Source organism: Populus nigra, chromosome 4 (assembly GCF_951802175.1).
Source record: "Populus nigra chromosome 4, ddPopNigr1.1, whole genome shotgun sequence".
Taxonomy (NCBI): Eukaryota; Viridiplantae; Streptophyta; class Magnoliopsida; order Malpighiales; family Salicaceae; genus Populus; species Populus nigra.
Genome location: NC_084855.1, coordinates 19,651,945 through 19,724,033, shown reverse-complemented (window position 1 = coordinate 19,724,033; position 72,089 = coordinate 19,651,945). Strand labels below are relative to the sequence as shown.

Genomic DNA, 72,089 nt, shown 5'->3' with positions numbered 1-72,089 from the left:
AACCGAATGGAGTTGATGAAGAACAAGTTAAGTTGAAAGCTTTTCCTTTCTCTTTAAAAGGGGCAGCAAAAGCATGATTTTTCTCTATTCTCCTAGGTTCATTGGAATTTGGAATGCCATAAAAAAGATTTTTCTTGAAAAATATTTCCCAGCATCTCGAGTTGCCCCTTTTAAAGGAGTTATTGTAGCAGTAGAGACAATGGTGTGCTGGTAGTGGTATGGTTTTCAAATGGTTTTCTCTCGGGGTTTTTTTTCTCTTTGGTTTTGGCCTCTTTTCTCTTATTTTCTTATTTATTTCTTCTCATCCCCCCCCCCATGGTACCTCTTGGTTCAAACCTCCTCCATTTCTAGCTTAAAACCTTTTCCTCTCTCTCTCTCTCTCTCTCTCTCTCTCTCTCTCACACACACACACACACACTTTTTAGATTTTGATTTCTTTCCTCTCTTTTTATTTTACTTCCTCTTCTTTCACCTCTCCTATTTTTTGTCTGAATTTGCCCTCACTTTTTTCATATCAAACTCTCATTTTCTTTTTCTTCTCTCTGTCTCTCTTAAACGTGAAATTTTCTCTTTCTAACTTGGCTCTATTGTTTCTTGTATCTGACGTTGTAATCAGACTCAATGCTTTAAAGTTTTAAATTTTTATAATTTTTTTTATTAAAATAAAAATTGAGTCCGCAGCATAGTGCGAGGTAATAACTACAATGCTACCGAATCCCTCGTCAACTCATCTTTTTTATTACTTTTGGCATGATGTCAGGCGTAAAAGCATGTCTTTACCTTTTAGCGTTGATAACTATAATCCTACCGCATCCCAACAAAACACCTTTCTTATATGATTTAATTGTTATTTTAGCGTATAGAAGACATGGAAATTCAAGTAACATAAATGCATTTTGTTGTGAAAACGAAAATAAAAATAGGTATTAGTTGAAGGGTAAGACAATTTGTGTTTGAAAATGAGGGACAAAGAGAGTTGAGTTTATCTCATCTTGGTGTTTCCTATGGCCATGGAGGCTAAAAGTAGGTGGGGATATTGTTGACCCATTATTTTTTAGTTGAATTCATAGGTATTAGTTGAAGGGTAAGACAATGAGATGGATATATTCAACCTGTGACAATGCATAAAATATTTCATCGACTGCCTGAGTAGTATTAAGCTAATTAGCAAAGCCTGGCACCGGCACTTCAAATATATTAAATTGCATCAAGTTTGAATACCAACTTCGAGCGTTGATACTATATGAGAATCTTCAACACGATTTTGTTAGGACAGAGGATAGGGAGGATGCATGGGTCTAGATTCTAGAGAATGGAAGAGATTCCCATCTCATTCGTTAAGATGGATTTATATACAAAGAAAGAATGAAGAAATATCCTTTTCTCCCGTTTATCTTTTTTATTTTATTTTATTTTATTCTAGGATCCTTCCCAATTCGAAGAGTTAAAGGGAACCCCCTCCCATCTGCTATCCTCCCTGCCCAAGGATGGCCATGGGATAGGTATGGGTGGATTTTACTCCTCCTTCCCCTCGTATTTTTTTCTTTATCCGATTTGAGGCGGGAATGAGGTTTCCCTTCAATTAAAAAAAAAATATATATTTTTTTTGTAATTGTAATGTAATAGTTAATAATCAATGCAAAATGAAAAAACAAAAACTAAACGCATGTAAATATTGAGTTTTAATTAACTCTAATACATGATTAAATATAAATAATAAAAAATAAGTTCAATAAAAAAAATGTTTTAAAAGGTCATTGTTAAAAAAATATGGTTGATGAAATACAAAAAAATAATAAATGTTTTTACAAAATTGGGTTAAAGTTCATCATAGAATGGATAGCAAGTTATCTACCTTATCCTCATCTGTTTGTATTTATACAAGGAGACGTTTCTATACCTATCTTATCAGGTTGGGTGCCTTTTCGATGAGTAATTTTATCATCCTTATCCATAGTAAAATAATTACCATTTTTTTCAAGATAAATGATTTTTTTTATTTAGTTCGTAAAGGCTCAATGAGTTTTGGAATTTTTCATCCCTAAATGTCATTCCTTTTCTTTCAAAGTTTGAACTTAGTCTTTTAATGGATGTCACATGGGATATCTCTATAAACTAAATTTAAAAAAATTAAAATTAGAAAAAGAAGTCGTTGTCTTGTTTTATAGTAACTAAAAATCCTAACTGGTCTTTATAAATTCATGGTAAGGGATTTATTATGTAATAGAGAAGATAGTAGTCACTCTATACATCTTACTTCAGGTAAGCTACTTCACATTTGATTTTTATGATAAAGGTACCAATTATACACACATGCAGAGTTTGTGTAAATTGATGTGTTTTTGTTATTAAAATCAAGTCACTACTAGGATGTAAGATAATGATTTGAGATCTAGACCCACAATAGGGCTCAATCCTTATTTTTAGAATACAAACATAGGACCTAAAAATGGTGATCAATTGACAGGCATGTGCCTAATCAAGATTATATAATTGAATGGATCCAAGATCTACCCAAAAACATGTTACAAATTGGTAGGATGTCAATCACATATAAAGTAACAAGGAATGGATATGGTCCAGTACCTAATTCAATATCAATATCACTAATTATTTTTCTTAACGTTCTATCATAAGTGATGGCCATCATCTTACTTGTCTAGATATGAGATGCATTTATAAACAAATAAAGTAATGTATATTTTAGAAGCATGTTGAGTGCTGCTCCATTATCAACCAAAATTCTAGCAATAACATGTTCTTTACACTTAACAAAAATGTGTAAAACCTTGTTGTATCTAGAACCATTAGAATCTAATTTATATTTTATAAAATACAGATAATTGGTTTCTTAAATTTTACCTACTGACACGACCAAAGAGTTGATGTCTTCTTCCAAGTGTACGACTATCAAGTAATAAATAACCCGGCAAGACCGGGGTCGAACCACAAGTAGGTTAACTGTATAAACAACAAATAAAGAAATAGATAATAGCAGAAAAGGAGTTGAAGAGAGCTTTGAGATGTGATATTGATATAAGGATTAAACAAGGATAAAATAATTGTCAAGGTTAGAGGATCCACTAATGGTATTTCAAACAAGTATAATATAAACTCTTTTTATTACTCAACTGGAAACCACACATAGAGGAGGTTTCAATCGGATTATAAATTGTTAACATGATTACATTAGTTATCTTATTCGAATAATGTTAATACTTGTAAATGTTGTCAGGTATTCATGATTATAACTGATGTTAACAACAAATCAAGTTCCTTTTATAACACAGAATTTGAGCAGATAGTCTTCATGAAAGTTATGGGAAATTGCCTCAGCTTTCCAACAAAACAAGAATCGGTGCATTTGAACTTCTAAAACTTGAGATATGGGCTGAACACTGAATAGTGTCTAGGCTGCAGGACAGATTCCGACTTCTCTGTTGTTGCTACAATTTGAACTTGAAAACGCTCCTTTTGAATCTTGGACTCTTCATGAACATTTTAGGCCTATGTCTTAGCTTTCCATACATATAAACCAGACCTAAATCCAAGTTCTACAGCTCCAGTTATGATCCAATAACAGAATGGTGTTCCAGTTTGGACTGAACCATCATCTCTTGTCTAATCCTAGCCCTATCTTTGTCTTCTCAATTTCAGTAGTTAAACTCATCAATCAATCCTTTGATTTATGTGATAGGCCTGTATTTAAAATGAATATTTACCATAAATTAAAAGTATCTTATATTATTAGACATGTTATTATAAAACATGCTCTAGTTAAGGAGATATTGATACTTCAAGTGCAATATGATAATATAAAACCTTGATAAAAATTCACTTTTAAGTACTAATCACCTACCAATTGCTCTATAGACTTGAAAGTGATATCTTAAGGCATGTGGACTTTACTCAACACTTTTTGCAAGGTTTTACAATGTGGCTTTAAGCTCAGGATCAAATAAAGTAGGGACATCTTGATTGAGGTCTTTTTCAATTATTCAATCATGTTATATTCATTGTGTTTCATGAGCTTGAGAAATTTCATGGCCTTTTCATCATCTATTAGATTTTTTTTATCTTTAGCATTGTAAGTCAAGTGTTTACCATTTCCCCTTCTTGTTTTGCTTTGTAAGCTCTTGTAGAGTGAAGTATCATCCATTTCAAGTTAGACCACTTACTTCCTTCATCTGGGTTATAAAAGCTTGCATAATCATAGGTGATTCTCTAGTATAAGGATGGTACTTGTAATTATGAGTCAATGTTTGGTAATTGTTTTAAATCAAGGTTAAAGGTTTTTTTTTAAATCAATCTGGGTGATCCGTTCTTATTGGACTAGTATCTAAAAGCTACTAACTCATCCTTCGAAGTGGCTATCATTATCAATTTCTCATGTTTCTTTTTCTTTTTCTTTTTTTAATTTTGAGGACCCTAAACATTAATAAGGTTTCAATCTCTTATCTCCTGGTGAGATTTTTTAACAATCATCAACATCACACCTCCAATCCTAATAAATCTTGCAGAAATGATTCGCATATGAAGTGAGCTATTTTTCTTTTGGATTGCTAACACAACCTCAGGCTTTCAACATATCAAACAAGCTTGCCATTGGTACTTTCAGAGTTGCTTTATTTTTTTTAATCAATCATCATATTTTCAAATACAATATATTCACACTTTCACTAGTATTGTTTATATGATTTAGGAGAGGGTTGGTGTTTACATTAGGAAGATTTGTATCTTCTTCAGAGGCTATCCAACCATGCTTAATTAGTAGGCCAACATGTTTCTTAAATGCTTTGCATGTCGCAATGTGATACACTTGAATAATAATTGTATATTTTTCATGTTGATACTAATAAGGGTAAAGTGGTTATGTTAGGTTATAGGGGATAATGGCAATTTGATCAAGTGTCATTGTAGCTCTCTCAAAGGCATTGAGAGTTGTGGTAGTTCTTGATAACATTTTTTTTTTGTATTTTGATGGTAAGGATAAGGTTGACTATTCTAGTTGTAACATCTCTAACGTTTTAATTTCACTTTATTGATTTATTTTATCCATTATGATTAGAATGTAAAACCAATGAATATATATATATATATATATATATATATATATATATATATATATATATATATATATATATATATATATATAACTTAAAATGATATTTTAACTCAACAAAAAATTTAACAAAGTTTCCACTAATTTTTTTTTTATCAAATGTAAGTATTGTATAGATCAAAAAGAAGCTGGAGACCAGCAATATAAGGAAAAAGGAACAGAAGTCCCTTGACCAAAACAAAAGCAAGACAAGCTTGCGGAACAAAAGGCAAAGGGAACAGACTCCCTTGTACAAACGATAAGCAAGACACGCTTGCTGAAAAGAAAAGCTAAGGGAACAGACTCCCTGTAGCATCCTAGAATCAGAGGGAACAAGCTCCCTTGAACAAGCATCAACGCCATAAGGCAAAACAAACTAGCATACAATGAAACATCTGCTAGGAGACCCAAAAACCAGCAGTGAAACTTCTTCTAACCCAGCTGACAGCACGCTACAGCAGTAGCCTGACGGTCCCCACTGGCAGATGAAGAAGCTTCAACCTGTGCAATAAACCAAAGCCCCTCTGTGCACCACAGAAACCAACTCCACTTCAGTGTGGCAGCAACAATTGAACTGTTCCACCTGCAATCAATGCAGTAGCAGACATACACAAGAGAGACAAAGCACTCAAGCAAAAAGCCACCCTGTCATTATATCTCTCATATAAGACAGCATCCGTTGAGACCAACCCTCCACCAACCAAAGCTAGCGAGGGACAAGCAACAAAAAAAGAGCCAGAGAAGCATATAACATCTCTGGCAAACCATGATATCAGCCATCTTCAAAAAACAAAGCTTTCCAGCCAGCTTCAGGAAGCATAGCATACCAGGCTGCATACGACAGCAACCAGAAAAGCAAACCAGCTGCACCAGAACGGTAACAGGCAAGAGGACAAAGCATATGGGGAGAGACCCTCACCCAACCAAAGCTCTTTACCAAGCAAAACAAGAGTAGTGAACCATCTGCACAGCATCTCCAGAAGCCCTGATCTACACCACAACATTTACTTGATTGATACTAGAATAGTCTCTATCCAGCACTTAGAAGTGAGCTGAAGAATGAAAGATCCCCCAATATCCTTCAATCAAACCAGCATACTAGCAGAGCTACGATAGAGAACCCTACATCAGTAGTCCAAGCAATTGGGGAGAGACCCTCACCAAAACTGAAGGAATCCATGGCATCAACAAATTGCGCAAAGCTGTAGAGGGACCAAGTATCCACAGCTGAGATGCACACATAAACCAGCCATTACCATCAAGGAAGCCCAGGCCAACCCGCTAGAACCAGCAAAGCACAGACTGGAGCAGTATGGAAACAACAAAACCAGCCCTAAGAGGGCCAACATCATAAGCAATCTGCAGAGAACCTACAGGTCAAGGACAGCATACCCAGCTGCAGCTACAAGAGCACAACATTGAAATCTGCCTATAGCAGCAACAACAACCTTAGAAGTAGGACAGCAAGAAATCCCAACAAGCCAATCCAGAGAAGCTCAATAGATAACAGCTTGTGAAGAGATCAGCCACGGACCACCCAACCCAAAAGCAGAGCAGCCAAATCAATAGACCAACCAAAAGCAACGCATGCTATGTACTAGCTGACCATAGGACTATCAACAAGCAGTATTCACAGAGACAACAAGCAAAGCAGATTCCACCTACTCTAATCAGCAGGAACAGGGGAATGAGGGAACTAGACCCAACATCCCAATACAAGGTTCACACCGCTGAAAGATTGTAGACCATCTAAGCATGCCCTTGGCTCTAGTAGACAAGCATTATTGACAGCAAATACATGGAACAGAAAGCAACAACAGCAAACGCTAACCCAGGGAAAGACAGAGCAGAGAACCAACACTAAGATTGGATACAGAACAGTTCATGAAGGAAGAACCCCATGATGATACAGAGGGAGATGAACCCCTTTAAAGATCCAGTTAGGCATAAATTATGAAGTGGGAGAGGCAGGAACTGGTCTACAACTTCCAGATCTAAGAAAAGCACAACGCTGAACAGTACCTGACAATAGGGATACCCATCGAATTGACCATCTCCAAGGCAGTGAGCAGGACAGATCAACCCCAGCAAGCATGCAGAGTCGTCTAACTCATCGGAGAGAGGAGCCACAAATGAGCCAGCAAAAAACCCCATCGTTGGAAGCTTCAGACCAGAAACCCGTTAGGGTTTCAAACAAGATCCATCGCATGCTCCCTGGTTGCTGGAACAGAGGCGCCGATGTTGGACTGGCCATGGGTGGCGTGAATAAAAGATCTCATGAAGCTCAGCAGCAGAATCGCGAGGAGAAACTTCAAGGGAAGGAGAGCATCTCTCTCTAAATTCTCTCTCTCACTAAGAGCTAAGTTTCCACTAATTTTTATTGTTTCCAAGTGTTGACATCCTTATCTTTCACTATTTTCCACAACATAAACATTTAATCCAATTGTTCTTGAGTATTTTTATATTCAATATAGTCATTATTACACTTCTTTTCCTGCACAATATAAAATATAAACAATATATAAGAGAAGTAATAAAAATAAAACTAACTTTTTCCTTTTAAATAAAAGTATTAATTATGAAATAATATTATTAATTGGTTATAAGACTAAAATGTTACATGTTTTCCAAATTCAAATGCACATTAAAGAGCATTTTTAAAATTATAATACATGAGAAGTTTACAAAATTCCTTATTACAACCTTACTAGCTTCGAAACACAAAAGTAATCTATTGCTAGACACGAACATGAGAAGATCCTGAAATCAAAATTTAATTATTTAATGAGAAAATATTATTTAATGACCACTATAATAAGAAGAAATTATATCTCCTTAATTATTATTCTTATTATTTTTTATTTCCTTTTAAGTAATAACATATCATGAAGATAAATTCTTTATCTAATTAGATACCTTAAATTTTCTATAACATATCATCCTGGTCATCAGACATCCTGATGCCTTTAGCACCATCCAGATACTAGTTGATTTTATTTAATCTTGATTGTCAAATTCTTTGACGCCTCTAATACCATTCAAGATACTAGTCAATTTTAATCTTGGTCATCAGATTCATTGACGCCTTTAGTACAACTCAAGGTACTAATCAATTTCAATCTCGGTCGTCAAATTCATTGACACCTCAAGTACCACTCCAAGTATTAGTCAATTTTCTAGGTCATCAGATTCATTGACGTCCCTAATACCACTCTAAGTACTAGTCAATTTCAATCCATCATTCTCAACATAGACATATACATCATTTCTAGAATTTAACATTGACTAACATTTAAAACTACAATATATAAAAAATATGAGTGTGAGATTAACTCCTACTTGACACTTGTGCTCGTGTTATTGCTCGTGACTGACTCTCTGATTCTACAGTTTCTCCATTACCATTATGGTTACAATTATTATAAGAAATGTAACCATTAACCATATCCAAATTCTATTCTCATTCAAACACTAACAAGAAATTTTTTCAGGATTCCACATGTGTATATAAATATGTTCATTTTCTTTATATTCATACACATTCTTTTAGTTTCCACATTAAGATTATTCTTTTAACAACAATTTCTAACAACGTTAGAAATTTATAAAATCTGGGCTGGATTATTCTACTCGACCCCTGAACACTGTTCAATATTTTAATTATATCTAGAGTTATAAAACTTTGTTTTGGGCGTGGTTGGTCTTTTTGGAAATCTAAGATGTAAGGTTAAATCTTCCATGAAGGAAGCAATATCCAATTATGCCATATACCCACCCAAAATCACCTTTAACATCATTTGTACTCAATTTTCCCAACATTAACTCACTCCAATCCATCCTATCATTTAAAGTAGACTAGTATGAAATAAATGTAATTCGTTTAAATTTTTCTCACACTACTCTTAATTCATTTGATTCTCGCGGTCTCAAATCAAACAAAATTTAACAAATTATAGTCTCTTATCCTTTAATTTATACTCTTGGTTGAAAATTTATGGTTAGGAAAATGACTCTAAATTTTCATTTTAAAGATTTTATTAATTATTCAACTATCTAATACAACACACATCATTTCTAAGTACAATTATCCTAATAATTTCATCAAGCTAAATCATTTCTCAATTTCTTTTCCATAGGCTACAACCTAGTAAGTGATGGGGATAAGTTTATTTTCAATTTTTTTTCCAAATTGATCTTAACTCATTCAATATTCATGTATATAAGCATTAATCAAACACTACATTAAGCATTAATTCAATCATTCATTCAAACTCATATTCCATAATGTATTCTTTAATAAAAGAAAGTACTTTTCACATAACATACACATAACTAAAGATTAATTGAAAACTTCTCAACTCTTAACCACAAGAATTTAAAGAAAAAAAGTGTTAAAACAAGTTTTTCTTTCCTTCCTAATTTCTCCTCCCAAATCCGCCACCTTCCATGCCAAATTCCCCTAAGTTTTCTTCATTTTTCTAAGCCTAATCTCCTTTTAATCCCTTCTTACCCCTTAATTTCTAGTGTAGACGTATGGATTTAGGTAGATTATTGAAGGAATTCTGAAACAAAATCCCTTCCTTTTTCCTTTTCTATTCAGCTGGCCACTATTGGCTTCCTTTAGAAGCGAAGAGTGCTTATATACCCATCTTTTAGCCCTTAAAGACAACAATGCCCCTCCTTTTAATAATCTAGTGTTTTCGTTTAATCGGGTATTCTGTCTCATCAACCTGATAATTTCAAATCAACACAAATTTTTTTTATCCATATTATTATTAACATGATAATCCTTCAATTTAATTTTACCCATTTTATTTCTGAATCAAAATTTTAATATTAACAAATCTTGAAAAGTTTTAATCGAGGTTTACATTCTCCTCACCTAGAAAAAGCTCGTCCTCAAAATTTGAACCTTATACTTGAGTTTGAATAATTCGGGATATTTCCTTCACATTTTTTATTCTCTTTTCTAAGTCTCTTCCTCAACTTGGGAGCTTTTTCACAGTACTTTTATCATAGGAATTCTTTTACTTTTTAGTTCCTTCTTACTCTAGCTTTTATTGGCTTTACTTTTAAAGTTAAATCCTCTTCGATCTCCAACGAAAACTAAGGCAACACTCGAGAATGATCTATTTCAACCTTCCTAAGTAGTGAGACATGAAATGCATTATGAATTTTGTCTAGTTAAAATGGAAACACTGATTTGTATGCCCTTGGACGAACCCTCCTTATGATTTCAAAGGGTTTGATATACCTCGGTGCTAATTTTTCTTTCATGCCAAATCTCATAATGTGTTTCTAAGGGGCAACCTTAAAAAATAATTTATCTCTACGTTTAAAAGGCCTCTTCCTTTCAACTCATAGCTCTATTGTCTATCTTGAGCCGCCTTCATTTGATCTTTTATGATCTTTACTTTCTTTCATTGTAACTTGTACTATCTCAGACCCAATTAATTTCTTGTCGCCCACCTCCTCCTCCTAGCACATTAGCGTTTGACATCTTTTATCATACAGGGCCTCATAAGAAGACATCCTATGGTAGATTGATAGCTATTGTTGAAAGTAAATACTACAAGAGACAGGTGATCTTCCTAATTTCCTATAAAGTAAAAAATACAAGCTCTTAATAGATCCTCTAGTGTTTGAATCATTCTCTCATATTGCCCATTAGCCTAAGGGTGAAAGGACATGCTCAAATTCAACCCTATTCCCATGGCATGTTGAATACTCGGCCATATATGAGAAGCAAACCAGGGGTTTTGGTTTGAAACAATTGACACTAGTACCCCATGTAATCTCACAACCTTTATTTACATACAATTTTGCCAACTTGTCAACTTAATCCATCATTCTCATGGGCAAGAATAATACAGACTTAGTCAATCAATCAACTATAACCTAAATGACATTACTCCATCTTCTTCTTTTGGGTAACCCGGACATAAAATCCAACATGATATGCTCCCATTTTCATTTAGGAATCAAAAGTAGTTGTAACGGACCTGCTGGCTTTTGATGTTCTACTTTAACTTGTTGGTATATGCCACACTTTGACACATATTCGGCTACTTCTTTCTTCATATTTTGGCACCGGTAATACTCCTTTAGATCTCTGTACATATTAGTACTCCCTAAATGTATAGCAAACCTAGATTCATGTGCCTCTTTTAACACTTCATTCTTAAGAGTCTTATCAACATTGGCTTCCTCATTACTATCATTACATCCTTCAAAACTTGAAAAGGAGTCTCAATTCTTGCTTTTAATTTATCTCTCATTTTTTCTACTCTAACATCTATTTATTGATCTTCTAATATACTATCCTGAAATACTGATCATACATTTAATTGTTCCATCAACAACCTTTCCGATCCAACTTCTAATCGAACCTCAATTTTCTTTAATTTTACTAATTCATTTTTGTTCCAATCTAAGGTCTCACTCAATTTTGTTGTATTCTTATGATTAAGAGTGTCAGCAACAACATTTGCTTTCCCTAAGTGATGACCTATAATGCAATCATAATCCTTAATTAACTTCACTCATGTTTTTTGTCGTATATTAAACTCCTTTTGCGTCATTAAATATCTCAAGCTCTTATGATTTGTAAAAATTTGAACTTGTGACTCATACAAATAGTGTCCCCACACTCATAAGATGAATACCATAACTGCTAGTTTCAAATCATGAAGTAGATAATTAACTTCATGGGGTTTCAGTTGTCTCAATGCGTAAGCAATTACTCTCTCATATTACATCAAAACACAATCCAGACCCTTCTTTAAGGCATCACTATAAACTACAAATCCTTCAGATCCAGAAGGAAGTTTTAGCACCAGGGCAGTAGTAAGCTTCTTCTTTAATTTTTGGAAGCTTTCTTCACATTCTCTTGACCATCCCCACTTTACTTCTTTCCAATTCAATCGTGTCAAAGGTGATGTTATAGTAGTGAACCCTTCGATAAACCTCCTGTAGTATCCCGCTAACCCAAGAAACCTATAAATTTATATGATATTTGCCATTTTTTCCACTGTAATACTGCCTCAACTTTCTTGGGATCCACAAATATCCCTTATAATGATATGACATATCCAAGAGAAACCACTTTCTTCAGCCAAAATTTGTACTTATTCAACTTAACATATAATTTTTGATCCCTCAAGGTCTGCAATGCACACCTTAGGTGTTCCTAATGTTCCATATAGGAATTTAATTAGATCCAAATATCATCTCTAAATACGACCACAAACTTATCTAAATAAGATGAGTAAATAAATCATCTATCCATGAAAGCAAATATTTGTTCTTCACTACTTTGTTCAATTGTCTATTGTCAATGTAGAGCCTGAGATTCCCATCTTTCTTCTTTACAAACAATATTAGGGCCCTAAGGTGAATTACTTGGATGTATAAATCTTTTATCTAACAACTCTTACAGCTGAATTTTTAATTCAACCAATTTTGCAGGTGTCATTCAATAAGGTGACTAAGCTATAAGAGGTGCACCAGGAAGTATATCAATGGAAATTTCAATCTCCCTTTCTAGAGGCAACCATGATAACTTTTTTGGAAATACATTTGGAAATTCTCTTACAATTAGAAGATTTTTCAATTATATCCTACCTTGTTTAGCATCCCTTACACATGCAAGGTAAGATGAGCACCCTTTTCTCAACAAATCCTTAGTTGTCATAGCTTAAATTACATAATTTGGTAAGAAATTTCCCCCTTAAAAATTTCCCTCCTATAACCTATTTCTTGAATGGTCACTGTCTTTGCAAAACTATCTATATGAGCTTTGTGTTTACTTAGCCAATCCATTCCTAAGATTAAATCAAAATCATGAAATTCTAAAGGCATTAAATTTACTTCTACAGACAACATCCTTATTTTTACCATAAAACCTTTATACATATAATCCATACAAAAAACATCTCTAAGAGGTGTACTAATTATAAACCCTTTATCTAACTTAATTGGTTTCAGTTTTAGATTACTTTCAAACCACTTAACTATGAAAGAATACATAGCCACATGATCAATCAAAGCATAAACTTGCTAAGAATTTAAAACTAGTGTACTTGCTACAACATTCGAGGCAGCTCGAGCCTCCTCTTGGGCCATATGGTATACTTTTTCATGAGCTCTATCTCCTTGAGATCTAGGTCTACCTCTGTTGCCACTAGCCTCAAATTTGGCAGGCCTTCTAGGCCTGTTCACAGAAATGGACTACTATTGGCTCTGCATAGATTGCCTATGTCCCTTTATCTGCTCAACTACTTTACGAAGACACTCTCCTTGAACAATCCTTTCTTCCCATAATAGTGGCATCTTCGACCTAGATACCAATAATCTTTTCATTTATGGCCCTACTTTCTATATACATAACATCGCACTAGCAATGTTGAGCAATCCCTCAAATGTCTTTGCTCACATCTGACACACATAAGATAAGTGATGGTCTTTGACTCTGTAGGCCCCCCCAACCAAACTAGTTCTGGATCTCGACTGCCCCTCAATAGCTCTACCACTAGTCCTATGGTAAGACTCAACTATCATCCTCCCCTGACCAAGATTCCACTTATTTTCTTAAACTAGTTGAAAGGCCTTGTCTTGGTCTTTTTTGGAAAAGGGGGTCTACCAGAAAAATCAACATCCTTTCTTTTACTCTCCACTCCCAACTTGTTGGCCCTTAATAATGTATACTTCTTAAGTCTAAGCTACATTAATCATATCTCCAACCATCTATAGAGTTATCGGCCCTTATTGCAGATCCTGTCTAAATCCTTCTTGTAGCTTCTCAATCATGTGTTGCTCAATAAGAACATGATAAGGGACAAATATAGAAAGATTATGAAGTCTCCTTTCATATTTCACAATTTCATCCTTTCCTGTTTTAAAGCCAAAAACTCATATTCCTTCATCTTCTGATGATATATTAAATAAAAATTATTTTCAAATTCTATTTTGAAATCACCTTAAGTTAACACCTTATTAGTTTTCCTCATCTGTATTGTCTCCCACCATGTTTATGTACTATCAAAAAGTAACTGAGCGACACAATTCCTTGGGTACTGCTATATGAGACAATGTCTTTTCTACTTTCTTAATCCATCTCCCAACAATCTTAGCTTCTTGTTCTCCCAAAAAGGGCTCATATATCATTTCTCTAATGTTTTTTACCAATATAACTAGAGTAACCACTTGGTTTATAGGTGTTAGGGTTGCTAATGCTATTAGGCTACAATGTTAGTCATGCATTTTCTTACTAGCCTTACGAATAGCTCTAGAATAGCAGGATCCATAAGGGTGTGAGGGCTCTAATAGGAGCCATGGGTGGGGGCATAACTGCATGCCCCTGATGATCAAACCTCTCAGGTTATGCCACTCTAACTTGTCTAGAAGCTATATCATCAGGGAGTCCCAACGACCCTACTTGATGCGAACCATCATGTGGTCAAGCAACCCTCAACAAAGTAGATAACAATCTAGAAAGCCAAAAAACAGGTTTGATAGAACCTTGACCTAGAGGTAACCTTGTACCTAAGAACCAAAGGTAATGGAAAAATACAAGAGATAAACCTGTATCTAAGAATCACAGTTATCAAACCTAGCCCGGGGGTTAAACTGGCCAAGAGGCTGGGTCCCGAGTTACACGGGTTGACCTAGGTCAACCCAAAAGAATAAAAAAAATGTTTGAGGTTTTAATATTTTATATGAAAAAATTAAGAAACAGTTGACGTGGATATAGATTATGCATGTTGTAAATAATGAAGTTTAAAATATTATTTCAAAATGTTTTTTATCCCACATTAAAAAGATACTATCTTATTCTTTCAAGTTGAAGTATTTAAACCAAAAAGGTTTTTTGTCCCATACTAAAGAAACATAACTTTTTTCTTGTGAACATAGAGTATATACTAAAGGGCTATAAATTTCACATTGAAAAAATAAAACATTATTCTAGTATTTACATAGTGAACTTTCAAATGGATTAGTAACCAACTAAAAAAATATAGAAAAGAGGTTTCTAGCTAGGAGAAAAAATATATTTTTAAAAAAAGGTTTTTATCTGGTTTTACCAGGTCACTCGGGTTTCGGGTTAACCCGGCAGATCGAATGGTTTTTCCCAAGCCAATTGCAGGCCTGGGTTTTGAATGTCACAAACCCAACTAAGGCCCCAGGTCCTAGGTTGACCTGCTGGGTCGGGCCTAGTCTGATAATTATGCTAAAAACCCCAAGTATGTAAATAATACCACGAAACCAGTTAATCTTCAATAAACAGTGTACAATATTTATCCCTACAAAGAAAGGTTGATTTGTCACAAACAAACAAAATAAAAACTCACGTTTATTCTTAAAAGATTTTCTGAAAATCTCAGCCAAAAAAACATAATATAGTCTCCTCTAACTAACCTTAATGGACCTCTTTTAGGTTGCAAGTTAATGAACCTAAACTAGTAATCAACTAACATAAGTTCAATAACAAAATAAACCCCAAAACAATGTCTAATAATCTAGAACAAACTTGAATTAAAAACAATTATTCAACATTAAATAAGTAAATCAAATAGGATAATAAAAACACATTCTTGGCAGATTTCCAGTCCTGACTTCAAATACATCATTCTTTCTCGTCTAGATGAATTATTGGGCCTACCATATATGGTTGATAAGCTTAAGATGTCTAATTTCCAGAACTTAAATTGTAGAACAATTCCACATATAGCTCTATACATGTACCAAATAGTATACAAATGTCTAGTTTAGCAAAATTGACAAGATTTGTCTTGTAACTTTACCCCTCAAAAATATTATGTTCCTGAACTTCGTTTGAACTAAACATTTACTAGAATATGGTTTCATGTGTCTAGTATCTACCAGTAAAATTATAACTCATTTCGATATACAGTTTGACAAATATGTCTGATCTCGCAAAACTGTTCAGCAAACATTTCAAGATCAAATTCAGACCTGATTTGGTTTGTATCATCCCTCCCATCTTTAAAAAGATTTGATCTCTAATATGTATCATGGAAAACATATTCTAAGGACAATAAATTTGTACCAAGTTAAAGCATAAATGATCATCAAAACTAACATGAACCTTGTTAGTATAGAAGGTCCCCCTGATATACAAGCTCTCCTTTTTTACCATGTTATCCTTCTTCAATTTCAATTGCTTCTCGTATATTTGCTTAGGTTTCAAAGATATATAATTGTTTCAATGTCGCGATCGCACAAATTAATTACCCTAACTTAAAACACAACACACAAGATAGTATAGAGCAAGCAAGGGTTCGATTCCACGATGAAGGTTCAAGTTAGATTTTTATGCTATATGATATACAATTTGGAGGCTTTGGAAGTTATCTAGGCTAAAGCAAAAGAAAACAGAAAACTATCAAGAAAAAATTAAATAAAACCAAAATTTATCAAGAAAACAAACTTTGGTCAGAAGTAAACATTCACCAATAGAAATCAGAACTGATCATAGAAATGAGATGTTAATTTATACTCTGATATCTATCTTTTTTTATGTTGATTAGTTAACATATCTGTTGTATAACTAATCCTAATTCGTACTAGTAATGTAATTCAATGACAACCTTTAGAACTAGATGAGTTAATTAATCTAGCCAACATAATTGTCCGCAGTTCATATTTGATTTGATCAATCAAATGTTTTTCCTAAGATTACTAATCTGGATCTGCCACATTATTAATCTCAGTTGCTTCACAAGTTTATATACCACAACTCCGATTTTGATAGCAAACTTATCAATAGATTGTTCACAATAATAACTTAAAGTTCGCTCTAGCAATTAAAATAAAAAATAATAGGAAATAAGCATAAAAGAACAAACATATTCATTCATCATATAAATTGAAAAGAAAATGGTAAAATAGATCTCACAGTTCTTGAAATCCGAAGGTTTTTGTGTCACCACCAGAAATTTGCTAAATAGCAACAGATTTACCGACGGAATATTTCTGTCGGTAATTTGAGGTCGAAATTATCGACGGACAATATTCTGTCCGTAATTCAGTCGGTAACTACCGACAGACAATTTCCGTCGGTAGTTACCGACTGAATTACGGATGGAAAAGTTTCTGTCATAAAAAAAAGTGGGTCGCTGACATGGAGGTTTTGGCGGGTTATTTTTTCAGACGGAATCACCGATGGATTCAAAAAGACAACCCATACAACAACCACCATTTATATTACTGATGGAATCACTGACGGATTTGAAATGGCAGATCCGTACGGTGACGTGTCAATTGTTCCGTCAGAATCATTGACGGTTTCACCGACGGAGTTTCTGTCGGTGAAACCATCGGGAAAAGTTAATATATATCCACTCTACCAACCCTCTCCTCCCCTATTTCTCCTTCTTCTTCCTAATCCCAGCTCTCCCCATCTGCAAACAACCAGCCCCCCTCCCCCCCAAACAAAAATCTCCCTCATATCAGCACAACAAGTTATATTTCTTGAAGTTTTGTGGTCACAACATCCATGTTCTGATTTACCAACAGATTTTATCAATTTCTGTAAGTAATTCTATCTTTTTAAATTTTAACATTTAATTAAATGTCAATTTTATTGTTTTTTTAGTATATGTATTTTGTTAGTAAATGTACATGTTTTATTGTTATTTCTCAAACAAACTTGTAGTGTATGAATGTATAATTCTATACCTGTTATGGTTTGTTTTAGATTTTGTAAGATTGTATTTGTTTGTGAATTGTTAAAACTTTATGGAACTACCGAAGTACATGTGTTGTTTTGAAATAATTAATAGCTTACTTAATGGGTCCGTTTAAAGTTTTATCAATGATATTGCGGAGTGGTAATTTCTGTAAATTTATATATTTTAATTTGTATGGACGTTGATAAATGATAATGAATATTTAATATTTATGAGAAGTTGTGATTGGTTTGTTGGATAATCTCGAGGTAAAGTAATATTTTTGCAAGTTTATTTACGTAACTTAGTTAATTAATACATTATGTTATCATAATTTTATAGAGGTTTGATATAAATCATGGATGATCGTTCATGGATGTATCGAGATTCACCCCAAGGATTGCAGAGGATGGATTATTGTAACGGGGTTCAGGATTTTATTCATTTCGCAACATCTATTCCTAGAAATTTTATTGGAGGCGGTATTAGGTGTCCATGCAGGAAGTGTCAAAATAAAAAGTATCTGCATCCAGATGTTGTAATGATACATCTTCTACACAAAGGGTTTATGGAGAATTACCAATATTGGTATGCACATGGAGAAGTATATGTTAGTGAGAGGAGAATGGAAGAAACGGTGGTTGGGTCTACTTCTAGTGCTAGCAACGTGCATGAAGCAGCAAATGACAACACTAATCCTTACAGAAATATGGTTATGGATGCAATGAGAATGAATCAAGGTAATGTCAGTCAATGTCCAATCATAGAAGAAGAACCTAATGTAGATGCAACTAGGTTTTTTGATTTGTTGAAAGATTCTGACGAACCATTATGGGATGGCTGCACGAACCACAGTAAATTATCGGCCGTAGCACAGGTGTTCACCATCAAGTCAGATCATGGGTTGAGTGAGGCCGGGTATGACAAGATTATTGAATGGGCAAGAAGCATTTTACCTGAAGAGAACAGGCTGAAAGAGAACTTCTATGCTGCGAAGTCCATGATGAAACCCCTCGGTTTAGGATACCAGAAAATTGACATGTGCCCTAACTTCTGCATGTTATACTACCTTGAAAATGCTGAGATGACCGAGTGTATGACATGCGGGCATTCCCATTACAAACCTAGAACTGGCAGGGAAAAGACTCTAGTGGCATATAAAAAACTTAGATACTTCCTGATCACACCTAGACTGCTCCTTATTTTTGTTGGCCGGTCATACTCACAGTTTATAACTTGCCACCGAGAATGTGTATGAGGCCGGAGTTCATGTTTTTATCTATTGTCATACCTGGTCCAAGCAGCCCGGGGCGGAATATAGATGTTTGTCTTCGACCGTTGATTGATGAGTTCGCGCAGTTGTGGTCCTCCAGAGCTCTGACTTATGATATATTGAGGAAACAAAATTTCCATATGAGGGTGGCTTTGATGTGGACTATCAATGATTTTCTAGCTTATGGAATGCTTTCTGGTTGGAGCACGCATGGGAAACTCGCATGTCCATACTGCATGGAAAACAACAAGGCATTCACGCTAGCAAATGGAGGTAAAACTTCTTTTTTTGACTGTCACCGTCGCTTCTTGCCACTTAATCATAGGTACAGAAAGAACAGAAAAGATTTCTTTGTTGACAGAGTTGAAAAAGATGTTGCATCCCCGCATCTTTCTGGTGAAGAATTGCATGATGTTGTCTCAAAGTACGGTGACATTGTGTTTGGCCTGAAATCAGGTAAGCAAAAGTTTTCTAGTTTTGGTTTGACCCATAATTGGGTAAAGCGAAGTATCTTTTGGGAGCTTCCCTATTGGAAGATCAATCTGCTCCGCCATAACCTTGACGTCATGCAAATAAAAAAGAACATGTTTGAGAACATTTTCAACACCGTCATGGATGTGAAGGGGAAGACAAAGGACAACATCAAGGCTAGATTGGATATAGCTTTATACTGTAACCGTAAAAATATGGAGTTGGTTTATGATGAGTCACGGTCGCAAAACCAAGAGCAAGCTTCGTGTTAGAGAAAAACGCACAACTGCTAGTCTACAAATGGCATAAGAGTCTGCGTTTTCTAGATGGACATGCATCGAACATATCAAGGCTGGTTAATATAAAGGACTGCAGATTGTATGGAATGAAGAGATATGACTGCCACGTGTTTATGCAAACATTCATCCCATTAGCTTTTCATGATTTGTTGCCAAAGGGAATATGGGATGCACTCACGGAGATCAGTCATTTCTTCAGAGATATATGCTCCAGCAAGTTGAATGTTCATCATATTGAAAGGCTTCAAACGAATATCATCGAGACACTATGCAAACTTGAGATGATATTCCCTCCATCATTTTTTGACTCAATGGAGCATCTCCCTATACATCTGCCATTATAGATGGATGTACCCATTCGAATAGTTAGATATTATAGTTGCAATGTAATTCATATATAAAAGTATTTTATATGTTTTTCTTAATTGAAAATACTTGATTAATATTTCAATGCAGGTACTTGTTTAATCTCAAGAAAAAGGTTAAGAACAAGGCGCATGTTGAGGCTTCGATATGTGAGGCCTATATTGTTGAGGAGATCTCAACATTTATCTCGTATTATTTTGAACCTCATCTGAGAACGAGAATCAATCGCGTTCCATGGCATGATGATGATGGCGGTGAAGTGCCTTCCAATGGGAACTTGTCAATATTCTCCAATACTGGACGACCCACACCTAAAAATGCCATAAGAGGAAGATATTTGTCGGAAATAGAGTTCAAACAAGCACACAACTATGTTCTATTTAACTGTGATGAGCTGAGACCTTTTATTCAGTAAGTTTATAATAATTAAACTTTGTTAGTAATATACTGTTAATTATATATTGTAATATCATACATTTATCATCACTTGTAGGCAACATCGACAATATTTGCTCTCCAATAACTCACAGCTGACCGAATCCCAGATCTTTCAATTACAAGATGAACAGTTTGCCACGTGGTTCAGAACACATGTAAGCATTATCACAAACTCATTCTAGCTTGCAAAATTACTGTACATATGCATGTCATTACAAGATTCTCGTTCATTTACTGTTTATTGATGTACATTACATACAAGGTTTATCAAATGGGAAGGAGTGCACCTCAGTCATTGTCTTCACTAAGCCTGGGGCCTGAAAGAAAATGTAAGTGCTACAACGGGTATTTTGTCAATGGATATATTTTCCATACTGAAGAATACGGGCAAGGAAGAAAGACATACAATAGCGGTGTTTGTGTTAAGGGATCCATTAGTAGTGAGTTAGAAGTTGACTACTATGGTAGATTAGAAGAGGTCGTCGAACTGCAATATCATAACGAACAGAATAAAGTGTTTTTATTCAAATGCTATTGGTATGACGCGACTGACAGAGGAATCAGAGTTGATCCGTACTATGGTCTGGTGGAAATCAACTCAAAAGCTAGACTCCGCAACATAAACGATGTCTTTGTTTTCGCAAAGCAATGTCAACAAGTTTATTACACATACACCCTTTCATTTAGAAAGGATTGATCAAGAATGGATTGGTTGTTCGTTTTAAAAACGAAACCCTGGGGTCGTGTCGAGGTTGTTTAGGATGAGAACGAAGACACAAATGTGCGAGATGAAGTCTTTCAAGTTAGTGAGCTGGTTGAACCATATCAAGTTGCTCCTTCGATTGAATTGGAAGAAAATTCAAATTTTCGTGTTTTCGATGATAGTCTTGTTGATGTTGATGCAGAGGAGTTGAATGTTGTTTTGAGCTCTAGCGGACAAGCAAATATGGATGAAGAAGACGATATCCATATTGAAGATTGCGATGAGGGTGATGATAATTCAATTGATGACGAAGAAGCAGAAAATTCTGACTAACAATCAAATTTAAGCCTTGTGTAAAACCCTTTCTTTCATGTAATTTAGATTATGGATGATATATTTTGTAACACGAAATATTTATTACTTGAAATAATTACTTGAAATGCCACAATCACGAAATAATTACTTGAAATAATTATAGATCATGGATGATATATTTTGTAATACGAAAATACATACTTGAAATGCCACAATCACCGACGTCGATACCAACGGATTAAGTCCGTCGGCATTTCACAGAGAGTTCGAAAATAATTACTTGAAATGCCACAAACACCGACGTCCATACCGACGGATTAAGTCCGTTGGCATTTCACAAAGAGTTCGAAAATAATTACTTGAAATGCCACAAACACCGACGTCTATACCGACGGATTAAATCCGTCGACATTTCACGGAGAGTTCAAAAATAATTACTTGAAATGCCACAAACACCGACGTCCATACCGACGGATTAAGTCCGTCGGCATTTCACAGAGAGTTTGAAAATAATTACTTGAAATGCCACAATCACCGACGACTATACCGACGGATATAAGTATGTCGGCAAGTTGTCGGCGGTTCAATTTTACAGACAACATTACCGACGGACCGCGTGAATTCCAAAGGGTTGTGCATTAAATGCATCTCTGACCGCGTCAGTTCGCCGGCGGAATTACCAACGGACCATGAAAAATATGGAGGGTCATTAAAAATTTTGGTATGAAATTCAAAAAATACCGAAGGATTTTTGACACGTTACCGACGGAATAAATTAAAATAATAATTAATTTTATATCCGTCGGTAAAACTGTCATATAAGTTTTAGCAACCGCCCATTCAGTTCATTTTTTCTTCTCCTCAGCATTTCACCGATTTTCTCCTTAGTTTTTCACCGATTCTTTTCCTCTCCGTTCTTCAAAGGTTTCACCAGCAATCTCTAGCAATTTTTCTCGTGAATCTCCATCAGTTTAAAAGGTATGTATGTTTTTTGCTTTAAGGGTTTTTTTTTGCTATTTTTTTTTGGTATGTTTTTTGTTTTGGTGTATTTTTTGTGATGTAGATAAAGTCTATAGTTTTTTTTTTGCATAATTCATTGCTAAAGTCTATAGTTTTTTTTTTGAATTTATTGAATATTTTTTATTGTTATATTGGCATAATTATTATTAGTTAATTTGTTGAATATTTATTGTTAATGTTGAATTTACCATAGAATTAGTAATTGAATATGTTTGAATAATTATTAATTTTACTCTATTATTGCATGATTTGTGTTTAATGTTTTGCATTTATTTTGATTGTTATTCTAGAGTTTTTTTTTTAATTTATTGTTTTGTTGTATTGGTATAATTATTGAATAAGTTTTTGAATTGTAATTGTTAATGTTGAATTTACCTTAGTATTAATAATTGAATATTTTGGAATAAGTGTTAATTTTACTCTATTATTGCATGATTTATGTTTAATTTTTTTCAATTAATTTTAATTGTTAGTCTACAGTTTTTTATTTATTTATTGAATATATTTTATTGTTGTATTGGTATAATTATTGAATAATTTGTTGAATTGTAATTCTTAATGTTGAATTTACCTTAGGATTAGTAATTGAATATGTTGGAATAATTAGTATAGATTGGGTCAATTGGTTGTGGCTTTTGTTAATATGTGCATGTTTTTGGATTTAGGTAGTATCCGGTATAGGGGAGGTGCTGTCGAATTTTTTTTTAACATTTAAATTTAATTATATAATTATTTGTATAAAATTATGGAGATGCATAGAATAAAAACCAAAGCTGGTCGCTCACGAATGGTCGCAGCTAGTTCGTCTAGCAGCAATGATGATATTTCCTTAGGTGCCTCTCAAGAAGAGGCACCTACACCACCTGCGCCGTCAACCGATGCTGCCTCTTCCAGCGGTACTTCACAGCGCAGAGGCGGCATGCCCTCGTAGCGGAATCAATTTACCCGTAATTAAGAGGTACAGTGGAAGGATGGCCATTTAAGTAATATCATCGGCGTTTAAATCGTCGATGGAGATTCCATTGTTTCAATGGAGTCAAATATCCAATGCATGGTTTGACAGATTTCAGGTTGGTGTTAATTTATAATTTTTAGCTTATATCTAATAAATTATTAATATAATTGTAAATAAATTATTGTTTTTATTTAAACTTGTTTATTTATACACAGCACAAATTCTGCTGGGACAGTGAGCATAACACTGTTGTGAGGAGGGTGTGGGAAAATCACGCGGCAACTAGGTAAGATCGAAAAAAATACAAGATTTTTTTAGACTAAAATTTATGTTTCGAAATGTAATTTTTGGTTGCGTGAAGTAGGTTGCGTGATTTTTGGTATGAAGCACAGAAAAGGGCAAAAAAAACCGCGAGGGATAGGGGTTTCCAAGGCTGGAACGATGTTGCGGTTTGGAGGGATTTCAAACCGATATACATCCCGGAAGATATATGGCTGCACTAACTTGAGCACGTGACGTCTGAGCGGTTCACACGACGCTCACAGTTCAGTGCTGGCAACCGGAATCGGCCAATTCATGGCTCGGTGACAACGCACACTAGCGGCTCCGTTCCGTTTGCTGCACATATGAAACGGATGGTAAGATTAATTTAAATGAAATATATCATTAAATTAAGTTGTTGTTAATATATCTTTTTTCATTATAGGCTACGTCTCTTGGACGTGAGCCGAGCCTAATGGAGCTGTTTATGGAGACGTACGTGCGAAGTCAAGACCGCCAAAAAAGGGTGCAACAGTTCGTTGATAACCGTGCTCAACATTTCGTGGTATGTTTGTTCGACCATTTTATTTTGTAAGTTATTATGTAAGTTATTATGTTTATTGAATTGAATATGATAATTACTTTTTTATTTTATTTTAAGGAGACCTATAATAATCGGTTGAGGGAGAGATACGGGGACGATATTTTGACCCATCCGGAATTCGATCCGGATTTGTGGATGGACGTTGGCTCGTCAAGTGGACCCGATAAAAATCGGGTTTACGGGCTCTCCAACACTACGGTCGAAAACTTGCGGTCGACCCGTAGTGTTTCAACCGTTGGGAGCTCCTAATCAATATCGAGCTCCCAATCTAAAGAGTTCGTGGCTTTGCAGCAACACACGGCTCAGCTCACCGACAAATACGACCACCTATCAGCGGAGTACGCACAACTCAAAGCATCTTATGCACAACAAAGAGCGGAGTCTGAGCAAATCAAAGCGTCTCAAGCACAACAAAAAGCGGAGTATGAACAACAAAAAGCGGCTTATGAATAGCTTCGCGAAATGGTTATGAACATGGCAAATAGTGGAACATGTGCACCTAATCCTTTTTGACCGTATAACCACCAGCCTCCTCCTCCAGGATCTCCTCCTCCTCCTCCAGCTCCACCTTTATATTAATTTGTAATAAACATTATTTACCTTTAAAACTTCATTTAATATTTTTTTTAAAACATATTCAGTTTGTAATGAATATTATTTAACTTTGTTTTTTTTATGTTTAATATAAATTTTATTTGCATAATTGGTTTGTATTACAATTAATTTATATAGTTTTATATTATATATCCTAAATAATTTTTTAAAAACAAATTTAGAAAAAAACTATTACCAAGGATTTTACCGACGGATTCATTCGGTCGGTATTTTAAACACTCACCGACAGACTTACCGACGGAATTAATCTGTCGGCATTTAACAGTAGCTGCCACACTTACTGACGAATTTACAAACGGATATATTCGATCGGTATTTCATATACTCACCGACAGCTTTACCGACGGTTAGTTGCCGTCGGTAAATCACGATATCACCGACGGACTAAAAATCCGTCGGTATATTTCAAGCGGGAATCTTTTTTTTTTTGCGCGCAAATTCCGTCCGTAAAACCATCGCAAATGATTTTTTTTGTTTTGCCGACCGATATAGCAATGGAATCGGAAATCATCGATGAAAGGAAAGCATACAGACATAATCCATCGGTGATGACGTCGGTAAAAAAATCACCGACGAACTTCTAATCACACACCGACGGAATTTTTTTCGTCGGTAAAACTGTGAAATGTTGTAGTGTGTCCTTGCAACCAAGAAAAAGAGTGTAGCCTTGCATGTCTATTGAACAATTAATCAAAAAGAGGAAAACATGAATTCAGGTTTGTTAGAGGAAGGGAGTGTTTTTCTCTCTTCTGGTCACCCCCCTCTTGACATGACCAAAAGATTGATGTCTTCTTCCAAGTGCAGGAGTGTCGAAGTAATAAATAACTCGGCAAGACCGGGGTTGAATCATAGGGAAGTTATTTGTATAAATTATAAACAACAATAATACAACAACAATAGTAACAATAATACTAATAATAATAATAGTAGTAGTAGTAGTAGTAGTAGTAGTAGTAGTAGTAATAGTAATAGTAGTAATAATAATACCAATAATACTATTAATAATGATAATAATAAAGATGATGAAAAAGAAGAAGTTGATGAGAACTTTGAGATGGAAGATTAACGTAAGGATTAAACAATGATAACAACAAATGTCAAGGTTAGAGGATCCACTAATGGTATTTCAAACAAAGTATAGTATAAACTCTTATTATTTAATTGGAAACCACACACAAAGGAGGTTCCAATCATATTATAAATTGTTAACATGATTACATTAGTTATCTTATTCGAATAATGCTAATACTTGTAAATGTTGTCAGACATTCATGATTATAACTTATGTTAACAACAAATCAAGTTCCTTTCATAGCTCAAGTGTCGGTTATACCATACAGTATGGGCTATGAAAGTGTCAAGTATTTGTTGTACTAAGTGTTATACAACATAAATCTAGATTAACCATTTAACAAGCAAAGTATTAAAAGTGAACAAGATAACAAATATAAAGCATGTTAGTATGAAACATTAAGGTCCATGTTAAGTTTATATTATACTTATTCTTACACCATTAGTATAACCTTTTCACCTTGACATAATAAACTTAGCTAAACATAATGAAATAGATAAACATAAATAAACAAGGAAGGGAAATAAAGAGCTTAAGCAAGAGATTAATATAAGCAAAACTTAAGCATTACAAAAAAAAAGAGAGCAAGAGCATGATCTTGATCTGAACACCAAGATGCCTAAATGCATGACAAATGCCTCCTTTTATAGGTCAAAATTTGGAACTATTGATTTGTTGACTAATTAATGAGTGGGTGGCCACATCTTGACTTGGTGACAATCCTTATCTTCTTGTCTGCCAAAAACATCATTGATAATGTCAGAATTTGAATAGATTCTCCCTTGAAAGTTCTAGGAAATTGTCTCAGCTTCCCAGGAAAAAAAGTATGAGGTCATTTGAACTTCTAGAACTCGAGATATGGGCTGAACAATAAACAGTGTGTGGGCTGTAGGACAGATTCAGACTTCTCCGTTGTTGCTATAATTTGGACTTGAAAACGACCTTTTTAAATCTTGGGCTCCACATGAAAGTTGTAGGCCTATGTCTTATCTTTCCATCCATATAAAATGTACCTAAATTGAAGATATATAACTCCAGATATGACCTAATTACCGAACAGTGTTCCAGTTTGGACTGCACCAACATCTCTTTTCTAAGTTTAGCCCTCTCTTTATCCTTTCAATTTCAGTACTTAAACTCATCAATCAATCCTTTCATTTATATGATAGGCCTGTATTTAAGATGAGCATTTACCATAAATTAAAGGTATCCTATAGTATCAGACTTGTTATTATTATAAAACATGATTTAGTTGAGTTATTGATACTTCAAGTGCAAAATGATGATATAAAACATTGATAAAAATGCACTTTTAAGTATTAATCACTTCTCTTTTTCTATTTTCCTTCTCTCTTTCTTTTTATACCCTAGGAAACCTTGGTCTCTATTTTACAAAATTGTCCTCCCTTAAGTAGACAGTTTACATTTAAGTACTTTAATAACTATTTTCCTAAAAAAGTATAAAAATCCCTACATGAAATCTTCAAGATTTGACTTAGAGGAGCTAAATTGCTAAAATAAAAACTTGGATGTCGATTTGGATGCTTCGAGAAGTAATTTGGACTTGTTTCTTCACAAAACATGTTTGCTGACATAATTCATTTGTAATCTTAGAAAACTCATATGTCCCTTATATGAGATCATTTTTTGCTAAAATACGGTATGTTGATAGGGCTTTGAGTTTGGAATCCAAAACAATTGAGTTTGCATCAAATGGATTTCTGTAACTTAATATATTCAAGTTGGAATGACTAAAGGTCAACATTGGCAGATTGCGACATTTGACTTTGAAGGCTGCGATTTCCATGGTCTTTCTTATTTTATTTTCTTGCTTTAGATTTCCAGAAAGGTGTGAATGTTAGCTTTTTAATTTAATGCCACTGAAATCACTTCATTTCGACCTCTAGAGCTCACGCTCTCCACAAAACATCGTCTCAATGTTAAATCCACCAATTACCTCCAATTTACTTTTTTTGCATCTTTAATCCAAAAGAATATCAAGGAATTTTATATATAAAACATAGGCAAAACACTAATTAAATGTGGGTGAAACTTTCGAATTATATGGTTGCATCAAATATCCCCACATTTAGCTCTTGCTCATCCTTGAGAAATGATAGATAAAATCAAATTGAAAATAACTATGACCAATCCCTTAATTTCCCATCAATGTCCTAGAATATATGCATTATAAACAAGAATACAATCAAGAATGATATAGAGTATAGATTTTCATGAATTCATTTACATGCAAACTTCAAAACTCAATTAATCATTGAGAATTAAATGAAATCTATGTCATGCCCAAAGTGATAGGTCATCTCATTGATATATACTCCAACACTCATGTGTTTAGGGCTTTTGTATTTAAATCTCTCAAATTCAATCAATGAATATGTTCTACCATAAGCTTGCTCTTCAATCTCATCTCCATTACTAAAATATTACAAGCAATGCATAAATTAAAAGGTCTTATGTTTTTTTATTGTAATGAGGCTAAGGTTAAAGTGAGGTAAAAGAAAAGGCTAAAACCAAAGGAAGTAGAGCATTCTAAAAAAAATTGATTTTTCAAACAAGATATTTCATCAAAGCACGCAAATTTTCCATCTTTAAGTATCAATATTTAACTTCTTTTGATTTGAAGCTCCATCAACATAAAATTTTAAGAACTATGAACACAATGGAACACTTTTCTTTTCTTCTATTTTATTTTATTTTATTTTATTTTTCTTCTTTTTTTCCACCTTAGGTAGCTTTGCCCATCCTTTCATCAAGCATCACTTTTTTTTTCTTTTCACATAATTTCCAACCATAACCCATGAGATATTAACAAGTGTATGCTCTACTAATCCTTGGCCAGTGAAAAAGAAAAACATATAAAAAGTTCAATTTTACACATAGATAAAGCAAAGAAAAGATAAACAAGCTAAAAAGGAGCTCACTAAGGATAATATGTTTTAGGCTGGCTTTTTGGTTCAAGTGGTTAAAATTCCTAATGCCTTTATCATTTTCATGTACACATGTAATGTGAATGTAATCTCAACAAGATATAAAGCAAGTTCTAGAGATACATATCATTAAAAGAATCCATAATTAAAGAATATATTGTTAAGGCTCAAAAGCTTGCTTTCGTATAACACTATAAAGTCAACATGTCATATTGTCAAAGTCAATCCATAAACCAATTAAACGTTAAAACTTGCATGCACACTCATTCATTTGATTTATATCTTCATCTATCTCAACTAATTCTCATACATAATACTCATATTCTCATAAACCAACGGGAGTTCAAAAAATAAAACTTAGCCTTTAAAAAAAATAAAGAAAACAAAAGTTATCTCCGTACCCCTACACTTTAAACACAACATTGTCCTCAATGTTGAAATAAAAGAAAAGGAATATAAGAGAATAAAAAAAATAAAGTAAAATATGAAAAATAAAAGATAAAGGAAAAAGAAAGCAAATCTAATTTTTTCCCTATTTGTGTTGGGTTGCCTCCCAGTAAACGCTTTCATTTTATGTCATTGGCTCGACATGTGACATGCTCATTCTTCATAGAATGGTTCATCTAACTCCACAGAAGTGATGAGTTCTGTTGTCTAACCTTCATAGAAAGGTTTCAAGCGATGCTCATTGACCTTGAGCACTTTGTTTGTTTCTAAACTTCTAATTTCAATTGCACCATAATGAAAAACATTAGAAACAACAAAGGGTCCAATCCAATGAGAGCGCAACTTTCGAGGAAAAAGTTTCAAACGCGAATGATATAGAAGGACTTTGTCTCCAACATTAAACTCTTTTCTTGTAATCATTCGGTCATGAAGACTCTTGGTCTTTTCTTTGTAAATCCTTGCATTCTCGTAAGCATCATTATGTATCTCCTCTAGCTCTTGCAATTGCAACTTCCTTGCAATCCCAGCAGCATCATAATCCATGTTACATTATTTAATGGCCCAAAAAGCTTTATGTTCAAGCTCCACCGGTAGATGACATGTTTTTCCATAAATCATCCTATAAGGTGACATTCCTATAGGTAATTTGTAAGCAGTCTGATAAGCCCAAAGTGCATCACCAAGTCATAGACTCCAATCTCGTTGGTTAGGTTACACTGTCTTCTCCAAAATGAACTTGATTTCTTGATTTGAAATTTCAGCTTTCACTACCTCTATCATAGGTGGATTCAACCTCCTTTGCATTTTCGTCGTTGGTTTTGCATTGTCCTCCAATAGTATGTGATGCATACACATCGAGGGACTAATGCCCTTGATGTCAGCTAAAGTCCATCCAATGGTTGTTTTGTGATTGCTCAACAACTTCACAAGATTTTCCTTTTGTGCACTTGTCAAACCTTTTGTTATGATAACGGGAAGTGTATTGTTGTCACAAATGAATACATACTTTAAATTATCAGGTAAAAGTTTCAATTCTAACTCGGGGGCCTATAAAATGTATGGCAACAACATTTTATGTAAAATTACTAAATCAACAAAGACATTACAAGGGGGAATGGTTTGCAAAGCTTGCAAAGTCAATGTTAATTCTTGCATGTTTTTTGGAATACATATGTGCCTCTCAATCTCTTTTATCTCAGTAAAATCATAGTCATAGCTTAAAGCCACGCTTAATCCATCCTCATAATTAAAATAAAAAACTTGTCACACACACTTATCAACATGGTCATAACATGTGATAGAATAAACATTGTTGTAAGGATATTTCATTGCATCATGAAAATTAAATTCAATCCTTTCATCTCGTACTTCCATGGACAAAGTATCCTTACCACAATCAATTTTTGTATTGGCAGTTTTTAAGAATAGTCTCCTAAACAATATAGGAGTGTTGTTTAAAGAATCTCAAGAATCACGTTCCATATTAAGAATATAAAATTCGCATGGAATAACCTAACTATCAATCTTGACTAGGACATCTTCTATCACACCAAGTGGATAAACAAAACTATGATCCGCAAGTTGTATTACTAATCCTTGAAGGGTTTGGAAGTTATCTAGGCTAAAGCAAAATAAAACAGAAAACTATCAAGTGAAAATTAAATAAAACCAAAATTTATCAAGAAAACAAACTTTGGTCACAAGTAAACATTCACCGACAGAAATCAGAACTGATCATAGAAATGAGATGTCAATTTATACTCTGAATATCTATCTTTTCTTATGTTGATTAGTTAACAAATATGTTGTATAACTAATCCTAATTCGTACTAGTAATTTAATTCAATGACAGCCTTTAGAACTAGATGAGTTAATTAATCTAGCCAACATAATTATCCACAATTCATATTTGATTTGATCAATCGAATGTTCTCCCTAAGATTACTAATCTGGATCCACCATAACTATTAATCTCAATTGTTTCACAAGTTTATATACCACAACTTCGGTTTTGATAGCAAACTTAGCAATAGATTGTTCACAGTAATAACTTAGAGTCCGCTCTAGCAATTAAAATAAACAATCATAGGAAATAAGCATGGGAGAACATACATATTCATTCATCATATAAACTGAAAAGAAAATAGTAAAATAGATCTCAAGGTTATTGAAATCTGAAAGTTTTTGTGTCCTTGCAACTAAGAAAAAACGTTTAGCCTTGCATGTCTATTGAACAATTAATCAAAAAGAAGAAAACATGAATTCGGGTTTGTTAGATGAAGGGGGGTTTTCTCTCTTCTAGCTATCCCCTTATCTTCTTCTCTTTTCCTTCTTTCTTTCTTTTTATACCTTAGGAAACCCTAATTTCTATATTACAAAATAGTCCTCCCTTAAGTAGACAGTTTACATTTAAGTACTTCAATAACTATTTTCTTAACAAAGGAGAAATAGCCTTCCATGAAATCTTCAAGCTTTGACTTAGAGGAGTTAAATTGCTGAACTAAAAACTTGGATGTCGGTTTGGATGCTTCGGGATGTAATTTGGACTCATTTCTTCAAAAAACCTGTTTGCTAACATAATTCATTTGTCATCTTAGAAAACTCATAACTCCCTCATATGAGATCTTTTTTTGTTGACATTTGGTATGTTGATAGGGCTTTGTGTCAAGAATCCACACAAATTAAGTTTGCATCAAATGAACTTCTGTAACTCAATATATTCAAATCGGAATGGCCAAAAGTCAACACTGATAGATTGCGAGATTTGACTTTGAAGGCTGCGATTTCCATAATCTTCCTTATTTTGTTTTCTTGCCTTAAATTGCCAGAAAGGTATGGATGTTAGCTTTTAATGCCACTAGAATCACTTCATTTCGACCTCTAGAGCTCACGCTCTACACAAAACATCGAATGAAGGGTAAATCTGCCAATTACCTCCAATTCACTTCTTTTTGCATCTTTCATCCAAAAGTGCCGTCAAAACATAAAAAAAAATATCAAGGCATTTTATATATATAACATAGGCAAGACACTAGTTAAATGTGGGTGAAACTATCGAATAATATGGTTACATCAAAGATTTATTAGTCTTTTATTCATCTCAAATCAATATTTTTTTGTCACTTCATCATTCATAACTCATATCATATTGATAGTGTCTATCAAGAAATAAGTGACTAGCTTGCATTGACACAACATTACATAACACCTCATCACAATATTAACCAATAGAAAAAGGCAGATGAAACCTATTTATTCACTTTCACTTCACCACTATCATTTAACCACTATAATTTATAAAGTATAAGATGTTTGATGGTGTACAAGTTCAACTTCTCACAAATTAGTACTAGCTACATTAGTGCAATTACCACCATCTATAATTAAGCTATATACCTCATTATGATCATGGCATGTTGTGTGGAATATGTTCTGCCTTTAACATTCTAAATCATTCACCTTGACATACATATTAAGTGCTCTCCTCACCATAAGTGTTTGTCTCTTAATCGGTTACTCAACACAAACATCATCAACATCCTTCAATAGTTGCATCTTCTCCTCTCCATCCTCCTCATCAGTCTCAACCTTATTATTAGCTTTCATAACCATGACTTTTTTGTTTGGACACTATAAAGCAACATGACCAAAACGCAGACAATGAAAGCATTTAATGTCACAGTTACAAAATGTAGGAGTAACATTGTTACCTTTAACAATGACCAAGGTGTCTTTCTTCTCTTTAGGGTATTTAGCCTTGTCATCCTTATTCTTTTGTGATGAACCACCCTAGTGTTAGCCTTTCAATTGGGTTTCCAAGGCTTTAGAGGGCCTAAAGGTTGGCTTTGCCAAACGTTACCCTTTCATTTAAGTTGTTTCTCCACATTCACTATCATATGCACCATCTCCTCCAACTTCACATAATGATGCAACTCCACAATATGAGCTATATCATGATTAAGTCCATTCATGAATCTAGCCATAGTAGCCTTCCTATCCTCTTCAACATTAGCCTGAATCTCTAATTTCTACATATTCTTGACAGATTAATCATGAGTTCAAACACGTTGTTCACTCTCGTCCAAATGAATTACTGAGCCTACCATATATGGTTGAAAAACTTAAGATGTCTATTTTTCAAAACAACTTGTATCAAATAGTAAACAGAGGTCTAATCTAATAGATTTGACAAGATTTATCTAGTAACTTTGACTGTCTAAAATAATATGTTCGTGAACTTTATTTGACCTAAACATTCACCAATATGTAGTTACATGTGTCTCATATCTTTCTATAAAATTTCAACTCCTTCTGATGTACAATTTGATAGATATGCTTGATCTTACAAAATTGGTCAGTAGACATCTTAAGATCAAATTCGGACCTGACTTGGTTCGTATCACTACTTGTCTTGACTGAATACATGTCGCAGGTTCATAAGAAGTAGTATCGACTAAGGTTTATCAAATGAGAAGGAGTGTGCCTAAGTCATTGTCTTCACTAAGCCTGGGGCCTGAAAGAAAATGTAAGTGTTACAACGGGTATTATGTCAATAGATATGTTTTCCATGCTGAAGAATACGGGTAAGGAAGAAAGACATACAATAGCGGTGTTTGTGTTAAGGGATCCATTAGTAGTGAGTTATAAGTTGACTACTATGGTAGATTAGAAGAGGTCGTCGAACTGCAATATCATAACGAGCAGAATAGAGTGTTGTTATTCAAATGCTATTGGTATGACACGACTAACAGAGGAATCAGAGTTGATCCGCACTATGGTCTGGTCGAAATCAACTCAAAAGCTAGACTCCGCAATATAAATGATGTCTTTGTTTTCGCAAAGCAATGTCAACAAGTTTATTACACATACACCCCTTCATTTAGAAAGGATCGATCAAGAGTGGATTGGTTGTTCAGGATGTGAACGAAGACACAAATGTGCGAGATGAAGTCTTTCAAGTTAGTGAGTTGGTTGAACCATATTGAGTTGCTCCTTTGATTGAATTGGAAGAAAATTCAAATTTTCGTGCTTTTTATGATAGTCTTGTTGATGTTGACGTAGAGGAGTTGAATGTTGTTTTGAGCTCTAGCGGACAAGCAAATGTCGATGAAGAAGATGATATCCATATTGAAGATTGCGATGAAGGTGATGACTATTCAATTGATGACGACGAAGAAGAAGAAAATTCTAACTAACTATCAAAATGAAGCCCCGTGTAAAACCTTTTTTTCATGTAATTTAGATTATGGATGATATATTTTGGAACACGAAATATTTATTACTTGAAATGCCATAATCACGAAATAATTACTTGAAATAATTATAGATCATGGATGATATATTTTGTAACACAAAATAATTACTTGAAATGCCACAATCACCAACGTCCATACTGACAGAATAAGTTTGTCGGCATTTCACATAGAGTTCGAAAATAATTACTTGAAATGCCACAATCACCGACTTTTATACTGATGGAATAAGTTCGTTGGCATTTCACAAAGAGTTCAAAAATAATTACTTGAAATGCCATAATCACCGACTTTTATACCGACGGAACAAATTCTTTGGCATTTCACAAAGAGTTCGAAAATAATTACTTGAAATGCCACAATCACCAACTTTTATACCGATGGATATATGTCCATCAGTAAGTTGTCAGCAGGTCAATTTTACCGACAAAATTACCGACGGACTTGGCAAATTCCAAAGGGTTGTGCATTAAATGCATCTTTGACTGCGTGATCTTGCCGACGGAATTACCGACTAACCATGAAAAATATGGAGGGTCATTAAAAATTTTGGTGCGAAATTCAAAAATTACCAACGGATTTTTTAACCTTCACCGATGAAATAAATTAAAATAATAATTGATTTTATTTTCGTCGGTAAAACTGTCATATAAGTTCCAGCAACCGCCCCTTCAGTTCATTTTTTCTTCTTCTTAATTTTTCACCTTAAATTTCGATTCTTTTCCTCTCTATTTTTCAAAGCTTTCACCTGCAATCTCTAGCAAGTTTTCGTGTGAATTTTCATCAGTTTAAAAGGTATGTGTTTCTTCTATTTCATTTTACTTTAAGGGTTTTTTTTTTTTTGCTATTTTTTTTTGTTATGTTTTTTGTTTTGGTGTATTTTTTGTAATGTAGATAAAGTATTGAATTCAACACATTATTAAAGTAAGCATATTTCATTCCTAAAGTTTATAGTTTTTTTTTGAATTTTTTGAATATTTTTTATTATTGTATTGGCATAATTATTATTAGTTAATTTGTTGAATATTTATTGTTAATGTTGAATTTACCTTAGAATTAGTAATTGAATATGTTGGAATAATTATTAATTTTACTCTATTATTGCATGACTTGTGTTTAATTTTTTCCATTTATTTTGATTGTTATTCTAGAGTTTTTTTTTTTTTGAATTTATTGTTTTGTTGTATTGGCATAATTATTGAATAATTTTTTGAATTGTAATTGTTAATGTTGAATTTACCTTAGTATTAGTAATTGAATATTTTGGAATAATTGTTAATTTTACTCTATTATTGCATGATTTATGTTTAATTTTTTCCATTAATTTTAATTGTTAGTCTAGAGTTTTTTTTTATTGAATATATTTTATTGTTGTATTGGCATAATTATTAAATAATTTGTTGAACTGTAATTCTTAATGTTGAATTTACCTTAGGATTAGTAATTGAATATGTTAGAATAATTAGTATAGATTGGGTCAATTGGTTGTGGCTATTGTCAATATGTGCAGGTTTGTGCATTTGGGTAGTATCTAGTATAAAGGAGGTGCTGTCGAATTTTTTTTTAACATTTAAATTTAATTATATAATTATTTATATAAAATTGTGTAGATGCGTAGAATGAAAACCAGAGCTGGTCACTCATGTACGGTCGCAGCTAGTTTCTCTAGCAGCGAGGATGATATTTCCTTAGGTGCCTCTTAAAAAGAGGCACCTACACCACCTGCGCAGTCAACCGATGCTGCCTCTTCCAGCGCTACTTCACAGCGCAGAGGCGGCGTGACTTCGCAGCGGAATCAATTTACGCGCAAGTACGAGACACAATGGAAGGACGACCTTTCAATGTAAGTTTGTTAAGGTTTTAGTTTTTTTAAAAAAAAAATTACAACATAATTTATGAAGTAATCACTATTGAATTTATTTCATTTATTTTCAGGTTCACAAACATTGAAGCCGCCCGAGTAATATCATCGGCGTTTAAATCGTCAATGGAGATTTTATTGTTTCAATGGAGTCAGATATCCAAGCATCCTGAATGGATGCCTTAAATCAATGCATGGTTTGACAGGTTTGAGGTTGGTGTTAATTTATAATTTTCAGCTTATTTTTATAAATTATTAATATAATTGTAAATAAATTATTATTTTTATTTAAAATTAATTATTTATACACAGAACAAATTCTGCTACAACAATGAGCATAACACTATTGCGAGGCGAGTGAGGAAAAATCACGTGGCAACTAGGTAATATCGAAAACAATACAAGATTTTTTTTAGACAAAAATTTATGTTTCGAAATGTAATTTTTGGTTGTGTGAAGTAGGTTGCGTGATTTTTGGTATGAAACTCAAAAAAAGGCAAAAAAAACCGCGAGAGATAGGGGTTTCCAAGGCTGGAACGATGTTGTGGTTTGGAGGGATTTCAAACCGATATACATTCCGGAAGATATATGGTCGTGCTATCTTGAGCACGTGATGTCTGAGGGGTTCACACGATGCTCACAGTCCAATGCTGGCAATTGGAATCAGCCAATTCATGGCTCGGTGACAACGCACACTGGCGGCTCTGTTCCGTTTGTTGCACATGCGAAACGGATGGTAAGATTAATTTGAATGAAATATATCGTTAAATTAAGTTGTTGTTAATAAATCTTTTTTCATTATAGGCTACGTCTCTTGGACGTAAGCGGAGCCCGATGGAGCTGTTTGTGGAGACGCATGTGCGAAGTCAAGACCGCCAAAAGAAGGTGCAACAGTTCGTTGATAACCGTGCTCAACATTTCGTGGTATGTTTGTTCAACAATTTTATTTTGTAAGTTATTATGTTTATTGAATTGAATATGATGATTACTTTTTTTATTTTTGTCATAACCCATTTTTGGGTCAGTCCCAAATTCATTTTCTTTTTCTTAAAAACAAAACTGCCCGGTGCTGTTTTGAACGGCACTATGGAGTTCTTTCTTCTCCCCTGGAAATGCAGAGACAGGGGAGAAGAGGATTTTTAACAAATCTTTTTCCCGCTCACTTTCTCTCCCTCCCACTTGTATAAAACCCTGCCAAAACCCATACCCACAAAACCATACCCTGCCAAGAAAAGGGCACCATGCCTTGTGAACAGCCGGCCACCTTACCATGTGTCGCACCCGACATCGCGGCGGCCCTAAAAATAATCTAAATTATGGAAAAAGAACAGATTTCTGGCATCTGGTTCTTTAAGGGGAAAAGATCTGTTTTGTTTGGGGAGTCGCCACCTAGTATTATGGTCACTAGGAACCCTAACTGATCAACAGAGATTCTATAGTTCGGGACTGATTACGTAAAAGGGAAGATATTATCACCCCTTAAACGTTCTGCCTAAGGCAAACTGCATTGCTTTTTTTTTTCTTCAAATGCTAAATTTTTTATTGGTTTACGTTTTGATGATTTATTCACAATATTCCTGACTCTGGCGTCAGTGAATATTTGACTACGGATAATTCCAACTCTGGCGTTGGTAACTATTACGTGGCCATAAAAATAAATTTGGATTAATATATTTTTTATTCATGACCCTAATGCTAGTGAATAAGCAAATAAATTAAATTCATTTTATTACTATTACGTGGCCACACATTTTTTATTTTATGTAAAATAAAAAAAAACAAATAAATCAAAATAAATAAAATTAAATCAGTGTTTTTTTATTCCTGACTCTGGCGTCAGTGAATAAATAAATCAATTTATTTTTCATACATGCACATATATTTTTTTTTGATAAATAAAATAAAATATAATGAATAAGAATAATATAAACTTAAACCAATATTTTACTCCCGACTCTGGCGTTGGTGAATAAACCGGTAAATTTATATTATTTTTATTCATGTTTAAACATTATTTTTTTTTTCTCCTTTTTTAATTTTTTTATTATTTTTGGGGCTGGGCCCAGCTCAGCCTATAGGGGCTGGACTAAGCCCAGCCGGCCCAGCCCAGTCACTGGCCCCAGCCAGTGACCCAGCTGGGCCACAGCACGCATGAACTAGTTTCATGCGTGCATGGCGTTGTGCCAAGGTAATTAATTACCTTGGCACAGTGCCTAATGCACTGAACTTACAAAACAAAAAAAACGAATGAAAACAGAGGAAGCTTACCTTGTTGCAGTTTGCTTCGCCGGAGTGCTAGCGTATCAGGCGGCGATCAATGGCGGCGTTTCGTCAATAATAAGCTAGAATCCTTCCTCCAACCTCTGCCTTTCTGCCCTCTGCTTCCTCTGCCTTTGTCTGAAAAATTGTCCCCGTGCTCTGTTTTCTTAATTCTCCCAACTCTCTCTCGGTTCGTTTTTGTTTTCGTAGCTTTAGGCCGGTGTTGGTGAGGGGAAGCTCATTTTCAGTATGGGGTTCTAAAAGTACTCAAAAAGATGCAGCTGGTCTCTTTGTGTTTCGGGTTTCTTTCTTCTCTATCTCCTCTTTTTTTTTTTATCACTCTCTCCAACCTCCTGCTCTTCGGTGCTGCTCGGTTTATATAGGGCTCGGCGGGTTGATAACGGGCGGCAGGCTGAGGGTCGACCACCATTAAGGCGCCCGTTACTGAAACCAACGGACGATCATTACTGCTGCAACGTTCGGCGTCCTTTACTGTAGAAAACGGTCACTGGGTTAAAGGCGAAGAAGATGAACAGCGTCTTCAAAACGACGTCGTTTGGCCATTTGTCCTTTTGATCCATGCAGTTTTGAAAGTCTTGCAATTAAACCCCTGGTTTAAACTGTAATTGCCCCCCTGCATTTGCGCGCCTTTTTTAATGTAGTCCTTGGATTTTAATTTCGCAATTTAGACCCCAAACTTTAATATTTTTTCAATTAAGTCCCTGATTTAATTAATTTAATTAAATCCAAAGTCTAATTAAGTCTAAAACTTATCAATTCTCCAATTAAGCCCCTGATTGGATTAATTAAATTAATTCCAAGCTTAATTAAGTCTCAAAACTTATCAATTCTCCAATTAAACCCTTGATTGGATGAATTAAATTAATTTCAAGCTTAATTAAGTCTAAAAATTTATCAATCCTCCAATTAAACCCTTAATTGAATTAATTAAATTAATTTCAAGCTTAATTAGATTAATTTCAAAGTTTAATTAAACCCCAAAACTTTCAATCATTTTGCCCTTAACCCAAATTTTAATTCATTCTTTATTTATTTCATTTTACTTGTTTTTTCCATCATTATTATTATTATTTTTTCATCATCATTTTTTTTCAGTAAATAAAATAATAATAATAATTAAAATAAAATGGTCCAAAATTGGGTTATGACAGTTGCCCCCTCTTTATAATATTTACTATGCAAAGATATTTGGAAAATTTCATTTTCCTTTAGCTTTGTGTAGTAAATTTATAAAGAAAAGTAGATACAGACAGAACTTTTGCTTTTTTTTTTATTCTTGAAAACTTTGAAAGCATTAGATTGACACACGACCTTTACAAAGAGATGTAGAAATCAAGAAACAAATCATTTGGAAGACGACCCATTTGTTTTTATATATTTTTTTGTTTTTTTGTTTTTTTTTTGTTTTGTTTTTTTTTTTGTTTTGTTTTGTTTTTTGTTTTTTTTTTTTTTTAGTGGTCTCATTGTGATGGGTGACCTACCCAGGTATATATATAAAAAAGGAAAATGAGAGGCTCAAAGGCGCACTCAAAAGAATGCAAAAAGAAAGCGAGTGCTCAAAGGCACTCGAAGAAGAAGCGAGGGCTCAAAGGCGCTCTCGAAGGGAGAAAGCGAGGGCTCAAAGGCGCGCTCGAAGGGAAGCGAGGGCTCAAAGGCGCGCTCGAAGGGAAGCGAGGGCTCAAAGGCACGCAGGGAGGCGAGGGCTCAAAGGCGCGCTCGAAGGGAGAAGGCGAGGGCTCAAAGGCGCGCTCGAAGGGAAGCGAGGGCTCAAAGGCGCGCTCGAAGGTGTTCTCGAAAAGGGAGGTAGGGTTAAGAAACACAATACCTTGGATGGTCAATGGCTCGAAAGCGCACTTGAAAGGAGATAAGGACTTGAAAGCGCCCTAAAAATGATGATCAAAGGCTCGAAGGCGCATTTGAAGGAGGTGGAAAAACATAGAGATTTTTTCAGAGGGCCTAATTCTCGTGGGCGGCCTGCCCAGGTTGAAAAATTCTCAAAAGTGAAAATTTTTCAAAAGAAATTTCAATCCTGGCCATTTCAAGTTGGCCTTCCACTTGATGGATTCCGTTGCAATTTTCTCTAATGAGATTTGCAAAACTTATTGTCCAATTTCTCAAAGTTTAGATGATATGCATGCATCTTTACCTGATTTGAAATATAGGCCCCCCATTTCTTCTTTGTCTTCTTGTTGCTTGACTGATGAGGACTTGCTACCTCTGATTTGGGTCATATTTGTCGCTTGGCTTCTAGCCCACTCGAGTTGGCCCATGTAAGTCTATTTCCAGATTTGTTTGCACAACTTAACCTTTGTAGTGCCCATCGTGACCCACTTGCTTGCTAGAGATTTTCTGTCTTGTCAAATAATTTGAGAGGATCATTCATTACTCCTTGTCTCACTACTAAAAACATTCGGTGTCACTTGCTGAAAGGATCAAACTGTCTTTTGTAAACCAAAATGCCCCCTTGTCTGGTTGAAGGAAATTACCATCTCTTTTTCTGGAATTTTTTTCTAAACAAATGTTGCCCCCTTGTACTGGTCATTGCCCTCAAGTGTGCTAGGTAGTGACTTAGACAAATAATGGTTTTAAGGGACTATTCTCTCATTTCTCTCCTTTTCATTTTGGTGAAGGAATATGGGTCTAGAATGAATCTTGAAATCTTGATCTTGCATTTTGAAAACAAAAATTATTTTGATGTGAATCTGAAACAATTTGCTTTTGAAATCTTGCAACTCCTTGGTTATTTTCTTTCTTGTAAAAGAGATTATGTGCTCTTGTGTTTGGCAATGAGGTCTTCGGTGAAAATACATCATGAGGTGACCTTTTGTTTGTTTTTTTTTTTTTTTTTTAGGTTTTCAAAGTGAAGGGCTCGAGAAAAAAGCTCGAGGTTTTGTTTGAGAAAAACTTGTCTCTTTTTGAACATTCATCTTTATCAGCATGAATAATAATGAGTAGTTTATTCTTGATGTCATGAAAAGTATTCTTTGCATTTTGAGAGCATTGTTTATTGTTCTAGGTTGCTTGCTTGCTTGATTAGAAAGGACTTTTACAGGCATGTAATGTAGGCTGTGGTTCTTGGTTTATGAAAGAAAAGGATTCATAAGGCTCAAAGAGTGTTTCAGGGTTTCAAAGACCGAGGATCACTATCAACAGTTTGTCTCGTGACGTCATTCACATTTTCTTTTGCCACTCTTCTTTGATTTGCTGCTTCTTTTTTTTATCGCTTTGCTAGGGCATACTCCTTTTATCTTGGATGCCACTTTTTCTAGTGATTTGGGCATGCCCCCTAGCATTTGAGTTTCTTGAGCTCTTATGCCTTTTTGGCTTTCTCACAGCTTTTTCTCTTTTCTCATTGAAATTTTCTCTTGCCCCCCAGTGTGGGGTATGATCCTAGTCGGGATTTGTTTTCTTGAAAGAAAAATTATTCAGGCTCAAAAAGGGAATCGCAAGGGATGTACTTATTTAAAAAAGTGAAAGGAATAACAAAGATGGCCTTTCCTCATTTCAAGCGCAAGCAGTTAAGATCAATAAACTTTGACCTCGTCAAGTATGATGGTTTGGTCTTTGCAAAGATGCATTCCATGGGTCATGAACAACGAGTTCACTACATACCATTATTCATACATTTAAAAACACATGATTCAAGAGTCATGGGATAGGGTAAGGGTGTTTATTCATTTCTTTTTTTCTTTTTTTTTCTTTTTGGTTTATAATAGTCACCTCAATGATGGAGTTGCTTGATTCAATTATCATTCTACAAGTAGAATGTTAAAAATATCATTTTTGAAAGAACATCAAATTATTATTATTTTTTTTTTTTGAAATCAAAATACCAGATCAATTTTTCAAAACTCCAATAGGGAAACTGATTTTGGTAAAAAGGGATGAATTGCGTCTATGAGATCATGCGAGGTCGTAAAAGGTTTTTTTTTTTTTTTTTTTTTTTGAAGGCACCCTCTTCAAACAATATGCAAAGAGAAATCATTGGCCCAAATTTATTTATTGATTTGATAAAGACTTATACATCATGGATAGTATTTCTTTACAGAATCTGAGTTCACAGGCCTAACTACGTCTTCCCCATCCATTCTTGTTAGCATCAACGCCCCTCCTGAAAATGCCTTCTTCACTATATATGGTCCTTCATAATTGGGCGCCCATTTACTGCGATCTTCTCCAGGTAGTGACAGAATTTTCCTCAATACTAAATCTCCTTCTTTGAACTCTCTTGGCCGAACTTTTCGGTCATATGCCTTGGCCATCCTTCTTTGATACAACTGGTGGTGACAAATTGCTGCTAACCTTCTCTCGCTGATCATATTTAGCTGCTCATATCGTATCTTAACCCACTCAGTCTCCTCGAGTCCAGATTCCATGAGGACTCTTAAAGATGGAATTTCTACTTCCAATGGTACCACTGCCTCCATTCCATATACTAAAGAGTATGGTGTAGCCCCGGTTGATGTCCTCACTGCTATTCGATATGCATGGAGAGCATAAGGAAGCCAATCATGCCAATCTTTGTAAGTAATCACCATTTTCTGAACAATCTTCTTTATATTTTTATTAGCAGCTTCTACGGCGCCGTTCATTTTAGGTCTGTAAGGGGATGAGTTGGAATGCTTGATCTTCCATTTTGTGCATAGCTCTGCTATCATCTTTCCATTGAAGTTTTGAGCATTATCAGTCACCACTCTCTCGGGTACACCGTATCTACAGATTAGATCTTTCTCGATGAACCGTTTGACCACTTTCTGAGTCACATGGGCATATGAGCAGGCCTCTACCCATTTGGTAAAGTAATCAATCGCTACAAGGATAAAACGATGTCCGTTACTGGCTTTTGGATTAATAGGCCCAATCACATCTATTCCTCACATCGCAAAGGGCCAAGGAGACACCATGTTAAATAAAGGTGTAGGGGGCGCATTGATTTTGTCACTATACACTTGACATTTGTGGCACCTTCGGACAAAATTTATGCAATCTTTCTCCATGGTCAGCCAAAAGTAACCTGCTCTTTGCAACTGCCTAGCCATCATGTGTCCGTTTGCATGGGTAGCACAAATTCCACCATGTACTTCTTGTAGGGCCTTGTTAGCTTCCAGATCACCCAGACATCTCAGCAAAGTCCCATCAAATGACCTTTTATACAAAATCTCTCCATCTATTTAGTATTCCATAGCCATTCTTCTCAAGGTCCTTTTATCTATCTTCGAGGCTCTCGACGGGTACTCTTGATGTTGAATGAATCTTTTTATATCCGTGTACCATGGGTCTATATCCGTTTCTTCTTCTATTGAACAACAATGAGAGGGAGAATTTCTGATCTCGATGTTTACAGGCTGAATTTTGGCACCACAATCAATTACAGCCATAGAAGCTAAAGTAGCTAACGCATCGGCAAACTGATTTTTGTCTCTTCCCAAATGAGTAAATTATATTTCATCAAAGCTTTCAGCCAATTTGGAGAGGTATTCCTGGTATGGTCTCAATTTTTCATCCCTTGTCTGCCATTCACCTTTTACCTGACAGATTATTAGCATTGAGTCTCCATATACTTCTAACTTCCCTACCTTCATCTCTAATGCAGCTTCCAATCCATGAATGCAAGCTTCATACTCAGCTGTGTTGTTTGTACAACTAAAGTGCAGCTTTATCGAGATAGGATATTGCTTTTCTTCTGGGGAAATTATCATAGCACCTGCCCCGTTGCCCGATACATTTACTGCGCCGTCAAAATACATGGCCCACCAACCACTCTTCTCTTCCTTATCCATTACTAGCACATCTTCATCAGGAAAGTCGAAGTTCAATGGCTCATAATCCTCAATAGCATTATCGGCTAAATGATCAGCAATTGCGCTTCCTTTTACTGATTTTCTTGTCATGTAGATGATGTCATACTCAGCCAGCAGTATTTGCCATCTAGCTATTCTACTCGACATGTATGGCTTTTCAAAGATATACTTCAGTGGGTCCATTCTTGAGATCAACCAGGTAGTGTAGTATAACATATATTGTCGCAGCCTTTTCGCACTCCACACTAGACTACAACATAATTTCTCTACCATACTGTAACAGGATTCACACTCGGTGAACTTCTTACTCAAATAGTAGATGGCTTGCTCCTTTCTTCCTGATTCATTCTGTTGCTCTAACACACAACCCATAGCTGATTCGGTCACAGTTAAATATAGGATGAGTGGCCTTCCGTGCACGGGCGGTACCAACAATGGTGGTTTTTGTAAGTACTGCTTGATCTTATCAAAAGCTTTTTGGCAATTTTCGTCCCATGATCCAGGATTCTTCTTTCGGAGTAATCGAAAAATTGGTTCACACGTGACTGTAAGTTGTGAGATAAAACGGGCAATATAGTTCAAGCGCCCTAAAAAGCCTCGAACTTCTCTTTCAGTCTTTGGAGCGGGCATGTCTTGTATGGCTTTTACTTTGTCGGGGTCCACTTCTATGCCTTTATTACTTACCACAAATCCTAATAATTTGCCTGATTTCACCCCGAATGTACACTTTGCAGGATTCAATTTCAACTGATATTTTCTCAACCTCTCGAATAATTTCCTCAGAGCTGGGATGTGGCTTTCTTCATCTTTGGACTTTGCGATCATGTCATCCACGTAGACCTCAATTTCCTTGTGCATCATATCATGAAAAAGTGCTACCATTGCCCTTTGGTATGTTGCTCCAGCATTCTTTAATCCAAATGGCATCACTTTATAACAGTAAGTTCCCCATGGGGTGATAAATTTCGTCTTTCTCTTATCTGCTTCAGCCATTTTAATCTGATTATATCCGGAGAAACCATCCATGAAAGAGTAAGTGGAACTCTTAGCAGCATTGTCCACCAACACGTCTATATGAGGTAATGGGAAGTCATCCTTCGGGCTTGCTCTATTCAAATCCCGAAAATCCACGCACACCCTGATTTTGTTGTCCTTCTTGGGAACCGCCACAATGTTAGACACCCATTCAGAATATTCTACTACTTCCAAGAAACCTGCATCCCACTGTCTTGTTATCTCTTCTTTTACTTTGAGCAATACATCAGGTCTTGTCCTTCTTAGCTTCTGTTTGACTGACCGGCAACCCTCAATCAAAGGTAACCTATGCACTACTATTTCAGTATCCAAACCGGGCATGTCAGCGTATGACCAGGCAAAAACATCCACATACTCCCGCAAAAGGGCGACCAACTCACCCCTCATATCTGTAGTGATCAACATCCCAATTTTCAACTCCTTTTTGTCATGCTCGGTACTTACATTTATTAATTCTAATTCCTCTTTTGCAGGCTCCCATGCATGTTCGGATTGTTTTATAAGCTTCTGGAACTCCTCAATGTCATCTTCACCAGCTTCTTCCTCATCCGTTGAAGTTATAGTTTTATCAAAATTAGGCCAATTATTCTCAATGCAATGGGTTTGTAAGTTTATCGTTGTCCCGCTTTCAGATTCCCTGAAAGCGGAAAGTGCCTTTGTTATGAGTGCATAATGGAAAAGGTGAAACTAGAAGGTATGATGAAGGGAAAAACAAAGCATGATCTCATTAAAACTTGAAATGATAGAAGGGCTCAAAACAAAATCTTGTTACCAATATCTTGAGCCACGATTATTGGCAACGCAAATTTATTCAAACGAAATGCAGCAAAACAAGAAAAGCAAGCAATCAACAAATGTTTACTTTTTAAAGATAATTGGGACTTCTTGAATTTCCCAATTGTTCAACTCTTCCCCTTCAGCTAATCTTCTCACAAACTCAGGTAGACCATCCTCTAGAGCACTCATAGTCAGTTGGGGTAGTTCTTCATAGGGGCTTTTTTCATCTTCCAAACCTCCTTGAGGTTCTTGTTTGTTGATCTCTTCCAGATAGTGGATGGTAGCACTGTTAAATTCTTTGCTCATCCTCTCAATTTCACCTCCAGCATTGATCACTTGTACAGGCCGTGGGAATGTTATGTGGATTGGAGGGATCTGGATTTGGCCCCCCTTAGGCTCCCTTCCTTCGATTCGAGCCATTCTCCTTTCTCTTTTAGACTCGGCCACTCTCTTGAAATCTTCCTTTCTAGGTTTAAAACCTAAACCGAAACTCTGATCGGCGCATTTCATCTTTATTATGTTGATCCTTTCGGGCATTCCTGTGATAGGGTCATACTGGAATGGCAGCTCGTGTTTCAGAAAATATTTAGCAGCCATCCTTGCAGCCCCAGAAATCTCTGGTTTCCTTCGCACCGTATTCTCAGGTACCCATTCAGCATTTACTACCTCAAATGCATGTAGGTTTCCGTCCTTACTCTCTTCAGCCTCTATATAAGGAATCGACACGTTTCTCACCATGGTTAAAGCTTCTTCGGCCCTTACTGTCACCAAGTTCCCATTGATGATAAATTTAACCCGTTGGTGTAATGAAGATGCAACGGCTCGTGCTGCATGAATCCAAGGTCTTCCTAACAACATGCTGTATGTGGGATGAATATCCATCACTTGTAAAGTAACTTGGAATGGCTGGGGGCCAATTACAAGCTCAACATCGATATTTCCCATAATCGGCCTTGGCGAACCATCATATGCTCTAGCTGTCATGGTACTTGGCTTCATATGAGAGGCATCAATTGGCATTTTATCGAGCACATGCCTTGGCAACACATTCAAAGCGGAACCGTTATCTATCAGCACCTTGGCGATCACACAATCCTTACATTTCACAGTGATATATAATGGTTTATTGTGAACAGTTCCTTCATGATCTAGTTCATCATCTGTGAAATAGAGATAGTTAGTGGCTTGAATCCTTCCCACCAAATGTTCTATAGAATCTTGTGTGATATCTTGAGGAACATATGCTTCGTTAAGGACCTTCTGGAGAATGTTTCTATGCAACTCTGAACTCAAAACTAATGATAGTAGAGAGATTCTAGCGGGGGTCTTTTTCAACTGGTCCACCACACTGTATTCACTGTGCTTCATTAGCTTCAAGAACTCGTTAGCCTCCTCATCGCTCACTGGTTTTTTGACCTCATCCATCTTGGCCAACTCCACCACATTCTTTCCTTTTGCCCTCCTTTGGTCTTCTAGCTCTTCAGGAGTATAGCACCTTCCACTTCGGGTTAACCCCCCAACTTCAGCATGAAGAGTAGGAACCGGTCTCGTGGTATGGAAAGAATAACCATAATTATAAGGTATGGCATTATAATTTCCACTAACCATGCTCGTAGGTCTAGCCAAAATCATTCTTGGGGGTCCTCCCTCCGTTGGTTGATATCTACATACTTCAATTTTCTTGTCGAAACCAGTCATGATTCCTACTAGGTTTTCTTTAGGCACTCCTATCCTCAACACTCCCAATGTCATCATGTCTTCTACTTTCACCCGAAACTCTTTACAAGAGTTTACATGGTGTCCCATATGCTGATGATACTCACAATATTCACCCTTATGCACTGCGGCTTGCTTTTTGATGGGTGTTTGGAGGTACCTAGTTTGCTCCAATATTTTGTACAATCTCTCCATTGACAACTTTAAGACATTAGTACCCCTCTCTTCTTCTTCCAAAGCATTCACCCCTCCACTTCCAGAAGCATGGTGTGGTAGCGGGTTAGATTTTACGTTCGGAAAATCATCAAAGGAAATCCAACCCGCTTTGATGAGTTGGAGGATTCTCCTTTTGAAAGCCAAACAACCATCAATATTATGGCCTGTGATACCAGCATGGTACTCACATTTCTGGTCTGGTCGGTACCATTGAGGAAAAGGTGGTTGCAAGGGTGTTAAAGGAACAGGTGTTACTTGGCCAATGCTGAGCAATCGTTGATACATCTCACTAAGAGGTATGGGAAGTGGGGGCAGTTCTTCTTGGTTTGCAGGGAAGTTTCTGGGTGGGTGAAATGTGTTCCTTTGGTGGTACGGGATATTTTGGATATTTGTTTGGTTTTTTAGATAAGGCGAAGTGAAATTTATGTTGGATGTGGGAGGAATGGTCATGAGTGGCTTGAAGTTGTGCTTTCTTCCCTTACCTTCTCTTTCGACGTTGTGGACATCAACTTCCTTCTTGCGTCCAACAAAACCCCTTTTTTCACTTGGATCTGTGATCCTACCCATTCGAATGGCTTGTTCGATTCGTTCAGCTATAACAACCAAATCAGAGAAGCTTTGTGCAGCACTTCCCACCAAGTACTCAAAGTACGGTGCTTTAAAAGTATTGAAGAACAAACCTATCATTTCCTTCTCCAATAGGGGCGGATTAACTTGTGCCGCCGTTTCGCGCCACCTTTGTGCATACTCCCTTACAGATTCCTTATGACCTTTCTCCAACGAATGCAAGCTTGATCTATCAGGGGCTATGTCCATATTGAATTTATATTGCCTAATAAAGGCATCAACTAGGTCTTTCCATCCCCTCACCTTGGTGTTGTCCAAACGCATGTACCAAGTGAGAGCGACATCGCTCAAACTATCCTGGAAGAAATGGATCAACAACTTCTCATCTTGTACTACTTCAGCCATCTTATTGCAGTATGACTTAAGGTGGGTTATTGGACATTGAGTTCCAGTGTATTTAATGAATTCTGGCACCCTAAACTTCTTAGGAATGACTACGTTAGGTACTAAACACATCTCGACGGCTTTCACCGGGTCATACAAATGATTTCCCTCAACTGCCCTCATCCTCTCCTCTAGGGCAGTCAGTTTCTCCAAACCTTCAGCTCCTATCATTTTGTCCTTATGAGACCCCTCTAAGGTTAACTCATCAGCATGAGGAATCCCCATCGGGTATATAGGCTGAGTTGGGAAATGCGTAGCATATTGGGGCTCATGTGAAGATCCACTTGCCCCCATGTTTGGTAGGTTGAAGAACGTCGGAGGCGTCGGTGGTATCTGAGCGGTAAATGCTGGTTGGGAGGATGTCCCTTCCCCTGACTTAGATCTCAAGGCTTGTTCGAGTAAGCTAGTAAGCCTAGCGACATCTTCCTTCAGACCGTTCAGCTCCTTCTGATATTGGGCATCCAACTGAGTTCTTTCTTCATTTTCCATTTTTTTCCGCAACCGTGTGTTATGAGTGTGTTTTAATGGGGGACCTATATTTCACCTGGTGCGCAGCATTATGACAGTTCATAAGTGTATGTTTAAAAAAAAAATGCATGAATGTGAATGAAACATATTGGGCATGGATTATTTCATGGGAGGGTGACATAATAAACCGTTATTCTTTGGATGTGTGGTCAGATCTACATCTGATACTTATTACAATGCCGAGAGGAGATCTGTTTAACCTTTTACCATCTGAGCTTTCAGCCTTGTATACACATTTTGAATAATAAATAAAGGTCTCCGCCTTTTTATTTAACCCATAAAAACTTTCATTACAACAAATGATTCATCTTAATCTACTACAGGGGGAAAGGCACTGCCTTTATTAGCTATAGCTTTTAGAAACATATCGGTGTTATTCATGCTCCTTCGATACTTCGCGATGTCCCCTCCAACTTGACGAGCCTCCACTCTTAGCCAATGAGCCTCAGCCGCAGCTCGGTCAATTTGCTCTTGAAATTCCCTTATTCTTTCAGTATGGATCAGGTTATTTCTGGATAGAGAATTATTAGCAGTATCTAATATTTGAATGTGACTCTCCATCATTTTCTGACTTTCTAGCAATTGCTCGGTCTTTGCTTCTCCCTTTGCCAACTTTGTCCTCAATGCTTTTGCTTCGATTTTAACACTATTGAGTTCAGTTCTCACATTCTGGGTGGCTTTGACTACCTTCATAGTTTTAACCAACTCCAATTCAACATCTTTTAACTGGCTCTTAAGTTCTTTTATATCTGTTAAACGCTTGCTTGACACCGCTTGAGTTTTGACGGCCAAATCCTCCCAATAATGGGCCTTCTCCACCTGAAGCATCTTTTCCTCATTGATGACTTTTAGGGATTCCAAGTCGTTCATTGCTTTCATCCGATCTCGGCCCAACGAGTCCCTTTCTTCCTCAGCCAATTTCCTCATAGCTTTTTCTTCGGCTAATTGATGCTCCAATGATAGTCTCAAATCTTCCTTCGTTTTAAGCTCGGCTTGCAGTCGTTTTACTTGCTCTCTTAGTTCTTCTTCACAACTCACCCTCTTTCTTCGGGTGCCCACGGATTCTGAAATTTCTACCATGTCGGAGACTCTTCTGTCACACCATTCGGGATACTTTTCACTAACTGTGGGATTCCTTGATCCATTCTCCTTCTTTATCAACAACAAAGAGTTCCAATCCTGTTTAATGCTTTCTAACATTTCCATGGCGGCCCCTTTATAGACCCCGGTAAATTGAGCCATGTCAATTGTCCTAGGAACACTTTGTATGCCCCCAAGCTGCCTTGCCACTAAAGCAGGTGCGTAACTGACGTAACCCGTTACTCCAATTAATGGTACCCAAGGCTTTTCTCCACAACTCATCAAGCTTGTCATATTCCTCATCCAAGGAGCTTTCCAATTAAAAATGCTTAATGGAAGCCTTTGCAATTTTACTCTCCAATCATCCTCCGAAAAGCTGTCCCATTCTTTTGATACAAACAATTCGAGTGGCTTTTGGTCAAACCACCAGAAATTATTAAATATTGGCGTCTCCGTTTCTATATGGCTTACCAACCAGATGAATAGTAAAGAGACACAACACCTCATGGAACCTTTACCCGTTTTCTTGCAATGACTAAGAGATAGGAAGGTTTCAGCCAAAATCGCAACACACGGGTTGATCTTTGTCTTTTCATATTCCACAAACAAATTGGCAGCTTCTAAACTGATAATTCCTGTAGTAGAGGGACACAGAACTAAACCAAATATTCCCAAAGCCAATATTCTATGTCTTTCTAATTTAACATCCGGGTTAGCTTTTTTAGCAATCAGCAACTCCTCTAGTCGTTTCCATCTAAGACCCCCAGAGTTATCTTTCTCTCTATATGGTATTAGCTGAGGAATCCCTAGCAATTTGGCAAGCTCATCCATGGTGTCGTCAATTCTCTGGCGGAAGTACACTTTGTAGGCATATTCAGGGAATTCAGTCAACAAACTATACTCTTCAATGGTAGGTGTCATGTCGACATTTCGGAAAGTAAAACAACGGTAATCAGGATCCCAAAAATGTATCATGGCTTTTATAGCTGATGGCAAAACTGGCACCTTCAAAAGGTGCAAAATCCTCCCATACTTCATAGCAAATTCTGCTTCATCTATCTGATACTTAGTGAGTGAAAACAATCTGCTAGTGTCATTTATTATGCACCTGACATCTTTGAGTAGCGGTGTCCCACTGGTATTTGGTCTAGGGCAGTCTCCCTCGGTCATTTGCAAGGATTCAGATTCGAGTCCATACTCAACAGTAGTTACCTCTCGAATAATGGTCATTATGTCACCCGAAAGTCCTGTAATGAAAATGCTTAAATGTTATGCTTATCTTAGTGAAATTATACAGGGACCAACCTAAAAAATATGTTCTAGTCATTAAATATATCTGGGTAGTTTGGCTATCTAGTCTCAAAGGTCTTTCGCATGCTCAGTGATCGCCCTCGAAAGGTTGATATGAGGTTTACAAGCAGCGTGAAGATAGAGGCCCTGAGTAAAATCAGTTTGGCATATCAACCACTATCGAGCAAACAAATCATGTGAGAGTTGGATAGTTTCGCGAGCCTTACCCAGGCTAAAGCCATTGGGGTGCCGTTACTCCTCCACTTATCTTAAAGTTGGTACCACATGTATATAAAAAACGAACTTGAATGATGTTCATATTAACATATATGCGTGATAAATATGAATAATTATGCATGCTAAAACAGTAAAAAGAACAAAAATAATAAAAATAATAAAAATAATAAAATAAAATAAGAATAAAATAAAATACACAAGAATACATAACAAATAATAAATAAATAAATAAAAAACTTGATAAACACCAACAACATAAAAAAAACATATTTAACAATAAGAAAACAAAAAAACAAAGCTTAGTCCTAGATCCCCAGTGGAGTCGCCATTCTGTCGCACCCGACATCGCGGCGGCCCTAAAAATAATCTAAATTATGGAAAAAGAACAGATTTCTGGCATCTGGTTCTTTAAGGGGAAAAGATCTGTTTTGTTTGGGGAGTCGCCACCTAGTATTATGGTCACTAGGAACCCTAACTGATCAACAGAGATTCTATAATTCGGGACTGATTACGTAAAAGGGAAGATATTATCACCCCTTAAACGTTCTGCCTAAGGCAAACTGCATTGCTTTTTTTTTCTTCAAATGCTAAATTTTTTATTGGTTTACGTTTTGATGATTTATTCACAATATTCCTGACTCTGGCGTCAGTGAATATTTGACTACGGATAATTCCAACTCTGGCGTTGGTAACTATTACGTGGCCATAAAAATAAATTTGGATTAATATATTTTTTATTCATGACCCTAATGCTAGTGAATAAGCAAATAAATTAAATTCATTTTATTACTATTACGTGGCCACACATTTTTTATTTTATGTAAAATAAAAAAAACAAATAAATCAAAATAAATAAAATTAAATCAGTGTTTTTTTATTCCTGACTCTGGCGTCAGTGAATAAATAAATCAATTTATTTTTCATACATGCACATATATTTTTTTTTGATAAATAAAATAAAATATAATGAATAAGAATAATATAAACTTAAACCAATATTTTACTCCCGACTCTGGCGTTGGTGAATAAACCGGTAAATTTATATTATTTTTATTCATGTTTAAACATTATTTTTTTTTTCTCCTTTTTTAATTTTTTTATTATTTTTAGGGCTGGGCCCAGCTCAGCCTATAGGGGCTGGACTAAGCCCAGCCGGCCCAGCCCAGTCACTGGCCCCAGCCAGTGACCCAGCTGGGCCACAGCACGCATGAACTAGTTTCATGCGTGCATGGCGTTGTGCCAAGGTAATTAATTACCTTGGCACAGTGCCTAATGCACTGAACTTACAAAACAAAAAAACGAATGAAAACAGAGGAAGCTTACCTTGTTGCAGTTTGCTTCGCCGGAGTGCTAGCGTATCAGGCGGCGATCAATGGCGGCGTTTCGTCAATAATAAGCTAGAATCCTTCCTCCAACCTCTGCCTTTCTGCCCTCTGCTTCCTCTGCCTTTGTCTGAAAAATTGTCCCCGTGCTCTGTTTTCTTAATTCTCCCAACTCTCTCTCGGTTCGTTTTTGTTTTCGTAGCTTTAGGCCGGTGTTGGTGAGGGGAAGCTCGTTTTCAGTATGGGGTTCTAAAAGTACTCAAAAAGATGCAGCTGGTCTCTTTGTGTTTCGGGTTTCTTTCTTCTCTATCTCCTCTTTTTTTTTTATCACTCTCTCCAACCTCCTGCTCTTCGGTGCTGCTCGGTTTATATAGGGCTCGGCGGGTTGATAACGGGCGGCAGGCTGAGGGTCGACCACCATTAAGGCGCCCGTTACTGAAACCAACGGACGATCATTACTGCTGCAACGTTCGGCGTCCTTTACTGTAGAAAACGGTCACTGGGTTAAAGGCGAAGAAGATGAACAGCGTCTTCAAAACGACGTCGTTTGGCCATTTGTCCTTTTGATCCATGCAGTTTTGAAAGTCTTGCAATTAAACCCCTGGTTTAAACTGTAATTGCCCCCCTGCATTTGCGCGCCTTTTTTAATGTAGTCCTTGGATTTTAATTTCGCAATTTAGACCCCAAACTTTAATATTTCTTCAATTAAGTCCCTGATTTAATTAATTTAATTAAATCCAAAGTCTAATTAAGTCTAAAACTTATCAATTCTCCAATTAAGCCCCTGATTGGATTAATTAAATTAATTCCAAGCTTAATTAAGTCTCAAAACTTATCAATTCTCCAATTAAACCCTTGATTGGATGAATTAAATTAATTTCAAGCTTAATTAAGTCTAAAAATTTATCAATCCTCCAATTAAACCCTTAATTGAATTAATTAAATTAATTTCAAGCTTAATTAGATTAATTTCAAAGTTTAATTAAACCCCAAAACTTTCAATCATTTTGCCCTTAACCCAAATTTTAATTCATTCTTTATTTATTTCATTTTACTTGTTTTTTCCATCATTATTATTATTATTTTTTCATCATCATTTTTTTTCAGTAAATAAAATAATAATAATAATTAAAATAAAATGGTCCAAAATTGGGTTATGACACCATGCAGAGGTAAGGTAACCCTGTTTCCCTCCTGCGCTATGCATGATGGAACAAGGCAGTGGGGACTCTCTCTCCGCTTGCCTATAAAAACCAAGAGGGAGAACAGAAAAGAGGAAGGGGGAGAGTTTATTTGAGAGGGGAGGAGCTCGAGCAAAACAGAAGAAAAAGGGAGAGAAGGGGGAAAGGAGAGTGAAAGAGCAAGACATAAAAGGGAGGAGAAGAGCCACCGTTGCACCTCCACCAGCGCCTCCATCGCTCCTCTCAGCCACCACCGACAACACCATCATCGTCCAAAAATAGAGGAAGAGCAGTGACAAAGAGTGAAACCGAGAGAGAGAGACAGAGAATTGTTTGGAGAGAAACAAGGTGACAGAAACAGAGAGAAGAAGCAATGACAGAAGAGAAGAGAAAAAGTGACCACAGCCGGCTGCTGCGACACCAACGCCACTAGGAGCACAAACACAACAGCACTGCCCACGCCATAGTCAGCCTTCCTCAACTCATCATCTTCCTCCCACTCGTTGCTGCACCATTGAAGAAAAGGCAGCAACCTGCGCCTCTTCACTGGGAAGAAGAAGAAGAAAACCGCTGCTGTCATCGGGCTTCCCAGCCACTGTCACCTTCATAACCACCGTGAGGCATCGTCGGATTCCTCTCCACCGCCACTAGCATCACCGCCAGCTGCAATTGCCCTCCCAGTCGACAACAACCCCGTGAGAAGCAGAAGGAAGAAACGGAAACAGAGGTGAATAGAGCCGAAGAAAAACACAGAGAAAAGGAGGAAGAAGGCCGCAGCAACACCACCGCCAAATCGACCACTAGCACCACCGTCAGCCCATCTATATAGGCTCATCATCCCAGGTAATTCTTCCCCTTATCACTTTCGGTTGTTCATCTTCTTGCATGCAGAATGTGCACTGTGCACGTTCTGCAAACAAGAAATTAATTAGCTGGTTACTGTGCTCATGCACAGTAACCAGTCTATGTTCATTTTGGGCTGGAACATCAGCCCCTGGGCTGAGTCCAGCCCTATAGAAAGTAGGCCTGTTTTATTTGGGGCCGATTTCAGCCCAGTCTCCTTTTGGGCCGGGTCCGGTCCGGTGAAATTTTTTTTCAAAATTCCAAAAAAACCTTTTAAAAAATATGTGATTTTCTGCAATTTCGTTACTGTATTTTGATCAATATCGGTTTGTATTTTTATACTGTAAAGATACAAATCCAGTATTAAAATACCTGGTTTTCGTCAAGTCTTCAAAAAAAAGTATTTTTGTTTTCATGCATACGGCCAAGTCTCTCAAAGAAAACATTACATCATATTTTCATACAACAAAGAAAACTTCAAAAAAAAAATGTTTTAGCATGCATTTTGGCTTTAATAACCAATTTATTAAAGTCACGAGAACTTGGCCAATATTTCAAAAATTCCAAAAAAATTTATTTTGTTTTCTTAATATCAAGGATTATGAATTTATACGTAAAACGTACTCCCGATATTTAAAAGGTAGTTTTCTTTTATAGACATTAGAACGGTTAGGCTTTGCCTTGTAAGATAAGAACCTCCTTACTTAGGAGGGTTTTTCTTGAACCATAGATGGACCAACAATAAAAAAACATGACAAGACCTTAAATTTTTATCAGACAATAAAACAATGCAGCTTACCTTAGGTAGGGCATATTTGGGGTGCTAATACCTTCCCTTTACGCAACCAGTCTCCGTACCCGATCTCTGAAACCAGTTAGGGTTCCTAGTGACTAGAATACTAGGTGGCGACTCCTATTTCATTTTCCACCACTAAGAGACAAATAATTCCTTGTCTCTCCATATTTTCCAGATACACACACATTGAGTGTGGGTGGACGATCGCCGCAATGCCGCACACGTGTGACAATTTTCAAGAGACCTATAATAATCAATCGAGGGAGAGATACGGGGATGATATTTTGATCCATCCAAAATTCGATCTTGATTTATGGATGGAGGTTGGATCGTCAGGTGGACCCGATAAAAATCAAGTTTAGGGGCTCTCCAACACTACAGCTGACAACTTGCGGACGACCCATAGTGTTTTAACCGTTGGGAGCTCCCAATCAATATCGTGCTCCCAATCTAAGGAGTTCGTGGCCTTGTAGCAACGCACGACTCAACTCACTGAAAAATACGACCACCTATCAGTGGAGCACGCACAACTCAAAGTGTCTCATGCACAATAAAGAGCGAAGTCTGCACAACAAAAGGCGGCTTATGAACAACTTTGCGAAGTGGTCATGACCATGACAACACAAAGTGGAACATGTGCGCCTAATCCTTTTTGGCCGCATAACCACCAGCCTCCTCCTCCAAGATCTCCTCCTCCTCTTCCAACTCCACCTTTATATTAAGTTGTAATAAACATTATTTACCTTTAAAATTTCATTTAATATTCTTTTTTGAAACACATTCACTTTGTAATGAATATTATTTATCTTTGATTTTTTGTTTTTAATGTTTAATATAAATTTTATTTGCATAATTGGTTTTTATTACCATTAATTTATATAATTTTATATTATATATTCTAAATAATTTTTTAAAACAAATTTAGAAAAAACTATTATAAAGGGTTTTCTCGACAGAATGAATCCGTCGGTATTTGACAGTAGCATTCACTAACGCATTTACAAACGGATATATTCGGTCGGTATTTCAAAAACTCACCGACAGCATTACCGACGGACTGAATCCATCGGCATTTGACAGTAGCTGCCACACTTACCGATGAATTTATAGACAGATATATTCGGTCGGTATTTCAAACACTCACCAACAATTTTACCGGTGGTACGTAGCCATCGGTAAATCACAATATCACCGACGGAATAAAATCCGTCGGTATATTTCAAGCGAGAAATGTTTTTTTTGACACGCAAATTCCGTTTGTAAAACCATCGGCAAATGGTTTTTTTTTTCGATCGATATAGCGACAGAATGGGTAATCCGTTGGTGAAGACATCGGTAAATAAATCACCGACGAACTGCTAATCACACACCAACAGAATATTTCCGTCGGTAAAACTGTAAAATCTTGTAGTGTACCACACTCTCAAACACCCCATAAATCTAAAACCCAAACCGGGCTCTGATATCAAATGTAACATCTTTAACTTTTCAATTTCACTTTATCTATTTATTTTATCCATTGTGATTAGAATGTAAAACTAAGAAAAAAACAATTATATATCTTCACATGATATTTTAACTTTACAATAATTTCAGCAGAGTTTCCTCTAATTTATATATCCTCTAGTTGCATCTTCTCCTCATCAATCTCAACCTTATTATTAGCTTTCATAACCATAACTCTTTTGTTTGGACACTACGAAGCAATATAACCAAAACCCAGACAACAAAAGTATTTAATGTCATGGTTACAAAAAGTAGGAGTAACATTGGTACCTTTAACAATGACCAAGGTATTTTTCTTCTCTTTAGGTTATTCAGTCTTGCATTCCTCATTCTTCTATGATGGACCACCTTAGTGTTAGCTTTCCAATTGGGTTTTCAAAGTTTTGAAGGGCCTAATGGTTGGCTTTGTCAAATGATATCCTTCTATTTAAAATGTTTCCCCACCTGCACGGTCATAGGCATCATCTCATCCAACTCCATATAATGATGCAATCATATTATGAGCTATATCATGATTAAGTCCATTCATGAATCTAACCATATCAGCCTCTTTATCCTCCATATAACTTTATAGGGATGGATAATTATGACACTAAAAAATCCACTCCACCTTCTTCTATCATTCTAAATAAACCTATGGATCATTCTTCCCCTGAAAAGCTGGAATTTTCAACTTAATTGTACCCAAATCTCTACCAAATTAGTGTTAACTTATAGTCCTAGTAACTATTATCATAACCCAATTATGGGTTATTCCCCCAAAATAAATTTCTTTCTTTTTTAAAAATAAAAATAATAAAATAATAAAAAATAATAAAGACAAAACATAATAAAGGCTGGCAACGTGGAGAAAATATGCCAGGAAATCAAGTTGCAATTTTTGGAGGAGATTCAAGACCTATTGACGCCCCATTGTACCCAAAATTGGAGAAAACAAATGCAAATTCAAGGTCAAATTAAATGATTATTGGACAAAATTGCATAAAAATTAAGTCCAATAGCATAATTAAATTTTTAATAGGCCAATTTGATTTAATCATGGGCCAAATTAAATTTTAATTATGTTTAAGAATTAATTTAGGTCCAAATGAAAGATTTAATTAAGTGCAAGGACTTAATTATACTTTAAATGGGACAAATTAATTTTATTTAGGGCTTAATTGGTGAAAAATTAAGTTTGGGAGCCTAATTTGGGCTTAATTGAGAAGATTGAAATTTTAAGAGATCAAATTTAATTTTTACCAAGTTAATTGATTGAAATCAGGGGCCAAATTGCTAGAAAATTGAAGTTTTGGGGCCAATTAGGGGTTAAATTGACAAAATCCAAAGCCAAGGGCTACAAAAGGCGCCAAACTATAGGGGTCTAATTGACAAAATCCGGGGGTCAAATTGAAGAAATTGAAAGTTTAATGGTCAATTAGGGATGAAATTGCTTAAATCCGAGACCAAGAACCATGTTGCAAAAAGCGCATACATCTGGGGCTGAAGTTGAAGTTACGCCGAGACCAAATTGCATTAAATCAGAAGTTTAGGGTCAATTAGGGAATTATATTGAAAGAAATTGAAAGCTGGAGAACTACACTGAAAATCGGCAAAAATCCCTAATTTTAACCCAAAACGGCGTCGTTTTTGTGTAAAAAAAAAAAAGGTAGATGAAGAAGAGGGGAAGGGACCAGGCGACGCGTCGCCTGGTCACTGTTCATCTTCTTCCTTGCGAAGCTGCCCAAGTAGCAGCTTTTCAGACGCATTTGATGCCTCGTTTGGCCCCCAAATTCGACAACGCGTGCACCAACATGTCCACCTGAAACCTCTCTATCCCCGAGAATGGTCCTGTCGGGCCGAAAAACATCGAAACAGCTCCATTTATTGGCCTAAAGTGGCCACCTCGGGCAGTCTGCAGCCTTGGACTGCCAAATTTGGCAGTTCGAGGTGCACACTTTGAACCGACGACTTGGATTCCTCGAGTCGAATCAAGGGCTCAGACTTTTTCCCCGATGAAGACAAGATTACCCTCTTTCCATCCCTATACATAGGAGCAAATTTCATGCTCAGGAGGGGAAGAAAATCGAGCTCAAAGTTGGCCGAAAACCAGCCTTCTGTATTCATTTTTCCTGCAAACAATCCTTTTTCTGCTTTCTCTCTCCATTATGGCCTTCAGCCACCACCATCTTCATCACCTGGTTTCTCACCATCATCCCCACCTCCAGTAGCCTTAAAACCGTCTCACGTGACAGTTGCACCAGTTCTCTCCCTCTCTCCCTCTCTCCTCTGTAAAAATCTTCTCCTCAGCCACCATGACTCCAGCGGCGGCGGCGACAGCAGAGGCAGCAAACACCACCTTGCCTAGAAGCTCTCTTCCTTCCCAAAGGTAGCCGGGGTAGCAGCTCTTTCCTCAGCCACACCAACAGCTCCAACCGTGAGCTTTCCTTCTCCTTTGCAGGACTCTGCTCCTTCTTCTTCCAGCCGTGACCAGTGCAAACCGCCGACCTCACCACCTTCAGTTGCACCGTGCACCACCCGCCAGGCCGCCAACTCCCTCCGCGCCAGGTAACTCTCTCCTCCCTGCTTCGCATCTTTCTTCTTCGTCGTGGCTGCATGCAGAATTCATTTCTGCATGCAGCGACTAATTAATTAGCCAATTGTTTGGGCCGGGCCAGTTCTGGCCCAGCCCCTTGGGCTGAGCCCGGCCCGACCCCAAAAAAAAAACAAAAAAATTCAAAAAAATATTTTATTGCATATGGCCAAGTCTTAAAAATTTTCCAAGCATGTTTTCAAAAGAAATTGCATCTTTCTCACGTTTTAAAAATCCAAAAAATAGATATCATAACTAGTTTATGATCATCCATTAGGGTTTGGCCAAAATATCAAAAACCTTTTTCCAACCTTTTTTTAGGATCCAGATGTAGACTTTAATATTTATGGGGTGTAAAATTACACGATAAAGTACACCCTCGGGTATTAAAGATACAATGTGTAAATAAATGCAATCTTAAAATTCAGACTTTAGAACGGTTAGGATTTAACCCAATAAGGTAGAGACTCCATCACGAAGGGAGATCTGCCTTGAACCTTAGAAAAGACCAACGAATAGAAACTCGACCTAGAAAAACAATCAAACAACAATGCAGCTTACCTTAGGTAGGGTGCACTGGGGGTGATGCGTATTCCCCTTGCACAACCAGTCCCTTACTCAGACTCTCGCAGACCATAGGTTCCTAGTGACCATAATACTAGGTGGCGACTCCAAAGAACCAAGCAAAATGTTGCTACCCAATTTTTGACCCATGTTTTTGATAAATTTTCAGAAAAAAATCAAAAATAGCAAAAAAACAACGAAAACCCCCAAAAAGTGCATTTTGATATATTTGCATCATGTCTAGCATTTTCAACGTCATTTCAGAAGAATTTAAATTTTCAAAGGTATTTTGAACGCGTTCAACTTTTAACACTGATTTTTCTTGTTAAGTCAACGTTGATATTACTCGCTTTTAAAAATACAAAAAAAAAAGAGAAAATCAAAATTAACAAAAAAAAAAAGAAAAGGAAAGGAAAGGAAAAGTTGAGGGACCATTGTGATTTTGGCCAAGCCACACCTCTCATATAAATACATGCTATAGTGAAAAACAAAGGGGGGAGAAAAATTTTAGAGGCAAGGGAGGCGGAGGAAATTTTGGGAAAACCTAAAAAGCCTATCACTTTCTTCTCTATTTTTCAGGCCGCCGCATCCCCCTTGGCTTTGAAAGCAAACCAGAGAAACCCCACACAAATAGACAGAAGGCGCCGCTCACCCTCTTACCCGAGCCTTCACCCGATTTCCCTCTGCTGGTCATCAACACAGTGACGGCCGCCCCCTCCCTTTGAAGAGAAAAAAAACCGGAGTTTTCTTCCTCGGGGCTCTCCCAAAAAACCAAAAAAAGGCTCCCTCATTTTCCTTCTCCCATCCGGCTACAGATAGCCCTTCACTCTCCAAAACCCAATCTAACCGGCAGAGACCTCCCCTCTCGCCAGCAAAGGCTCACTTCCCCTCTGCCAACAAAAAGCCAGTGGCCGTGGCCCCCTTGCCCTCTGTCAAAAACAGAGAGCGGCCGCTCCCCCTTTGCCCTTTGGTTTCTTCTTCTTCCAGCAGCGCTGTCTTCCCCACAGACCCACAAGACAGCCCCGGCTCTCTTCCTCAGCCGCGGTCTCCCTCAGCTCTTTCCTCCTGAACCAGCGGCCAGCTCGCCGAACGCCAGCAGAATCGCAAACAGCAGCAACCCCCAGGCCAGTAGACCCAGCTCACCGCCTCCAGCGGCGACACCACTCCCTCGTCTGTTCCTCCTTGCCGCGCAGCACATGGAGCAGAGAAGAAGAAGACGATGACTGAAGGAGACCGATCTGCAGTGAAGCAAATCCAAAAGACCCGAGAACAGATCCGGAAGTGGAAAAGAAAATTAAAATCGACTGCTTGTTGTGTTTCTTCTCCTGCAGGGAACGATGGCTGTCACCCCCGGCGAGGAAAGAGAAGAGGGGAGGAAGCCGATTCGGATCTCCCCTGGCGCCGTTCATTCTTTGCGGCGGCGCGTGAACCCACGCGCCGCCAGTGGTGGCCGTGAGTGGAGCAGACGCGCCACCACCACTCCCACAGTTCCTGGACTCTTTAGGGACCTTTTTGTAATTTTTACATGTTTGAATATTATTTAAATTTCTGTTAAATGTTTTTAGTTTATGTTCTGTTGTAAAAATTGTAACAGAAAAACATAGTGAAAAAGTGATGTGGAAGTGTTTGTTTGTATTTTTATTTATTTATGTTATTGGATTATAAAAATAAAAAAGGCAAAAAAGAATTAAGTATTTAATTTGAATATGGTTAAATATCTAAGGACAAATAAAATCATGTTATATTTTCCATATAAGAACATGTTTCTGCATATATTCTGGGATTTAATAACTGATTTATTAAAACTTTAGAATTTAATTAATATTTTAATTTTTTAAATTACATCAAATCATAAAGCAGCTTACCTCAGGTAGGGTGTGCTAGGGGTGCTAATACCTTTCCTAGCTATAACCAGTTCCTTGTTTTTGAATCTCTGACAATGACTAGTAAATCAGGGTTTCCTAGTAACCTTCAATGAAATACTAGGTGGCGACTTCAAAGAAACAATCAAGCAAACATAATGAAAAATCACCGAATCGCCGCGCAGGTGACGTGCGACACAAAACATAAATAATAAATAAAAATCGCCAGCCGATGCCGCGCAGGCGACGTGCGACAGAATGACAACTCCACTAGGGACGCCTTGTTTGGTCGAACTAAGCTTTGTTTGTTTGATTGTTTGATTATCCGTTTTGGTCTGTTTAACTTTACTGTTTCAACACTTTTATTTCTTGCTCATACATAAATTCATCAAGATTAATGCATTCATGCATTTTTAATTTTGCAAGAAAACCCAATTCTAGGATAGGAGGGGAGTAGCGGTCTGCCCCATGACTTTCAGTTGGGGTTCAGATTCGTGAAACATCCAACTATGAGCTGAGTGTTTACTTGGTGATGGTGGTCACATAGTGCCCCAACCATCCCTTGTAAACCCCTATACTGCCTTCACGTGAGGTGGTCACTGGGCGGTTCATAGACCTTTTGAGACCAGTTAGAAAACATATCCCTCATATAATAACCTAGAATTGGTCTGAATTTTACAGGATTTTTGAGCTAAGACCATGACTTCCCTTACCTTTTCAGAATATGGGGAAAGATCTAAGATGATGCAAGTAGTCGAAGGGGATTGCCCAAGAACCAAGGTTGAGGAATTACCACACATAACCAAAGTGCACTATTCCGTAGACACCATAAAGAAGTTGGCCCCTCTTATTGGATATATTGATGAGAATTTGTTTGAGAAGAAGTATGGAAGAATTGTTCATCTAATAAGAATGCCTGTTTAGATTTCAGCGGTTAAAGCCTTGATGCATTTCTGGGATCCAAGCTACAGATGTTTCACCTTCGGGGATATTGATATGACTCCTACTCTTGAAGAGTATGCTCAGATCTTAAATTTTCCAAATGACCCCTACAAAGTATACTTCAGACAAAGAATTGAGAATACAGTTACAGCAGTTGCCAAACTTCTACATTTGGATCAAGTTGATCGGTACAGGATATCCAATGGAGGTTTCAAGTGGAAAATGATCGAGAATAAATTGAAGACAGATAAGGAAGAAGGGAATTTAGGTGAAGAAAGATATCAGATAATTGCTTTTGCCATCTTTGGGTTGGTTCCGTTTCCTTCAGAAGCCGCCGGAATTATTAGCATTGAAGCTACTAACGCCTTTCTTGAATTTGAAGAGGTAAAGAATAACCATACTTAAGCTATCTTAGCTGAAACCTTCCTATCTCTAAACCATTACAGATTACATGGGAAAGGGGCAATGCGATGTTGTATCCCTCTCTTATTCATGTGGATAGTAAGCCATTTGGAAGCATCAAAAGAAGTCTTCAATAATTTCTGGTGGTTTAACATGAGGCCTCTTGAGCTGGTGCTGACTGAAGAATGGAATGGTTTGGATGAAAAGGCGTGGGTAGAGAAATACCGAGAACTTCCCCAAACTAATTTCAGATGGAAAGCTCCTTGGGTAAGTGGTTCATTTTCCAAATTTTGGCCTATAAAAAGAGGCATTTGCCATGTATTTAGGCATCTTGGTGTTCAGATCAAGATCATGCTCTTTTTTTCTCTCTTTGTATTACTTATGTTTTGCTTTTATTAATATCAAGTTTATGCCTTTCATTTCCTTTCCTTTACTTAGTTAACCTTTATCTTATTTATGTTCTTATTTTGTTTGTTTATGTTTCTTTCTTTCATTATGTTTAACTAAGTTAATTATGTCAAGGTGAAAAGGGTACACTAATGGTGTAAGAATAAGTATAATATAAACTTAACATGGACTTTAATGTTGGATACTAACATGCTTTATATTTGCTATCTTGTTCACTTTTAATACTTTGCTTGTTAAATGGTTAATCTAGATTGATGTTGTATAACACTTGGTACAACAAATACTTGGCACTTTCATAGCCCATACTATATGGTATAACTGACACCTGAGCTATGAAAGGAACTTGATTTGTTGTTAACATAAGTTATAATCATGAATGCCTGACAACATTTACAAGCATTAGCATTATTTAAATAAGATAACTAATGTAATCATGTTAACAATTTATAATCTGATTGGAACCTCCTTTGTGTGTGGTTTCCAATTGAATAAAAAGAGTTTATACTATACTTGTTTGAAATACCATTAGTGGATCCTTTAACCTTGACATTTGTTGTTATCATTGTTTAATCATTAAGTTAATCTTTCATCTCAAAGTTCTCATCAACTTCTTCCTCTTCTTCTTCACTATTATTATTATCACTATTATTATTATTATTGTTACTATTGTTGTAGTATTATTGTTGCTTATAATTTATACAAGTAACCTCCCTGTGGTTCGACCCCGGTCTTGCCGGGTTATTTATTACTTCGACACTCTTGCACTTGGGAAAAGACATCAATCTTTTGGTCGTGTCAAGTTTTTGGCGCCGTTGCCGGGGAGGTAAATTCTTGTACAAATTATAGTATTTATTTTATTTTCTCTTTTCTCTTTTCTCTTTTCTTGTATCTAACTTTGTTTCTTTTGTTTTGTTTCTCTTTCTTTTGTTTTCTTCTTCCTTTTATTCTTTTCTTACACGTGCATGAGAGTGTGGTCACGTACATTAAGTGGTAGACTTTGTAGGGTATCCTCATCATTTTCAGAAAATATGGCTGAAGAAGATAACCAATCGCTTCATAATGAGAATAATGAGAATATTCGGGTTAGAACTCTTAGAGACCACATGAATCCCACAAGAACAAGTGCACCCTCATGCATAGTTTTTCCTCCTGATGCATCTCATTTTAATTTTAAGACAGACATTATTCAACTTTTACCATCTTTTCATGGCTTAGATTTAGAAAATCCATACTTGCATTTAAGGGAATTTGAGGAGGTTTGCAACACGTATAATGACTCAAATTGTAGTATGAACACCATTAGATTGAAGCTTTTTCCTTTTTCATTAAAAGATAAAGCTAAAACATGGCTACAAAATTTGAGACTTGGATCCATTCATGCTTGGGATGAAATGCAACAACAATTTTTAAAGAAGTTTTTTCCATCCCACAGAACAAATTCTTTCAAAAGACAAATCATTACTTTCTCTCAAAAACCAGGAGAAACATTTTATCAATGTTGGGATAGGTATCGAGACTTACTTAATACTTGCCCCCATCATGGTTTTGAAATATGGAGATTAGTTTCACATTTTTATGAAGGGTTAACTCCTAGAGATAGGCAAATGGTTGAATTGATGTGCAATGAAACTTTTGAGGATAAAGACCCTAATGAAGCAATGGAATACCTACACTTGCTAGCTGAAAATGCGCAAAATTAGGACACTACAGGAACTTATGAGGCACCAAGTAAAACCCAATCTCATACATCTAGTGGGGGTATGTACAACCTTAGGGAAGATCATGACCTCCAAGCCAAGTTTGCATCTTTAGCTAGAAAAGTTAAGGCACTAGAATTAAAAAAGAGTGGTCAACTAAAATCTGTTCAAGATATTGCGTGTCAAATCTGTGAAACCAACGAACATTCAACCAATGACTGTCCAACCTTGCCTTCTTTTAAAGAATGTCTCCATGAACAAGCTCATGCATTAAACAGTTTTCAAAGGCCCAACCATAACCCATATTCGCAAACATATAACCCTAGTTGGAGAAATCATCCAAATTTCAGTTGGAAGAGTGAGAACAATAATGCTCAAACTTCACAGCCACCGTTTCAAGCACATCATAATTTCCAAAATTCTCATGGATATGCACCTCCTTATGCTCCACCTCCTAGAAGAAATCTTGAGGAAACATTGCATGCATTTATGGAAAAGCGAGAGGCAATTAACACTCAACTTGCTCAAAGCATGACAGATTTTAAAGATACTCTTGTAAAATTGACATCTGCTCTCAGTTTCCAAGAGAAAGGTAAGTTTCCATCTAAACCACAATAAAATCCCAAGGGGCAATACAATGCGAATGCAAGTAGTTCGGGAAGCCAACACATGGATCACGTAAAATCAGTCATCACTCTTCATAATGGTAAGGTTATTGAAAAACCCATTCTTGAACCTTGTGAGAATGATGATGAATCAATCTCTGAGGGTAAGGAAGGGGTTGAATCTGATCATTGCAAAGAAAAGACTGATTCTCCGCCAGCACTTCCATTTCCTCATGCCGTGACCAAACAAAGGAAAGTCAATCACAACTCTGAAATCTTTGAAACCTTCAAACAGGTAATGATCAATATACCTTTGCTGGATGGTATTAAACAGGTTCCTTCTTATGCTAAATTTTTAAAAGATCTGTGCACTGTTAAGAGAAAACTGAATGTGAAAAAGAAAGCATTTTTAGCCGAACAAGTAAATGCCATTCTTCAGAACAATAATGCTTTGAAATATAAAGACCCTGGTTGTCCTACAATTTCTTGCTTTATTGGAGAACATAAAATTGAAAAAGCCTTACTTGATCTTGGAGCTAGTGTGAATTTACTTCCATATTCAGTTTTTTAAAGTCTCAATCTAGGTGAGTTAAAACCAACTTCTGTGACTCTTTTACTTGCCGATAGATCTGTAAAAGTGCCTAGAGGAATAGTTGAAGATGTGTTAGTACAAGTTGATAAATTCATTTATCCTGTGGATTTTATTATCTTGGACACACAACCTGTTGAAACATGTAATTCATTTCCTGTTATTTTAGGGCGCCCATTTCTTGCAACTTCTAATGCATTGATTAATTGTAGGAATGGACTGATGAAGCTATCTTTTGGAAACATGACATTGGAGATGAATATTTTCAACATTTGCAAGCAACCTGGAGATGATAATGATTTACAGGAAGTGGACTTTACTGAAAAATTAGTTCATGATCAATTTCAAACCACTTCTAGTGAAATTGAGATTGATGAATCTGACGATTTGCAAATGGTCTATTTTTAGGAAGAATAAAAGGCAAGTAATTGGAGACCACAAATTGAGGAATTGCCGCCACGATTAATTGAGCCAATACCTTCAAGTGTTCAACCACCAAAACCTGATATGAAGCCGTTACCCCTCAATCTCAAATACTCATTTTTGGGAGAAAATGAAACTTTTCCGGTAATAATCTCTTCCAAACTTAATGCACAGCAAGAAGGTAAGTTATTACAAACTCTGAAAATACACAAAAATGCATTAGGATGGACCATAGCTGACATAAAAGGAATTAGTCCTTTGATTTGCACTCACAGGATTTATTTGGAGGAAAATGTTAAACCCTCTAGAGAAATGCAACGAAGGCTTAATCCTAATATGAAAGAAGTAGTGAAAAATGAAGTCATTAAGCTTCTAGATAATGGAATCATTTATCCTATTTCTGACAGCAAATGGGTAAGTCCTACCCAAATGGTACCTAAGAAATCTGGAGTCATTGTGATAACAAATGAAAAAAATGAGTTAATTCCAACTAAGACTATTACTGGTTGGCGCATTTGCATTGATTATAGGAAACTTAATTCAATGACTAGAAAAGATCATTTTCCTTTACCTTTCATGGATCAAATTCTAGAAAGAGTTGCAGGTCATGATTTTTATTGTTTCCTAGATGGCTATTCAGGCTATAACCAAATTGAAATTCCATTAGAAGATCAAGAGAAAACTACTTTCACATGTCCATTTGGTACCTTTGCATATCAAAGAATGCCTTTCGGATTATGTAATGCACCAGCCACGTTTCAAAGATGCATGCTTAGTATATTCAGTGATATGGTTGAATGTTTTCTTGAGATTTTTATGGATGATTTTTCTGTTTTTGGTGATTCATTTGATGATTGTTTGACTAACTTAGAAAAGGTTTTGAGCAGGTGTGAAGAGAAGAATCTTGTACTGAATTGGGAAAAATGTCACTTTATGGTAACAGACGGCATTGTACTTGGTCACATTGTTTCATCAAAAGGAATTGAGGTTGACAAATCTAAAATCGAGTTAATTGCTAACTTACCAACACCAAAATCTATTAAAGATGTTAGATCATTCTTAGGACATGCTGGTTTTTATAGAAGGTTCATCAAAGATTTTAGTGTGATATCTAAGCCCTTGAGTAGCCTTCTAACAAAGGATAATATTTTTGAATGGACTGAACATTGTGAAGAAGCCTTTGTTAAACTTAAAAACCTGCTTACTTCTGCTCCTGTCATTCAACCTCCTGATTGGTCATTACCTTTTGAAATAATGTGTGACGCTAGTGACTATGCCGTGGGTGCTGTCTTGGGACAAAGAAAAGATAAGAACCCTATGTGATTTACTATGCAAATAAAACTTTGAATAATGCTCAAATGAATTACACCACCACTGAAAAAGAATTACTTACAATAGTATTTGCATGTGAAAAATTCAGGTCTTATCTTGTTGGCTCACTTGTTGTTGTTTTTAGTGATCATGCAGCATTGAAATATCTTCTTTCTAAGAAAGATTCTAAGGCTAGATTGGTTCGGTGGATTTTGTTACTTCAAGAATTTGATATCACAGTCAAAGACAAGAAAGGCACCGAAAATGTTATCGCCGATCATTTGTCAAGATTGACAACAGATTCAAAATCTGACATCACACCAATCGATGACTACTTTCCTGATGAATCTTTATTTTCTGTCTCTACGATGCCTTGGTTTGCTAATATTGTTAATTTTCTTGTTTCAAGACAATTGCCAGCTCATTGGAGTACCCAAGACAAAAGAAAGTTCTTGAACGAAGTAAAGAACTTTTATTGGGATGACCCTTATTTATTTAAATATTGTCCTGATCAAATATTTCGAAGATGCATTCCTGACAATGAGGTAAGTAGTGTCATTAAATTTTGTCATTCTTAGGCATGTGGGGGCCATTTCTCATCAAGAAAGACAACGACAAAAATCTTACAATGCGGATTTTACTGGCCCACCATGTTCAAGGACCCACATGCATTCTGTAAGATTTGTGAAAATTGTCAAAAGTTGGGATCTATTTCAAAACGTCACATGATGCCTTTAAATCCTATTCTTGTCATTGAGATCTTTGACTGTTGGGGTATAGATTTCATGGGTCCATTTCCTTCATCATTTGGTTTCGTGTACATATTAGTTGCAGTAGATTATGTTTCAAAATGGATAGAGGCAATTCCAAGTCGAAACAATGATCACAAAACAGTGATAAAATTTTTGAAAGAAAATATTTTGAGTCGATTTGGAATCCCTCGAGCCATGATAAGTGATGGTGGAACACATTTCTGCAACAAGCCATTTGAGTCTTTAATGAAGAAATATGGAATCACTCACAAAGTTGCCACCCCTTATCACCCTCAGACTAGTGGACAGGTAGAGCTTGCTAACAGGGAGATCAAACAAATCTTGGAAAAAACAGTGAACCCTAATAGGAAAGACTGGTCTTTAAGACTTAATGATGCACTTTGGGCTTATCGAACTGCTTATAAAACATCATTAGGTATGTCACCTTATAGACTAGTCTATGGAAAACCTTGTCACTTGCCTATGGAACTTGAACATAAAGCTTATTGGGCTATTAAAGCTTTTAATTCAAACCTTGATGCTGGTCAACTGCGAAAATTACAAATAAATGAGCTTGAGGAAATAAGAAATGATGCATACGAAAATTCAAGAATTCATAAAGCAAGAATTAAAGAGTTTCATGACAAGAAAATATTGAGAAAAACATTCAATGTTGGTCAAAAAGTCTTGCTTTATAATTCTCGACTCCATTTATTTCCTGGAAAACTAAGATCAAGATGGAGTGGTCCTTTCATTGTGAAACATGTGTATCCATATGGGGCCTGTGATATCGAGAATCCAAAGAATGACAATGTTTTCAAGGTAAATGGACATCGTTTGAAAGTCTACTTTGATAATTTTTCAGTTGAAAATGACACTATTGAATTGAGTGATCCTGTATATAAAGATTGATTCGTTTTCTCACATTGTTTTGTGTTTCATTTTGCTAGTTTCTCTCACCCCGGTTTAAAGGCGGATAACGATACTCCGTGACTTAAGTCGGTTCTTTTAGTTTCCCATAATAACTGATATCTGTATATATTTGTGCAATTCTTTGCTCTTTCTCCCTTCTTTGACTCTGTTCTCCAATTCTCATTTGAAAATGGACACCACTCTTGAAAAATTAAAAAACTATTTTCCCGCTCTGCCTCAGAATGCGATTACAAAAATTTACCGTGCTAGGTGTGCAAGATTGAAGTTGTTGATGAATCATGGAATTCCTGAAGATATTCACTGGCTAATTAAAGCAAAGGTCCGATTATTAGGTGAGTCCTCCAATTCTTTCATTTCACACATGCCTGGAACAGGTAAAAGCACTTTTGCAAAGAAATGTCGTGCAAAACGACTGAAAGTCTGTCACAAATGTGCCAGATGGACTTGCAATGCAACATGTCGTTCTTTATGAATGGTATCTATAAACCGCGAAGATAAAATACAATTCATTAAGGATGGCCTGAGTAAGGGGTCTTTAGATAATCTTTTGTTGACCCTTGAGACGCATCCTAGTGGAGATGTGCATCATGCAATTCATGATTTATGGCCTCATTTTCATAAAGAACATGATAGACTTAGTCTTGGGAATCTGACTAAAAAAGACCCTGTTTGCCAGTTTTAAAGAAAACTGGATGGGAAGCCTATCCCCGACCCATAGAG

At 36.2% G+C, this 72,089-nt stretch overlaps 2 pseudogenes; one reads left to right on the top strand and one right to left on the bottom strand.

The window, feature by feature from the left end:
* The first annotated feature begins 13,558 nt into the window (after positions 1-13,558).
* Positions 13,559-71,416, top strand: LOC133691752 (uncharacterized; annotated as a pseudogene).
* On the bottom strand, positions 42,823-50,015 carry LOC133692725 (uncharacterized; annotated as a pseudogene).
* Positions 71,417-72,089: the final 673 nt, after the last annotated feature.